Raw genomic sequence first — 72,089 nt, 5'->3', positions numbered from 1 at the left:
TTAAAATCAAATTGTTTCTCATGAGTCAAATCAAATTTTCAATTTGAAAATCTTATCTTTTTCAAAATCTTTTTCAAAAATCAAATCTTTTTCAAAAAGTCTTAGTTATTTTCGAAAATTCCAAAAATATTTTTCAAAAATCTTTTTCTTATTTTTACATCAAATTTTCGAAAATAACATCACTAATTAATGTTTTGATTCAAAAATTTCAAGTTTGTTACTTGCTTGTTAAGAAAGATTCAAACTTTAAGTTCTAGAATCATATCTTGTGATTTCTTGTGAATCAAGTCATTAATTGTGATTTTAAAAATCAAATCTTTTTCAAAACTACTTTCTAAAATATCTTCTTATCTTATCTTTTTCAAAAATATCTTTTCAAAATATCTTCTCTAACTTCCTAACTTCTTATCTTTTCAAAATTTGTTTCAACTAACTAACTAACTTTTTGTTTGTTTCTTAACTTTTTCAAAACTACCTAACTAACTCTCTCTCCCTCTCTCTCGTTTTTCGAAAATATCTTCCCCCTTTTTCAAAATTTCTTTTTTTTAACTAACTATTATTTTAAATTTTAAATCCTAATTTTCGAAAAAAAAAATACTAACAATTTTCAAAAACCATTTTTCGAAAATCACTAACTCTTTTTCAAAATAATTTTCGAAAATTATCCCTCCCCCATCTTATTCTATTTATTCATTCATTAACTAACATCTCTTCCTCACATCATCACCAAATTCGAACCCCCTATTCTATCTGTGTTCGAATTTCTTCTTCTTTTCTTCTACTAACAATAAGGAACCTCTTTACTGTGACATAGAGGATTCCTCTTCTTTTCTTTTTCTCTTCTCTTTCTTATGAGTAGGGACAGAGAAAAAGGCATTCTTGTTGAAGCTGATCCAGAACCTGAAAGGACTCTGAAGAGGAAACTAAGAGAAGCTAAATTACAACAATCCAGAGACAACTTGATTGAAAATTTCGAACAAGTAAAGGAGATGGCAGCCGAACCCAACAACAATGCAAGGAGAATGCTTGGTGACTTTACTGCACCTAATTCCAATTTACATGGAAGAAGCATCTCCATTCCTGCCATTGGAGCAAACAACTTTGAGCTGAAACCTCAATTAGTTTCTCTGATGCAGTAGAACTGCAAGTTTCATGGACTTCCATCTGAAGATCCTTTTCAGTTCTTAACTGAATTCTTGCAGATATGTGATACTGTTAAGACTAATGGAGTAGATCCTGAAGTCTACAGGCTCATGCTTTTCCCTTTTGCTGTAAGAGACAGAGCTAGATTATGGTTGGATTCTCAACCCAAAGATAGCCTGAACTCTTGGGAAAAGCTGGTCACGGCTTTCTTAGCCAAGTACTTTCCTCCTCAAAAGCTGAGCAAGCTTAGAGCTGACGTTCAAACCTTCAGACAGAAAGAAGGTGAATCCCTCTATGAAGCTTGGAAAAGATACAAACAGTTGACCAAAAAGTGTCCTTCTGACATGCTTTCAGAATGGACCATCCTGGATATATTCTATGATGGTTTATCTGAGCTATCAAAGATGTCACTGGACACTTCTGCAGGTGGATCCATTCACCTAAAGAAAACGCCTGCAGAAGCTCAAGAACTCATTAACATGGTTGTTAATAACCAGTTCATGTACACTTCTGAAAGGAATCCTGTGAGCAATGGGACGCCTATGAAGAAGGGAGTTCTTGAAGTTGATACTCTGAATGCCATATTGGCTCAGAATAAAAAATTGACTCAGCAAGTCAATATGATCTCTCAGAGTCTGCATGGAATGCAAGCTGCATCCAACAGTACTCAAGAGGCTTCTTCTGAAGAAGAAGCCTATGATCCTGAGAACCCTGCAATAGCAGAGGTAAATTACTTAGGTGAACCTTATGGAAACACCTATAACTCAACATAGAGAAATCATCCAAATTTCTCATGGAAGGATCAAAAGCCCCAACAAGGCTTTAATAATGGTGGAAGAAACATGTTTAGCAATAGCAAGCCTTTTCCATCATCAACTCAGCAACAGACAGAGAACTCTGAACAAAATGCTTCTAATTTAGCAAATCTAGTCTCTGATCTATCTAAAGCCACTGTAAGTTTCATGAATGAAACAAGATCTTCCATTAGAAATCTGGAAGCACAAGTGGGCCAGCTGAGTAAAAGGATCACTGAAATCCCTCCTAGTACTCTCCCAAGCAATACAGAAGAGAATCCAAAAGGAGAGTGCAAGGCCATTGACATAAGCGCCATGGCCGAACCTGTGAGGAGAGGAGAGGACGTGAATCCCAAGGAGGAAGACCTCCTGGGACGTCCAGTGACCAATAAGAAGCTTCCCTCTGAGGAACCAAAGGACCCTGAGGCTCATCTAGAGACCATAGAGATTCCATTGAACCTTCTTATGCCCTTCATGAGCTCTGATGAGTATTCCTCTTCTGAAGAGAATGAGGGTGTTACTGAAGAGCAAACTGCCAAGTTTCTTGATGCAATCATGAAGCTGAATGCCAAATTATTTGGCATTGATACTTGGGAAGTTGAACCTTCCTTGTTCATCAATGAACTAAGTGATCTGGATCAACTGACATTGCCTCAGAAGAGACAGGATCCTGGAAAGTTCATAATACCCTGTACCATAGGCACCATGATCTTTAAGGCTCTGTGTGACCTTGGTTCAGGAATAAACCTCATGCCCCTCTCTGTAATAGAGAAACTGGGAATCTATGGGGTGCAAGCTGCTAAAATCTCATTAGAGATGGCAGACAGTTCAAGAAAACAGGCTTATGGACAAGTAGAGGACGTGTTAGTAAAGGTTGAAGACCTTTACATCCCTGCTGATTTCATAGTCCTGGATACTGGAAAGGAAGAGGATGAATCCATCATCCTAGGAAGACCTTTCCTGGCCACAGCAAGAGCTGTGATTGATGTGGACAGAGGAGAATTAATCCTTCAACTAAATGAGGATAACCTTGTGTTTAAAACTCAAGGATCTCTCTCTGCACCCATGGAGAGGAAGCATGAAAAGCTTCTCTCACTACAGAGTCAACTAGAGCCCCCACAGTTAAACTCTAAGTTTGGTGTTGGGAGGCCACAACCAAACTCTAAGTTTGGTGTTGAACTCCCATATCCAAACTCTAAGTTTGGTGTTGGAGAGTTTCAACAATGCTCTGAACATCTGTAAGGCTCCATGAGAGCCCACTGTCAAGCTATTGACATTAAAGAAGCGCTTGTTGGGAGGCAACCCAATTTTTATTTATCTAACTATATTTTTCTTAGTTATATGTCTTTATAGGTTCATGATCATGTGGAGTCACAAAATAAAGAGAAAAATTGAAAACGGAATCAAAAACAGTAGAAGAAAAATCACACCCTGGAGGAGCATATGCCTGGCATTCAAACGCCAGAACAGAGCATGGTTCTGGCGCTGAACGCCCAAATGGGCAGCATCCTGGCACTGAACGCCCAGAACAAGTATGGTTCTGGCGTTCAACGCCAGAAATGGCAGCAAATGGGCGTTGAACGCCCAAAATGGGCACCAACCTGGCGCTGAACGCCCAGAGTTGTGTGCAAGGGCATTTTACATGCCTAATGGGTGCAGGGATGTAAATCCTTGACACCTCCGGATCTTTGGACACTACAGGATCACCTCAGGATCTGTGGACCCCACAGGATCCCCACCACCTCCACTCACTCTCTTCTCTCTTCTCAATCATCCTTTCACACAATCCCATAAACACTCTTCCCCAAAACACTTCACCACTCACATCCATCCATTACTCCTCTAAAACCATCATATAACCCACCTACACCCACCCACTCATTCTCACACAACACAACCATCTCCTCCATATCTTTTTCTTCTTTTCTTTCTTCTTTTGCTCGAGGGCGAGCAACATTCTAAGTTTAGTGTGGTAAAAGCATAGCTTTTTTTTTTGTTTTTTTTCATAACCATTGATGGCACCTAAGGCCAGAGAAACCTCTAGAAAGAGGAAAGGGAAGACAAAAGCTTCCATCAAAAGGTCTATAGCTCAGTGGTAGAACATTTGACTGCAAATTAAGAGATCCCTGAGATACCTCAGGGGATACATTTTCTTCCACACAATTATTGGAAGCAACTAAGGGTGGAACATCAAGAGCACTCCATCATGCTTCATAAAATAAGAGAAGATCAAAAAGCAATGAGGGAGGAGCAACAAAGACAAGGAAGAGACATGGAAGAGCTCAAGGACATCATTGGTTCCTCAAGAAGGAAACGCCACCATCACTAAGGTGGATTCATTCCTTGTTCTTATTTCTTCTGTTTTTCGTTTTTTCTATGCTATGTGCTTATCCATGTTTGTGTCTTCATTACATGATCATTAGTAGTTAGTAACTATGTCTTAAAGTTATAAATGTCCTATGAATCCATCACCTCTCTTAAATGAAAAATGTTTTAATTCAAAAAAACAAGAAGTACATGAGTTTCGAATTTATCCTTGAACTTAGCTTAATTATATTGATGTGGTGACAATGCTTCTTATTTTCTGAATGTATGCTTAAACAGTGCATATGTCTTTTGAAGTTGTTGTTTAAGAATGTTAAATATGTTGGCTCTTGAAAGAATGATGACTAGGAGACATGTTATTTGATAATCTGAAAAATCATAAAAATGATTCTTGAAGCAAGAAAAAGCAGCAAAGAACAAAGCTTGCAGAAAAAAAAAAGAGAAAAAAAATACAGGCGAAAAAAAAAATTAGAAAGAAAAAGAAAAAGCAAGCAGAAAAAGCCAAAGCTCTTAAAACCAAGAGGCAAGAGCAAAAAGCCAATAACCCTTAAAACCAAAAGGCAAGGGCAAATAAAAAGGATCCCAAGGCTTTGAGCATCAGTGGATAGGAGGGCCTAAAGGAATAAAATCCTGGTCTAAGTGGCTAAACCAAGCTGTCCCTAACCATGTGCTTGTGGCGTGTAGGTGTCAAGTGAAAACTTGAGACTGAGCGGTTAAAGTCAAGGTCCAAAGCAAAAAAAGAGTGTGCTTAAGAACCCTGGACACCTCTAATTGGGGACTTTAGCAAAGCTGAGTCACAATCTGAAAAGGTTCACCCAATTATGTGTCTGTGGCATTTATGTATCCGGTGGTAATACTGGAAAACAAAGTGCTTAGGGCCACGGCCAAGACTCATAAAGAAGCTGTGTTCAAGAATCATCATACTGAACTAGGAGAGTCAATAACACTATCTGAACTTTGAGTTCCTATAGATGCCAATCATTCTGAACCTCAATGGATAAAGTGAGATGCCAAAACTATTCAAGAGGCAAAAAGCTATAAGTCCCGCTCATATGATTGCAGCTATGTTTCATTGATAGTTTGGAATTTATAGTATATTCCCTTCTTTTTATCCTATTTGATTTTCAGTTGCTTGGGGACAAGCAACAATTTAAGTTTGGTGTTGTGATGAGCGGATAATTTATACGCTTTTTGGCATTGTTTTTAGTATGTTTTTAGTAGGATCTAGTTACTTTTAGGGATGTTTTCATTAGTTTTTATGTTAAATTCACATTTCTGGACTTTACTATGAGTTTGTGTGTTTTTCTGTGATTTCAGGTATTTTCTGGCTGAAATTGAGGGACTTGAGCAAAAATCAGATTCAGAGGTTGAAGAAGGACTACTGATGCTGTTGGATTCTGACCTCCTTGCACTCAAAGTGGATTTTCTGGAGCTACAGAACTCGAAATGGCGCGCTTCAAATTGCGTTGGAAAGTAGACATCCAGGGCTTTCCAGCAGTATATAATACTTCATACTTTGGCCAAGAATAGACGACGTAAACTGGCGTTCAACGCCAGCTCTCTGCCCAATTCTGGCGTCCAGCGCCAGAAAAGGATCCAAAACCAGAGTTGAACGCCCAAACTGGCACAAAAAGTGGCGTTCAACTCCACAAATGGCCTCTGCACGTGGAACACTTAAGCCCAGCCCAAACACACACCAAGTGGGCCCCGGAAGTGGATTTATGCATCAATTACTTACTCATGTAAACCCTAGTAGCTAGTTTATTATAAATAGGACCTTTTACTATTGTATTAGACGTCTTTTTGACCATCCTAGATCCTGGATTGTATTTTGATCCTGTGATCTCGTTTAGGGGGCTGGCCATCTCGGCCATGCCTGGACCTTCACTTATGTATTTTCAACGGTAGAGTTTCTACACTCCATATATTAAGGTGTGGAGCTCTGCTGTTCCTCAAAGATTAATGCAAAGTACTATTGTTTTCTATTGAATTCTTCTTATTTCGCTTCTAAGATATCCATTCGCACCCAAGAACGTGATGAACGTGATGATTATGTGTGACGCTCATCATCCTTCTCCCTTATGAACGCGTGCCTGACAAACACTTCCGTTCTACATGAAATAAGCTAGAATGAGTATCTCTTAGATCTCCTAACCAGAATCTTTGTGGCGTAAGCTAGAATGATGGTGGCATTCAAGAGAATCCGGAAAGTCTAAACCTTGTCTGTGGTATTCCGAGTAGGATTCAATGATTGAATGACTGTGACGAGCTCCAAACTCGCGATTGCAGGGCGTTAGTGACAGACGCAAAAGGATAGTAAATCCTATTCCAGCATGATCGAGAACCGACAGATGAATAGCCGTGCCGTGACAGGGTGCGTGAGCATATTATTCACTGAGAGGATAAGATGAAGCCATTGACAAGGGTGATGCCTCCAGACGATTAGCCGTGCCGTGACAGGGCATTGGATCATTTTCCCGAGAGATGACCGAAAGTAGCCATTGACAGTGGTGATGTATCACATAAAGCCAGCCATGGAAAGGAGTAAGACTGATTGGATGAAGATAGCAGGAAAGCAGAGGTTCAGAGGAACGAAAAGCATCTCCATTCGCTTATCTGAAATTCCTACCAATGAATTACATAAGTATCTCTATCCCTATTTTATTATATAATATTCGAAAACACCATTATCACTTTATATCTGCCTGACTGAGATTTACAAGGTGACCATAGCTTGCTTCATACCAACAATCTCCGTGGGATTCGACCCTTACTCACGTAAGGTATTACTTGGACGACCCAGTGCACTTGCTGGTTAGTTGTATCGAAGTTGTGACAATTATGAATTAAGATCAGAGCACCAAGCTTTGGAGCCATTACCAGGATTTGTTCGAGCCTGGAGATCACAATTTCGTGCACCAGTCTTCAACCTTTACCAAGACATCCTCTACAAGTCCATAAGCTTGTTTCTTTGAATTGTCTGCCATCTCCAGTGAGATTCTTGCAGCTTGTACCTCAATGATCCCTAGCTTCTCCATTACAGAGAGAGGCATGAGGTTTATGCTTAATCCTAAGTCACACAGAGCCTTCTCAAAGGTCATGGTGCCTATGGTACAAGGTATTGAGAACTTTCCAGGATCTTGTCTCTTCAGAGGTAATTTCTGCCTAGTCAAGTTATCCAGTTCTTTGATGAGCAATGGAGGTTCATCCTCCCAAGTCTCATTACCAAACAACCTGGTATTTAGCTTCATGATTACTCCAAGGTACTTAGTAACTTGCTCTTCAGTAACATCTTTATCCTTTTCAGAGGAAGAATACTCATCAGAGCTCATGAATGGCAGAAGTAAATTCAATGGAATCTCTATGGTCTCTGTGTGAGCCTCAGATTCCCATGGTTCCTCATTAGGGAACTCCATGGAGGTCAGTGGACGTCCATTGAGGTCTTCCTCAGTGGAGATCACTGCCTCTTCCTCCTCTCCAGGTTCGGCCATGTGAGACGTGTTTATGGCCTTGCACTCTCTCTTTGGATTCTCTTCTGTATTGCTTGGGAGAGTACTAGGAGGGAGTTCAGTAATTTTCTTACTCAGCTGACCCACTTGTGCCTCCAAATTTCTAATGGAGGATCTTGTTTCAGTCATGAAACTTTGAGTGGTTTTGATTAGATCAGAGACAATGGTTGCTAAGTCAGAGTGGCTTTGCTTAGAATTCTCTGTCTGTTGCTGAGGAGATGATGGAAAAGGTTTGCTATTGCTAAACCTGTTTCTTCCACCATTATTGTTGTTGAAACCTTGTTGAGGTCTCTGTTGATCCTTCCATGAGAGACTTGGATAATTTCTCCATGAAGGATTATAGGTGTTTTCATAGGGTTTTCCCATGTAATTCACCTCTTCCATTGCTGGGTTTTCAGGATCATAAGCTTCTTCTTCAGAGGAAGCTTCCTTAGTACTGCCTGTTGCTGCTTGCATTCCAGACAGACTCTGAGAAATCATATTGACTTGCTGAGTCAATATTTTATTCTGAGCCAATATGGCATTCAGAGTATCAATCTCAAGAACTCCTTTCTTCTGATTTGTCCCATTATTCACAGGATTCCTTTCAGAAGTGTACATGAATTGGTTATTTGCAACCATTTCAATGAGTTCCTGAGCTTCTGTAGGCGTCTTCTTCAGATGAAGAGATCCTCCAGCAGAGCTATCCAATGACATTTTGGATAGTTCAGACTGACCATCATAGAAAATTTCTATGATGCTCCATTCAGAAAGCATGTCAGAAGGACATCTTCTGATTAATTGCTTGTATCTTTCCCAAGCTTCATAGAGGGATTCACCTTCCTTCTGTCTGAAGGTTTGGACTTCCACTCTAAGCTTGCTCAATTTTTGAGGTGGAAAGAACTTTGCCAAGAAGGCATTGACTAGCTTTTCCCAAGAGTTCAGGCTTTCTTTAGGTTGTGAGTCCAACCATGTCCTAGCTCTGTCCCTTACAGCAAAAGGAAAAAGCATAAGTCTGTAGACTTCAGGGTCAACCCCATTGGTCTTGACAGTGTCACAGATTTGCAAGAATTCAGCTAAGAACTGATGAGGATCTTCTAATGGAAGTCCATGAAACTTGCAATTCTGTTGCATCAAAGAAACTAATTGAGGCTTAAGCTTAAAGTTGTTTGCTCCAATGGCAGGGATTGAGATGCTTCTCCCATAGAAATCGGGAGTAGGTGCAGTAAAGTCACCAAGCACCTTTCTTGCATTGTTGGCATTGTTGTTTTCGGCTGCCATGGTTTCTTCTTCCTTGAAGAGCTCTGTTAGGCCCTCTAAAGAGAATTGTGCTTTAGCTTCTCTTAGCTTTCTCTTCAAGGTCCTTTCAGGTTTAAGATCAGCTTGAACAAGTATGCCTTTATCTTTGTTCCTGCTCATATGAAAGAGAAGAGAACAAGAAAGTAGGGAATCCTCTATGTCACAGTATAGAGATTCCTTGAGGTGTTAGAGGAAAAGAAGAATAGAAGGAGGAGGTAGATTGAAGAGAATTCGAACATATAAAGAAGGAGGGAGTTCGAATTGTACCTTGAGGAGGAGTATTAGTCCTTTAAATAGAAGGTTGTGAGAAGAGGAGAAGAATTTTCGAAAATAAAGTAAAAGATTTTGAAGTAATTAAAAGAAATTTTGAAAAATTGATTGATGATTTTTGAAAACTAAAATTGGGAAAGAAATTAAGTGATTTTTGAAAAAGATTTTGAAATTAGAAATCAAAAAGATATGATTGAGAGTTAATTTTGAAAAAGATGTGATTGAGAAGATATGATTGAGAAGATATGATTGAAAATTAAAAAGAGAAAGTTTTAAAATTAAAGTTGATTACTTGACTAACAAGAAATTAGAAGATATGATTCTAGAATTAATACTTTTGATTCCTTCTTAATAGGCAAGTAACAATTAGAAAATCTTGAATTAAATTATTAATTGTAGCAAGGATTTTTGAAAATAGTAATAAATAAAAAAATTGAAAAGAAATTGATTTTGAAAAGATATGATTTGAAAAAGATTTGATTTTGAAAAATTATGAAGATTTGAAAAAATCTGAATTAAAAACAAAATCTTCCCTCTAGTGTCATCCTGGCGTTAAACGCCCAGAATGACATCCATTCTGGCATTTAACGCCCAAAATCCTACCTTTTTGGGCGTTAAACTTCCAGCCAGGTACCCTGGCTGGTGTTTAAACGCCAGTTTTCCTTCTTCACTGGGCGTTTTGAACGCCCAGATTTTTTTGTTTGATTCCTCTGCTGAATGTTCTGAATCTTCAATTCTCTATATTATTGACTTGAAAAGACACAATTTTGAAAATATTTTTGAATTTTTAATGATGAGAAACAATAAAAATTGCAACTAAGATCAAATAAACAATGCATGCAGGACACCAAACTTAAAAATTTTCATATAGGAGACACTAACAAATTGAGAATGCATATGAGAAACAACAAAAGACACAAAACAGGAGAATTTAAAGATCAGAGCACTGAAATCATCAAGAACAACTTGAAGATCAATGAAGAACGTAATGCATATATTCGAAAAATGCAAGAAGAATAAAGACATGCAATTGACACCAAACTTAAAAATTGATACTAGACTCAAACAAGAAACATAAAATATTTTTGATTTTTATGGTTTTATAAATTTTTTTTTGTGATTTTCGAAACTTATATGGAAAAGAAAATAAAGGGATTCAAAATTTTTAATAAGAATTCCAGGAATCATGCAATGTTAGTCTAAAGCTTCAGTCTAAAAAGATTAGACATGTTTGGCCAAGCTTCAGCAGGACATTACATTCAGCAGCGAAATTGATGAGAATCAATCAGCTTTTGTGATGATAAGAACATCACCTTAAAACTCTAGAATTCATTTTTAAAAATTCTGAAAAGTACCTAATCTAAGCAACAAGATGAACCGTCAGTTGTCCAAACTCGAACAATCCCCGGCAACGGCGCCAAAAACTTGGTGCACAAAATTGTGATCATCAAAAATGGCGCCAAAGGACTTGGAGCTCTTAAACATGAATCACACTTTGTCACAATTTCGCACAACTAACCAGCAAGTGCACTGGGTCGTCCAAGTAATAAACCTTACGTGAGTAAGGGTCGATCCCACGGAGACTGTCGGCTTGAAGCAAGCTATGGTCATCTTGTAAATCTCAGTCAGGCTAATTCAGATGGTGATGGAGAATTGATAATTAAAAGATAAATAAAATATAAAATAAAGATAGAGATACTTATGTAATTCTTTGGTTGGAATTTCAGATAAGCGTATGAAGATGCTTTGTTCCTCCTAAACCTCTGCTTTCCTATTGCCTTCTTCCAATCATTCATACTCCTTTCCATGGCAAGCTTTATGTTGGGCATCACCGTTGTCAATGGCTACTTCCCGTCCTCTCAGTGAAAACGTTCCAAATGCGCTGTCACCGCACGACTAATCATCTATCGGTTCTCGATCATGTCGGAATAGGATCCATTGATCCTTTTGCATCTGTCACACGCCCCACAATCGCGAGTTTGAAGCTTGTCACAGTCATCCCTTCCCAGATCCTACTCAGAATACCACAGACAAGGTTTAGACGTTCCGAATCTCAGGAATGGCCGCCAATAATTCTAGCCTATACCACGAAGGTTCCAATCTTAGATTAGAAACCCAAGAAATACACATTCAAGCCATTGCTATTAGAACAGAGGTGGTTGTCAGGCACATGTTCATAGGTGAGAATGATGATGAGTGTCACGGATCATCACATCCATCAAGTTGAAGAACGAATGAATATCTTGGAGAAGAAATAGACTTGAGTTGAATAGAAAAACAATAGTACTTTGTATTAATTCATGAAGAACAGCAGAGCTCCACACCTTAATCTATGGTGTGTAGAAACTCCACCATTGAGAATACATAAGAACAAGGTCTAGGCATGGCCGTGAGGCCAGCCCCAAAACGTGATCAAAGGATCAAAAGATAATCCAAAGATAAAAATACAATAGTAAAAGGTCCTATTTATAGAGAACTAGTAGCCTAGGGTTTACAGAAATCAGTAATTAATGCAGAAATCTTCTTCTGGGCCCACTTGGTGTGTGCTTGGGCTGAGCATTGAAGCTTCCATATGTAGAGACTTTTCTTGGAGTTAAATGCCAGCTTTTGTGCCAGTTTGGGCGTTTAATTCCAGCTTTTGTGCCAGTTTTGGAGTTAAACGCCAGAATTCTTGAGCTGACTTAGAACGCCAATTTGGGCCTTCAAATCTCAGGAAAAGTATAGACTATTATATATTGCTGGAAAGCCCAGGATGTCTACTTTCCAACGAAATTGAGAGCGCGCCAATTGGGTTTTTGTAACTCCAGAAAATCCACTTTGAGTGCAGGGAGGTCAGAATCCAAGAGCATCTGCAGTCCTTTTTCAGCCTCTGAATCAGATTTTTGCTCAGGTCCCTCAATTTCAGCCAGAAAATACCTGAAATCATAGAAAAACACACAAACTCATAGTAAAGTCCAGAAGAGTGATTTTTATTTAAAAACTAATAAAAATATAATATAAACTAATTAAAATATACTAAAAACAATGCCAAAAAGTGTATAAATTATCCGCTCATCAATGCCACAGCAGGGGATTCTTGAGATTGAGTTATTTGATGTGTGAGGTATTGACTTCATGAGACCTTTTCCACCCTCATACTCCAACACTTATATCCTAGTGGCAGTTGATTATGTGTCCAAGTGGATGGAAGCTGTGGCTTTACCCACCAATGATGCCAAGGTAGTGATGAGCTTTCTCCAGCAATATTTTTTCAGCCGGTTTGGTGTCCTAAGGACACTTATTAGTGATGGAGGAAGTCACTTCTGCAACAAACAGCTGGACTCACTTCTGCAGAGATATGAAGTCCATCATAAGGTGGCAACCCCCTGTCACTCTCAGACGAGTGGACAGATCGAGGTCTCTAATAGAGAACTCAAGAGGATTCTAGAGAAGACCGTCAGTACTTCAAGAAAAGATTGGTCTAGGAAGCTTGATGATACTCTCTGGGCATACCAGACGACATTCAAGACTCCTATTGGCATGTCTCCTTATCAGTTGGTCTATAGTAAAGCCTGTCACTTGCCAGTTGAGCTGGATCATAGAGCGTACTGGGGAACAAAGTTCCTGAACTTTGATGCTAAGGCCGTAGGGACAAAGCGGATGCTCAAACTGAATGAGCTTGATGAGTTCAGATATTCTGCCTATGAGAGTGCCAAGCTCTATAAAGAAAGGACCAAGATATAGCATGAAAAAAAGATTGCCATAAGAGTTTTTGAGCCATGTTAGAAGGTGCTATTGTTCAATTCAAGGTTCAAACTCTTTCCTGGGAAGCTAAAGTCCGGTGGTTAGGACCGTTTGTGGTAACCAGAGCATCACCGTATAGTCATGTGGAAATTCAGGAAGAGAATACTAATAGAAGATTCACAATAGATGGCCAGAGGCTGAAGCATTATCTTGGAGGCGAGATTGATCGCCAAAGGTCCACTCATCTGTTGAACTAGCAAATTAACCATCAAGCTAGTGACGGTAAAGAAGCGCTTGTTGGGAGGCAACCTAACTATTATATCCTTTGATTTTGTGCTCAGTTGTTTTTCCTTATTATTTTCTTTTCCTTTTAATGATAATTCCATAGTTTTCCTTTGTTTTACATGTCTTTTGTTCATGCAGAGTGATTAGAACAGGAACAGGTGCAATCAGACGGAATTTCGGACACCCTGGAGGAGCTGGACTCGGATAACTTGGCCAGCCCAAGTTAGGCGCCACATCTAACACAAAATTGGTGACAACATTCTGGAGGGGTGGCGCCTAACTTGGTTCCACAAAGTTAGGCACCACATTGTGCGTACAATTGAGATTTGTTGCTGGGTGGGTGGCGTTTAACTTGGCTCCATGAAGTTAGGCGCCACCAATGAAGCTTTTCTTGCAAATTGATGCTTCCAGGGTGGCGCCTAACTTGACATTTTTGAAGTTAGGCGCCACTCCTGGAAAAAAAATATGGGTTGCACCAAGTTAGGCGCAAGAAGGAGATTGCCATGCGGGAGACCTGGCGCCTAACTCCACTCTCACCAAGTTAGGTGCCAGCTTCATTACCTTGCCTCATTCAACGCAAAATCAATCAACTCCTGAACCAAATCCATTAGATTCGGTCCCCACCCGTGCACATATTCCCTTCCCCAAATTTTGATCCCCCAATCCCATCCAATCCGTTTTTCCTTTCCCTATATATTCCCTTCCAAACCCTTTTGACTACAAACCACCCCTTCTACCCGTGATCCAACCCCTTTTTCCTTTCCCTATATACAGCCCTCCCTTCTCAATTACACCCGGGACCCCTCCCCACTCCCTATATAACACCGTGCCCTCCCATTCCATTCCCACAATAACAATACACACACTCTCAACCCAACGTCCCCCACCCCTTCTCATATCTATATATATATACCCCTCCTTCAACATTGCCACATACAACAACTCACATTCACAAGACCCCTTCCCTCACCTACGTCCTTTTTTCCTTCTTTGGATGTTCTCTGAATTTTCTTTTCTTTTATTTATTTATTTATTTCACTTATATTAATTTCATTATATTTCCTTTGGCATTCTTCTATCCAGTAACTCTTCCTCCCTATCCATACTCCATCCTCTTTCATTCTTCTGTGCTATATTCTATTTTGCTCGGAGACGAGCAAAGGTTCAAGTTTGGTGTTGTCGCTTCGCTTGTAATTTTTCTGTTTATCTTCATGGCACCAAAAACTATTGAATCCTCAAGAAAGAGAAAATGCAAGGAGCCGGCCACCAGTTCCTATAATTCACAGAGATTCCGCTCTAAACTACATGAGGAGTATTTTTATGATGTCACTTACAAGAGGGTTGTGATTCCGGAAGTGAAATTTGCACTTCAACTGGATGAATATCCAGAAATTCAGATTCAGATTCAGAAGTGAGGATGATAATTTATGTGCAACCCGCACACTGAGGTCGGACAATTGATGGTTTAGGAATTTTATGGTAACATGTGGGTCACCTACAAGGATGTCGATGGAGTTAATGAAAAGAACCAACAAAGCTTTGTGACAGGAAAGATTATTGACTTCAGTCCAAGAAGCATCCGACAGGCCCTCCATTTGCCACCTCCTGATCTTATGGCAGATGAGTGCTACAGTGAGAGGGTGAACCGAGATCAGTAGCTGGATCAAGTGATTGCTGATATATGCATTCCGGGGGCTCAGTGGAGATTAGGTTCAGAAAGAAGACTGTACCAACTTAAGAGTACTAATCTTCTCCCTTTGGCCAGAGGATGGCTAGATTTCGTCTGGAGATCTATCATGCCTACTAGCAACCAGTCCGAATGCACTGTGGACCGGGCTATTATGATTCACTGCATTATGCAGGGAGAGGAGGTGGAGGTAGAGGATATCATTGCACAATAAATATATACCATTGCCTCTAATCCTTCTAAGAATTCTAGGCTGGGCTTCCCACATCTTATTTATCGCCTCTGTGAAGCAGCTAAGGTGAAGGTGGATAATGATTTCCCTATTCCAGTTGAGAGGTCGATCACGAAGAAGACTATGTAGCATCTTAGGGAACACCATAGGGTCCCCAGAGAAGATCAAGCTGAAGCAGAGGCTTCATAGGACCATCTTTCCTTGCCTCAGAGACACTACTTTCTGCCTCAGGAGTACTGGCAGTAGCTCATATACTCTATTGAGCAGATGAGGATAACACATGATAGCCACTGGGAGCAGCTCACATCCTCCATTGAACAGATGAGGATGACATAGGAAAGCTACTGGGAGCAGCTTTCTTCTACCCTCGATCAGATAAGGACAGTACAGGATACTCAACGCCATGAGCTTTCTCAGCTGAGACATGACTATAGGCATCTGAGAGGACCGTATGGACCACAGCATGAGGAGAGAGACCCTCACCGTAGCAACTGAGGTGGCTTAGTCCCTTTTTCACCTCTTATTTCCTTCTGTTCTTATTATGTTATATTCCTGTTTTCTACTGTTTTACTTGAGTGTCTGCATGATCTTTAGTAATTTCAATTCCTAGGTTCTAGTTTAATTATGTCATTTTTAATTTTGTCATTTAAAAAAGAGGTGTCTTATGTGTTGCTCACCGATGCTTGAGTCTAAAAAGAAAAAGAAAAAGAAGTGATGTATTGCATGAGAAATTGAGTTATATTTAAGAGTAGCCTTATTTACTTAAATGTGGTGGTATTATCTATGATTCTGAATGCATGATATGAATAGTACACATTTGAATTTGAAACAAAGGATGTTGGTGCATAAGGAACAGGAACTTAGAGAACTATTATGAATTCTTTGAATTAAACAAAATCTTAATCCTTGAAGCAAAAGAAACAGCAAAAAGAAGATAAAAAAAGCAAGGTTCAAGGCTCTGAGCATCAATGGCTTGGAAGGTCAAATATGATTAAAAGCTTAAAGAGTTGTTTTCCTAGCCATATGCTTGTGGTGTGAATGTATCAAGTAACCCTCGAGACAGAGCACTAAGAGTCGAGATCAAGTGCAACTAATGGAGTATGCCAAAGGCTTTAAGCACAACTGTCTGGGAGTAATTAAAAGAAAAATCAGAACTCAAAGAGAGTTCCCCAGTTAAGTGGTTGTGGTGTTCTTGTGTCAAGTAAAGTTTGGGACAAAACATTTAAGGTCACAGCTAGGCTCAATGTGCAAAGTACCAAAGAAAAGAGAATGAAAGGGAAGGCTCTGTGTTTAAAGATTAATCCGAAGTAAGAAGGCTAGAGAATTCATAATACTATCCCGATTCTAATTCCGAATGATAGTGACATTCCTCAGATTCAAAGGATAGTGAGATGCCAAAATTATTCAGAGTTTCAGTGTTATAAACCCCACTTTGAGACAGACAGGAGCTTAATTGAGTACTCTCTTCTCATGCAAATTCACATCCTAAGTTTGTATTAGTTTTAGTTGCTTGAGGACAAGCAACAATTCAAGTTTGGTGTTGTGATGCGTGAGCATCTTTCCTATCTTTTCCTAGTGAATTTGCATTCGAATTTGTTAAGTTTAATCAAAATTTAAATAATTTTTAGTTACTATGAATGCTACTTTGACTTGTGTACAAATTTGGGTTATTTCAGGTAGCATTCGGATGGATTTGACAAAGTTCGTGTAGAAGAAAAGGAAGAAAGTGGATGATGTTGTTAACCCTGACCTCCTTGCACTCCAACAAGTATAACTTGAGCTATAAAGGTCTAATTGATATGGGTTTAGTGGCATTGAAAAGCTAACTTTTAGAGCTTTTCAACGATATATAATAGTATACACTTTTTTTTTCCAAATTGTACGGCCTTGGTGGCGCCTAATTTGGGATTTTCCAAGTTAGGCGCCGGATGAAGAAATTGCACTCCAAATCATTCAGGCACATTAGTGCCTAACTTGGCTCAGCCCAAGTTATGCTCGCTTTCTTGTACGGTTTAGAATTTCACAAATGAAATCTCGTTGCAAGTATAGTTCTAAACCGACAAAGAATCTTCACATGCAAAAAAATTGGTTGTCACAAGTACAAACCCTAATAAGAATTAACCGAAGTATTTAAATCTCGGGTTGTCTCACAAGGAATTGTAATGAAGTGGTCAATTATTGGCTATGAAGGTGCAAGGGGGGGGGGTTGGTTGATAAAAGGGGCAAGAAATTAAATGACAAGAAAAGTAAATCAAGCAAGTAAAGAAAGCAAGTAATAAAGAGAGACATTCATGACAAGGGTTAAGAATATAGGCTTTCTATCCTAGTCAGTAATAACAATAATTAACAAGAATTTATCTTATTACGTCATCCCCGACGATGGAAGAAGGTAACATATTATCTTCACACTCAGAGAAAGTCTAACAAGACTAGCTAATCTCAATCCAAACGTCCTAATCAACTCACTAATTGAATTAGCAAGAGATTAGAGTCAATGGAAACAATACTAGCTAACAACTCTAGATCACCAACATGGGTTGGGTATCCATGACTCAAGATCACCTAATTTCTCTTTCCAAGCTAAGAATGCTCAAAATCTATTCTAACATCCAACCAAGCATTTTGTCAAACACTTGGAAGGCATAAAAGGAAAGCATAATAAATTGCAAGAAATAGTAAAATCTACCAACTACCAATTGCAAGGAAAGTGAGATCACAACTCAAATCAACAATCAAAAGAACATCAAATATTAAATTGCATTAAAGGAGATCCAAATCCAACATGAGTGCATGAACATAAAAGAGACATGAAAGTAAAATTAACAAAAGAACCAAGAAGAATTGAAGTATTAGAACAAGGAATTGTAGAGGAAACAAGATGAAATCAAGTAATCAAATCTAGATCTAAGAGAAATTAAGCTAATCCTAACCTAATTCTAGAGAGAAGAGGGAGCTTCTCTCTCTAGAAAACTAAGTAAAGGCTCATCATGACTAACTAAGTGCTCCCCCCTTTGCCCAAGCTTGAATTCTGCATGAAATACCATCAGAAACGAGTTGGATTTGGGCCTGGGCAGCTCAGAAATTGGCTCCAGTGATTTCACTTTAAGTGAGTCACGTGCCGAGTGTCACGCGTACGTGTGGGTGACGCGTGCGCGTCGCTGGCCAAAACTCCTACTCACGCGTACGCGTAGGTGACGCGTGCGCGTGGCCCTCAATTCTCCAAATACTCATTTTTTCATGAATTCTCCATTTTGCATGCTTTTCTCTTCATTTCTTCCATCCAACACTTGCCTTATGAACCTGAAATCACTCAACAAACGCCTCAAGGCATCGAATGGAATTAAGGTGAATTAAAATCACCAATTTAAGGGCCTAAAAAGCATGTTTTTACACTTAAGCACAAATTAAGGGAGAATTACAAAACCATGCTATTTCATTGAATAAATGTGAGAAAAGGTGATAAAATTCCCTAAATTAAGCATAAGATAAACCACAAAATTGGGGTTTATCAGTGCCAATCCTAAAGAATGCAATGGTCCCCACGCTAAAAAGGAGTACTCGAAAATTTTCTTTTTAATTTTGATTAAAACTTTTATTTTATTTACAAATAGGAAAAGATATTATTTAGTTTTAGAAAATATATTTTACATTAATTAGGATTAGATATAAAAGGGAAAATATTCATCTCTTTAGGCTCTCTTCTTTTTTACGCACCTCGTTCTACAGTTTACAGTTTTTAGAACCCTAATTTTCTCTGAGTCATGCGCAACTAAGCCTCCACTGTTAAGGTTAGGAGCTCTGTTTATTCTATGAATTAATACTATTATTCTTCTATTTTAATTAATGTATGTATTGATTTTAATTTCAAGAATTTGTTTTCGTTTTTCATCTTATGAATTTAGGTAGATTGAAAGAATAACCCTTATTCCATTTGAGTTCTTGTGAACCTTGGAAAAGCAATTTACTTGAACAACAGCTTGAAAACAATTTCTCCTAAATCACTAATTATCTGGACTTAATGGAATACGTGACATATAATCCTCTTATATTTGGGTAATTAGGGTTTTTGTTGCACATATACTAGAATTGAACTTAACCCTCTAATTGAACTTAAGCAACCAAGGAATTGGCAGTTAACTAGGTTAGAGGAGACTAAATTACTAAGGAATTAGGGTTTAGTCACATACAGTTTGTCATGAATTGAATCTTGCATGATTAAAATAGTTGGTAAGAAAAGTTTATCCAGAAGATAAACAACTCTGAAACCTTAACTATTTTCTCATATATTCTTCACAACCCGTTTACTGCCTGCTTTCTAATTCTTTGAATTTACTGTTTAATACTTTTCAACTCTCAAGCACTATTTTCTGCTTGTATGACTAAGTTAATCACTCAATCATTATTGCTTGATCCATCAATCCTCGTGGGATCAACCCTCACTCATCTGAGGTATTACTTGGTACGACCCGGTGCACTTGTCAGTTAGTTTGTGGACTTTAAATTTCGTACTAACTCACGGGAAGGGAAATAGAATCCCTGAGGCATCTCTGGAAACTCCTGCTAAGGTGGTGGAACTGGCTCCTGTGGTGGTGCATGCCCATGCTCTCTAGCATACTCCATACCCCTTTTAGTGATAGGTCTATCGACCTCAATAGGGGTATCTCCATCAATGCTAACTCGGGCTACCTCACACATGCAGAAGATGAGGTGAGGGAAGGCCAATCTAACCGAGGTGGAAGCCATCACCGGTATGCAGTAGAGCTCTTGAGGAATCACCTGATGCACCTCTACCTTATTTTTAAGCATGATGCAATGGATCATCACTGCTCCTTCCACTATAACGTCGGACCGGTTGCTTGTGGTGATGATGGAGCGCTGAATGAACTCCAACCATCCTCTAGCAACCGGCTTTAGGTCATGCCTACCCAGCTGGTATGACTGACCTCTGGCATCCCTCCTCCACTGTGTTCTGGGGAGGCAAATATCAGCAAGGACCTAGGCCAGTCTCTGGTTAGTATTGACCCTCTGGTGTATTGCTTCCCTCACACTCTCAGGACTGAACTCCATAATCAATCCTCGAACCATGGTGTGCCAGTTCTTCAGGTCACGGTTCACGCCTTGTGCATGCTTGTACGCCATCCAAGCAATGGCGTAGAACTCCCTGACCATAAGCACGCCCACGTCAGTCACAGGATTGGTCAGAGATTCCCAACCCCTCCTCAAAATTTGGTACTGTATCTCCGAGTACTCACCTGGCTTCAGATCGAAGCGGACCTCGGGGATCACCTTCTTTTTGCTCACTATCTCATGGAAGTGATCCTCGTGGGTCTTGGAGAAGAACCGGGTGAATTCTTACGGACTGGAGGCATGAGCCTTTTCTTTCCTCTTTCTTGAGGAGGATTCACCAGTTTTGGGTGCCATAGAGATAATAAAAATGGAGAAAAAGCGGAGCGCCCAAAACCCAAACTTAAAAGTTCTGCTCATCCCCGAGCAAAGTAAAATAAAAAATAGGAAAGAAATAGAAGAAAGTAGTGGGGTGATGGGAAAGAAAAAAGCAAAAATAGTAGAAGGAGGGAGGGGGTTGCTCACGGTTATGTGGGAAGAGGAAGAGGGGAAGGAGATAGTGTATGAAAAGATGGAGAGAGTAGAATGGAAGATGGTAGTTGGAGGTGTAGGGAGAAGAGGTGAGGAGGTGGGTATTTATAGAAGTGCGGGGTAGGATTCGGTTATGGGGGTAAGGGTAGGAGGGAAATAGAATTTGAAATTGGTTAATGGGGAAGAGAGATTGATGAGAAAGAGGAGTGGTGGTTGGGTGAAGTGGGGGTGAGTTGAAAGATGAATGGGATTTGATTGATGGATGGAGGGTGATTTTGGAAAATAGAGTGGATGAATGTAGATGGAAAAGTAGGTAAGGGAGAGAGAGAAGGGAAGAGGTTGACTGGTCAAAGTAGGTGGGGGATTGGGTTTTAACCATGGGTTAAACCCCCCTTCATCTTTGAAACTGGCATACTGAGCGCTAAACGCTAGGACTGCAATGAGACACTTTTTTTTAGAATAAGATAGGTGGCGCTAAACGCCAGCTGGCATTTAGCGCCCTTAATGGGGGTAAAAATTGGGGTCCCTTATGGGCGCTATACGCCCTCCTAGCGTTTAGCGCCAGCATCTCCTCCCTCTTCTTGGCGTTAAACACCATATCTTCACGCCCCCCTCCTGGCGCTAAACGCCCTGCCTGGCGTTTAGCGCCCCATCATCTCTAATGAATCTTGCTCCAGGGTGTTCTGTTCTTCATTCTGAGTCCTCCTGTCCCTATTCTAAGCACTGTGCATGATCATAAACAAGATTAAACCTAAGACAACTTATGAAAATTAATGAAATTGAAAATGAAAATCAAACTGAAATAAAACTAAAGGATACTTATGGTTGGGTTGCCTCCCAACAAGCGCTTCGTTACTGTCACTAGCTTGACGGTCATGTCTTCTAAGTAGGACGGTCATAGGGGCTCAGATCTTCACCTCTCACTGTGAACTTCTTTTCTTTACTGTCATGCATTAACTCAATATGTTCCATAGACAGGATTCTGTTCATTGTATGAGGTAGGACTGGACTTCTAGTGAACACCACTTTTATCCCAGGTGAAAAATCTTCAGTGAGAATTTTCTTGTTCCTCCAGCCCTTGGGCACCTTCTTCTTGGGACCTTCTCCCTCCTTGGTGGGTGGTGAATTCCCAACACCAAACTTCGGCTTGATGTCAGGAGGAACTGCATGGTTTTCCACCAAGGGGGAAGGCTTAAGCAATGAGCTTTGCATGCAAGTACCTCCTGTTCTAGAGATTGGTGAAGGTTTAAAAATCTTGAACACCAAGTAGTTCTCACGTAGCCTCAGAACTAATTCGCCTCTCTCAATATCTATCAGAGCTTTCTCCGTGGGTAGGGATGGTCTTCCTACGATGAGGGAGTCATTTGCATCCTCTCCCATATCAAGTATCACAAAATCTGCAGGGAGGAAGATCTCTCCAACATTGACCAAGATGTTTTCTACTAGCCCGTGCGTCTGCTTCATAGATTTATCAGCCATCTCCAATGCTATCCTTGTAGGCTGTGCCTCTTGAATTTGCAGCTTCCACATCACAGACAATAGCATCAGATTAATACTTGAGCCAAGATCACAAAGAGCCTTATTGAAAGTGATATTCCCAATAGTACAGGGAATCTGAAAGCTCCCTAGATCTGGCATCTTCTTAGGCAGCTTGCTCTGAATGAGTGTACTACACTCCTTGATCAGCAACACTATTTCATTTCCCTTTAAGGCCTTCTTCTTAGAGAGTAAGTCTTTAATGAATTCAGCATAGGGAGGCATCTTCTCCAGAATCTCAGCAAAAAGAATATTGATTTGTAGCTTTTTAAAGACTTCCAAGAATTAAGAGTATTGCTCGTCCTTGGTCTCCTCTTGGAGCTTCTGAAGGTGTGGTGCTTCAAGCTCTTGGATAGGTTCCCTAGGTGGGGCATGTAATAATGTAACCTCAACCTGTCTTGAAGCTTTTTTCTCCTCTGACCCTTTCGCAACTTGCATCTCCTTCTTTAGTATGAATTCATTATCCATTGTGAGGGCCTTACACTCTTCTCTTGGGTTTACCTTTGTGTCACCAGGAAGAGTGTTAGGAGATCTCTTAGGTATTCTCTTTCTCAACTGACCCACTTGTACTTCTAAGTTCCGAATGGAAGCTCTAGTCCCCTACATAAAGCTATGAGTGGTCTTAGAAAGTTTTGCAACTAGAGAGGCCAAGTCAGGAGTATTCTGAGGCTGGGTGGACACCTGCTGTGGTTGAGAAGTCTGAAATTGGCAATTGTTGAAATTATTGAACTTGTTTTAATTGAAACTGCCCTGAGAGTTGTTGAAGTTCGGATGGGGCCTCTGGGGTTACTCTTTCCACCCAAAATTAGGGTGATTCCTCCATCCCTAATTGAATGTATTCGAATAAGGATCATTATTGGGATTTCTGGAGGAATTTCCCATATAATTAACTTACTCAGGAGTGGGTTGAGCACAACCATAATTCTCCCCTTGGTTGAAGCCTCCATTCATGTCATAAGGTGCTTTTTGAGTATTAACAGTTGAGACTTGCATCCCACTCAAGTGCTGAGAAATCATGTAGATTTGTTGTGACATGATCTTGTTTTGGACTAGAATGGCATCCAGGATGTCCACCTCCATGACTCCTTTCTTCACAAGATTCACAGGATTGCTCTCAGAAGAGTATAGATATTGGTTGTTAGCAACTATCTCAATGAGCTCATTAGCCTCTTCAGGCGTCTTCTTCATGTGCAAGGAACCTCCTACAGAGTTGTCCAAAGACATTTTAGCCATCTCAGAGAGGCCATCATAGAAGATCTGTAACTTGGTCCAGTCTGAAAATATATATGGGGGACACTTCCTGATCATCTGCTTGTATCTTTCCCAAACTTCATAAAAATTAGTTAGTTTAGTCAACTTCTAAGGTGGGAAGAATTTGGTCAGAAATTCATTGACCACTTTGTCCCAGGAGACCAAGCTCTCCTTAGACTGAGTTTTCAGCTACTTCTTTGCTCTGTCCCTACAGCAAAAGGGAAGAGCATGATCTTGTAGACATCACGGTTCACTCCATTAGTCTTTACAGTGTCATAGATCTGCAGAAAATTAGAGATAAACAAATTTGGGTCTTCCTGCGAGAGTCCATGAAACTGATAGTTTTGTTGCACCAGAGTGATCAATTGTGGCTTCAGCTCAAAATTGTTAGCACCAATAGGAGGCACTGAAATACTGCGCCCATAAAAGTCAGGAGTGGGAGCAGTGTAGGAGCTCAGCGTCCTCCTAGCTTGCTAATTACCATTTGGATTCCCACCATTACTGAGATTGTTGGGATCCATGGCTTCCTTCTCAAAAGTGTCCCTGAGATTCTCACCGGCTCTGTAAGCTCTAGCTTGTTGCAAACGCCACCTCAATGTCCTCTCAAGTTCAGGATCAAAATCAAGAAGGGGTTCTTTGTCCATGTTCCTACTCATAAATAAACAGAAAACAAAAAAAGTGGGAATCTCTACTTCAGAGTGCAGAGAATTCCTAGAGAAGTATCCTATGTAAAGAAAATAAAATAAAATAAAACAAGAAATATACCTAAAAATTTCAAAAATACTTAAGAGGAATTAAACTAATAATTCAAAAATTAAGCAAGGAATAATACTATTATTTTGAAAATTAAAAAAAAAGAAAAATCACTAACACGATACCAAAATTAAAATTAAAAATTAAGGAAAAATAAATAAAACTAAATTCGAAAATTTAAAGAAAAATAAATACACAAATAAAACTACATAATACCTAATCTAAGTAATCAGACAACTAGTAGTTGTCAATCACTGTTAGTCCCCGACAACGGCGCTAAAAACTTGGTGTGAAATTTTGAATATTCACAACTGAATCGGCAAGTGCACCGGGTCATCCAAGTAATATCTCAGGTGAGTGAGGGTTGATCCCATGAGAACTGATGGATTGAGCAACAATGGTCGACTGATTGGTTTAGTTAGGTAACAGAAGAATTGGTTTGGTGGTTTTCAAAAGCATTAAACAGTAAATCAAGAGTAAAGAAAGCAAGTAATGAGTTTGGTGTAGAAATCAATGAGAGAAACGATCAAGGTATCAGAGATGTTTACTTTTCCGGATTAAGTTTTCTTACCAACTATCTTAATTATGCAAGATTCATTTCATGGAAAACCGTACTTGACTTAACCCTAATCTCTTAGTGAGTTAGTCTCCTCTAACCTTCATCAACTGCTAATTTCTTGGTCACTTGATTCTGATTAGATGGTTAAGTTCAAATATAATTTATGACCACAAAACCTTAATTACCCAAGGCTAAACGGATTATATGTCACGTATCCAGATTAGTTCAAGCAATTAGAAATTTAGGAGAAATTTACTTTTAAGTTGTGTTCAGGTGAGAGACCTCTCCCAAAGATCACAAGAACGTGTCTAGAATAAGGGTCATATTCTTGTTCCACCCAGATTTATGAAATTAAGAACAAAAGTAATCTTTGAAACTGAATCAGTACATTAATTAAAATAGAAAAGTAATAGTCTTAATCCATAGAAATAAACAGAGCTCCTAACCTTAACCAAAGAGGTTTAGTGGCTCATTACTTACAGAGAAAATAAGGGTTCTAAAAGGTATGAAAGTACGGAAGTGAGAAGATCCCAATTCTCTCTAAAGGGAGAATCTTTTCTCTTTTATATCTAATTAAATTTGATTTGAAATTAAAATAAAATAATAAATTCTAAAACTAAAAGATATTATTCGTAAATAAAAATTACAAAATTAAAAGATATGATAACTAATAAAAGCTAAATCCACTTAGAGATGCTCCAAGAGTGGGCTTTCAACTCGGGCTGCCTAGCGCTAAACGCCTGATGGGCGTTTAGCGCCCAAAAGGGGCAGAAGCATTCTTGGTTGCAAGGCTTGCTGGCATTAAACGCCAGTTGGGCATTTAGCACCCAGAGTGGCAGCCTCAAGTCTTCTTCTTTTAGCTCAAAACTCTGCCAACTTGCTCTGAATTTCATCTGAAATCATAGAAGCACTAAAATAACTCAAAGTAGCATCCAAAGAGGATTTTTGCACTAAAATATAATAAAACATAATAAATACTAACTAAAAATGACTAGAAAACAAGTGGAAAAAGGGTACAAGATGCTCACGCATCACAAATCATACCGAAGAGTCTTTTGATAAGTTAGCCACCCTTTGCAACGAACTGGTACCTGTCGGGACCACTAGCACCTGAAACCACTACAAAGCTAAGAAGCTAGTTTTGAAATTGGGTATAAATTTGTTAAAAATTGATTGTTGTTTGAATAGTTGTATGCTTTATTACAAGAGGGATGTAGGTCTAACTAAATGCAGATTCTATAAATCAACGAGGTTCTAAGTCGAGAGAGAACAGATTGGTAAACGCTGGTTAATAAGAGTTCCAATGAAACGAATGCACTATTTGCCCTTCATCTCTATGCTGAAACGATTCTATGCATCAATGAGTTTGGTCCCTCACATGACCTGGCATAGTAACAAAAAGAGAGATGATGTAATCATGACGCATCCGTCACACGAAAAAGCCTGGAAGTATTTTGATCGGGTCTATCTTACATTTGCGAGCGAGCTGAGAAGACTAGCTTTGTGCTTTGACGGCTTCGCACCGAATTCCAGTTTTGGTAACGCATACTCTTGTTGGCCTGTAGTCATGACACCTTATAACCTGAGTCCTGAAATATGCATGAAGGACCCATACATATTTCTAACTTACATCATACCTGGTCCTAGCAATCCAAAGGCCAAAATAGACATCTTCTTGTAGCCCTTGGTGGATGAGTTAAAGGACTTGTGGCAGAATGGTGTCAAAACGTATGATATTTTGACGAAGACAAATTTCCAACTGCGTGCTACGTTGATGTGGACCATTAACGACTTTTTTGCATATGGGATGTTGTTAGTTTGGTCCACTCAGGACAGAGTGGCATGTCCCATTTGTATGGAGGATACAAAGGCATTTTAGTTGACAAATGACAGTAAGAATTTGTGGTTTGATTGCCATTGAAGATTCCTCGACATGAATCATTCTTTTCGGCACAACAAGGACTTGTTCAAAATGAATACAAGTGAATACGAAGAGGTACCCGTGAGGTTAGGTGGTAGGCAAGTTTGGCATCGTATCAGTAGAATCCAAAGGAACGTCGATGACGGGGAATGTTTGAGACCTCTGAGATATGACAGGGAACATAATTAGACTAAACAGAGTGTATTTTCACTACAAAAAAATACTGAGTACTGTCAGATTTACCGTCCTCCTTGGATTGACGGTATAAATATCGCCGGAAACTGCTTACCATCGGATTTTTTTTATTTGACACTAATTAGCGGCAAATTTTTCGTTGGTCTTTTCAATGGATTTCGCGAGATTGTGTTGATGATTTCCATCAGATTAACTTTGGCGTCATTTCACGTGGTTTGGCGCCATGTTAAATCCGACGGAAATCCGACTATAATGTTAATTTTATAAACCCCAAAATTTTTTGGCACAGTTAAGCCACAATTAGGAGACTCTTGTTAACAAAATTGTTAGAAAAAATTTAACGTTGCCAGAAATCAAGAAATTATTTTATTAAAAAAATAAATGATCTGAATGAAATAAAATGTCACAAATGTAGAATACAATGAACCCCTATAGATCCCGATAATCTTCGTCATCGTCGTGGGCCCCTACTGCGGCAGTGGAGGAGGTATTGCCGTCAGTGCCCCACCAGAGTTCCAGCAGCGATGTTGCCTCCAGCGCGCATCTGATGGTTGTACTCCTCCATCTACTGTCACAACCGATTAAGTTGCTCCAGCTTCTCCGTCAGGTCGGAGCTGATGACAACGCATGCAAGAATCTCTCGACACCTCTACTCAGACTGCTCCGCCTACTAGTGAAGCTCCTGTGTTAGTGTCTGCACCTCCTCCCTCACTTCAACAACTTCCTGGAGATCAGAAGGGCTGGTGGCAGAGGCAGACACAGAGGAAGCTGCCAACACGGAGGACCGGATGTTATTGGCGAAGAATGACCCCAACTCGAAGTGACAATTCTTGTGGGGTTCAGAGGCGGTCTCGCGTTAAATCTTATCGGGATCCACCAAGGAGGTCTCAAAGCTGGCTTCATCGGCTCCACTAGGCGGCTAAGATTGTTGGGTCATATCCTCCAACCTCTGTGTGTACTCCTCTTGCATCACACACGTTGGTTGTGATTAGGATAATAGTTAATAATTGACTTTAAACCAAATAAAGTTGAAACTTAGGTTTATTTCAAACTCACATAATAAGCCACAGAATGCTCATCAGTAAATCTCTCCTTGTTTGCCTTCAAAGTAAGGGTATACTTGAAGGTCTCTGCTAGTGTCGCCTCACGATCCAACGACTTAGTCTACAAATTAATATACTAACCAACCAATAAAATAAACAAACAAATTAAACAATGACAGACAAATATAAACATGAACCAAAATCTTAATTGTAATTTCGAAAATATAATGTTAATCTTTTCGATTTCACTAAAAATTTTATGAAAATTTCGACAGAGTCTCCCCTAAAATTTGGATTAGCTACCGTTGAGGGGTTCCATCCAACATTTTCCAACAATCTCAAAGCCTAATCTAACCAATTCTAACCTATTCTAACCACCTAAATCCACTAAAATAGAAAATTAAACTAACATTTACTCTACTAACTAATTAATTAAATTGATAATTAAAAATAAAAGTAAAAAACTAATTCAAGAAACTACTAAAACATTAAACAATGCCAAAATTCTTACCAATCTGATGTTCGTCTTCATGAAGGTTACCGACCCACCCATATACCTTGACGACCTGGGCGAAGCCCTATTAATGACGTTCGTCAGACGGCGACGCTTAGACCCCTCATTATCTCTAAAATAAGCCTCCAAGTCACGCTTGATATTTGGGCAGATCCACGATATCAAGTAGTCTTTCCCCTGACGAACGTCGCTCATCATCTACTAAAACTACTTAATGGCACAGTAGTCATAGATCTTCCTGATCATGACATTGTGTTTTTCATCCCATATGAATTTTAACTACACAAAGTGATTCACCAAGATTATTTACTCAAAATGAAATATAATTCCTATAAAGTTAAGTAATTCAAACAAAATTGGGTTCCTACTGCCTACTTCTGAAACCACCGCTCCCTTACTTCAGTCGAGATCTGTGTGTAGGTCGTCTACGGGTGGTCATACATAGACTTAATGACCTCAGATATCTCCTGTGTGCACGCATTAGGGTTTGGTGCAAACCTGTTAGAGAAAAATCTCACATTAACAAACACATAAGATAAACAAACTTGACAAAAACAAACTTAAGATAAACAAACTTACTATTAAAAAACTTGAACTCACAACTGTATGCCATGGGGCTAAATCCTCAGCCAGATGACGGGCGATGGTGGAGGGACATCCTGCTTGAAGGCATTGGAGGAATCACCCACCGCGGGCTCTGTCGACGTCGTCGCTGCATCTGCAGGGGGGCGTAGCAGAAGGAGGCACTCAGTTCGGGTTTGGGATAATGATGAATTGCTGGTCTGATTGACTCGCCTATGACATCACAGGGGTCGACGGGGTAGCTGGGGTAGAGGGTGATGACTAGGCACCACTGGGGGATTTAGTGGAAGCCTACCCTATACCATGACCACGTGACCTACTCGACCTACCTCCACTACCTGTCGTCATGTTTGTACAGCGAATATATTAGTAACATATTAATAACATAACAAAATCAATAAATAATAACATAAGAATAAACTCAGGAAGTAACAAATAATTCTTAAAGTATTTTAGTTTAGTAAATTAAAAAAATAAGGGAAATTACATAGTGTTTTAGTTTCAAAATAATTAAGTTAGAATGAATAAGTGTTTTGGTTAGCTTAGTAAACTAACAAGTGCCTATAGAGCACTAAAACACTAATTACAAACGAGAAAAATTTCTTTCATAAGAACCAAAATGAATATATACATATATAGTTCTCTTGTAGATGCCATAAATATTTAACATAACACTAACTTAACCAAATCAAAAACATAAACTAAGATCAAAATAATTATTCAAATTAACAATTGCACAAAAATATAGCAACCTAATAATTAATTATAATAATTTCGAAAACATAATTTTAATTTTTTTCGATTTTACTGAAAATCTTATAAAAATTTCAACAGAGTCTCCCTTAACATTTGTATTTCTCCGCCCTTCAAGAGTTCCATCCAAACCAAATATTCACCAACCATTCTCAACCGATTAATTTTTTCAATCATTATTAAGGTAACATACAAATAGCTCAATCATTATTAATATAATCAAGCATTTTCCTAACAATTTTAGCAGCAAGAATCAGCAAATAGCTCAATAATCCAATATTTGTCAGCAATCTCAGAGAGTAATCTAACCTATTCTAACATATCCTAACCACCTAAATCTACTAAAACAAAAAATTAAACTAACTAATCTCTTTTAACTAATTAATTAACTTGATATAACAAAATTTGAAACAACTGGAGTTCAAATAAAAAACCTTAAAGAGGGGTGGAGGTGCAGTGGCGACAGAAGCAGAAGCGGCAGGGGCATTGCAATAGCGGTGACAGGGACGTTCAGCAGCGTCCGCAGTGTCTGCAGCAGTAGCGGCAGTGTCTGAGGCAGCGTGACAACGTCAGAGGAAGATGTGGTGGCAGAGGAGGTTCACGGGGAGGAGATATGAGAAGGTTAGAGAGAGACTAGGAGGGTAAAAGGAGAGAGAGAGAAGGACAAAGGGGAGAAATTAAAGAGAGAAACCGAATTCAAAATGAGAGGGGAGGGGTTTGCAGTTCTAATTTAGGGCACTGTTACTGTCGGATATTCTCGATGGTAACGCGGTACAAATCACCAAAATGCAGCATTCTATTAAACGTCTCTACCATCGGATCTATCAGACTGTAACTCCGACGATAAAGTTTGACACCAATTTATCGTAGTTTCCCGCCATAAGTTATCGACAGATTTACCATTGGAAGAGATTATCTGCTGGTGATTATTTGACATGATAAATCCCACATCAAACCCATCGCTAAATCTGATGCTAAGTACGACGGTAATCGTCATCGCTAAATCCGATGGTAACCAACGTTTTTCTTGTAGTGTTTAGGAGTTGCCTTATTGAAGAGACAACTTGGTTCGACATTGTCATGATGTGATGCACATTGAAAAAAAATGTTTGATAATATCATGCACATAGTAATAGATGATGAGCGAACAAAGGATAACGATAAGGCATGGTTAGACTTGATGGACATTTGCAGGCGGCCAGATCTGAACTTAAAGAGACTTGATAATGGGCGGTGGGCTAAACCAAAGGCAGTGTTCGCTCTATCAAAGGAGGCAAAATGTTTGTAGGTGAATTAGGGGATTGAGGTTTCCTGATGGTTACTCCTCTAACATGAGCGGGTGTGCAAACGTGTCACAGGATATACTTGTTGGGTTAAATAGTCATGATTTTCATGTATTCATGGAGTCTTTGCTTCCAGTCGTGTTCAGAGAACTTCCAACCAACCTCAGGAAATCCCTCATAGAAATAAGTGAGTTCTCTAGGGAGTTCGTGCTATGAAACTTAGTATTAACGATCTCATAGTCATGGACAAGAATATTCCGATCATACTTTGTAAGCTAGAGAGGATATTCCCTCCATCCTTTTTTGACGTACAAAGCACGACTATGTGGGCCGGTCCAATTTCGGTGGATGTATCCGTTTGAGAGAATGATTGGTTCATTCAAATGCACCATGAAAAATAGAGCTCGAATTGAAGGCAGCATATGCGAAGCATTCGTAGCTAAGAAAACATCTGCATTTTGCTCATTCTATTTTCAGCCTCATGTTGAGTCACGTAGAATAAGGGTTACAAAAAACAATGAGAGGGGAGAATCCTCGTCGAGTAGAACAACATACCCAATCTTTGCTCCGAAAGGAGCTGCAATAGGTGCGGGCAATGACTACTGGTTAGAGTAGAAGAAAATCGATGCCACACATCTGTATGTGTTATTTAACTGTAACCAAATTTCACCCTACCTCATGTGAGTTTTTTAAGTCCTCGTACATATTGCAATCAGTAACATTCTAACTTCTTAATCTAATAAAACTTTTTTATCCTATCCTATCATATAGGTTGTTCTAAGAGGCAAATTATGATAGCTCATTGAACAATATTTCACGTTAATTCAGAGAATATGTCAACGTGCATCTATCTGACACAATAGATTCGGAACTAATTGCACTTAGTTGGGGCCCAGTGAATACAATATTAATGAATATCAGTTCCATACCTTACAGCGGTCGATTGGGAAGAAAACAGATAACACTGGAGTTTGGATTCGAGAATTCAGGCAGGGGTCATTTTGATTGGTTTGGTGTGTTGCACAACCTAATTGAATTAGAGTATTTCTATCACACTACGTACAAGGTGTCTGTGTTTAAATGAGAATGGTATGATCCAAGTTCACGACAAGGAACACGAAAGCACAAGGACTATGATATCATTGAAATTAATGTAACCAAGAAATATATGCACTATGATCCTTTTATACTACCTCAAAATGCACGACAGGTGTACTTTTTGCCTTATCCGGGTTCATGCAAGTCTATTTGGGTGGTTGTAGTTAAGACTAAGCCGAGAGGCTGCATCAAGTCTAATGATACGAGAAAGGGTCAGCAACCTTACCAAATTGATGACCTAACTGCTTCAAAAATGATGGTTGATACTGGTGAGTCGATCACCCTTAGGTCGGCTATTACGGATGATGATATCATTGACCTTGGAATACATGACGACGCACTGCCATCAGAGGACGACGATCTTCAAGAAGAAGATGGGGTCAATGGCGACGAAGAAGAGGAAGACGAGTTCGATGATTAGAAGAAGATGATATGTAAATATACTTCTATGATATGTATTTCTTTACCAATCTTTGAGAAAAATGTAATATAATTAACATTGTTTCAGATATTTCAATTATCATCATTCCGTATTTTTACTTTGTATGTTTGATATTTCATATCAGATTTAAAGCATTGTTTCAATTATGCTATTATCAGGGTACGTTATAAATGGACGAAAAATGATTGTTAAAAAAATAAAAAATACTACTGACAAAATTACCGTTGGAAGGTAATAGCCCAACCAATTGTTTTTTAAAAAATTCACAAAAAAATTCCATCAACATTAATCCGACGGTGAAACGGCGTAGAAACATACAATATGGTGCCAACATTACAATCTGACGGTAACGTTCAATAGATTCCGTTATCGTACTTTAGCATCGGACGCAAAAAATCCTCCGGTAAGTAGTTACCGGCGAGGGTTATATCATAAAATTTATTCCTCTGCTAAATTCGATGGTAAATGATTTATCGTGGGATTTTTTTAGTTAATCCAATGATATTCGGCGACTTTCTTGTATTGAAGACGACAACGACCACTACTCGAGGGACTAGATGCTAGTTTCGTCTCTACTGCCGGTAAAGTGAGCACAGGAAGGCGGCGACTGAGCTTAAGACGGTGACGACACAAAGTGTGTCGAGCTTGAGTCTGAAATGGTGACTATCAGACCGAGAGAGAAGTGAGGCACCAGAGACGAGAGTAGTGTGAGAGAGCTTGAGGGAGAGAGTGGCCAGAAAAAGACCACAGAGAAGAGAGACTTCAGAATTAGGGCATTGGGGGGAGGGGGTTAGTTTGGAAACGGCGTTGTTTTTATTTTTTATAAAAAAAAGAAATAAATTAAACATGACCCGGTTCAGGTCATATAAACCAGCCGGGTCACCGAGTTTTGCTTAAACCTATTTGGATCGAACTGGTTTTAACCGGGTCTAATGCATGAACTATCCAATGAGTGGCTCGGCCTGGCCAGGTGACCGGGTGATCGAATTATCGGTCGGATCGTGCCATGTTTAATAACTGTGGTTCAGCTGAGTGAGAAATGGGGACGGGTGAGTTAGTAAAATTAGAGTTAGGGTTAGCTAAAAGGAATAAGGGTAATACAGAAATTTGCATAAAATTAGAGAGTAGAGTAGTAATTGAAAATAAAATATAATCTATTAAAACTACTTTAAGAACACTATTTATTTATCAACTTATTAATTAGTTTCAAATAATTACTTTAATTTAAAATTATAGATAATCTAATTAGTTTTTTTAGTTCATAAAATTAAACTATAAATTTTAATTTTTCAAATTAAATTATCAAATTCTCATGTTTCTTAATTACTAAAATTTTAAATTTTAAATAAGAAAATACCTAATTATTATGAAATTTATATAAACCCAAAATAATTTTAAACTCAAAGTATTATCAATTTGACTTAAATATTTTTAGTGAAATAATTTTTTGAATATAAAATCCTAAACAAATATAATAAATCATAAATAACTCATTATTTTAATTTTCAAAAATTTGGGATCTGACATTTAATATCTTGAAACAAAATTTTTTATTAGTTAAAAAATCTTTGAATTTTGTGACAAATAAATAACTTGTTAAAAAAATATTGTAGTTTGTGACAAATTAAATTTTTGTTATAAAATATTTAGAGCTTTTGAAATAAATAGATATTTTGTTATAAAATATTTTGGATTTTTGCAACAATAAATCTTCTGTTACAAAACATTATATTTTGCAATAAAACAACAATTTGATACGAAAGCCAACATAATTTGTGATAAATTTTTGTTACAAAATATTCTTATTCTATAGTAATAACTAATTATTGTTACAAAAAAAATCATAATTTGTAATAATTTTAAATTTGATACAAATTTTTTGTTATAAATGTTTCATTTTCTTGTAGTGATAATAGAAAAAAAACCAGTCAACTATTTTTTCTATACTTCCTTTCTTATTGACATCTCTATTCAACTCTCAAAATGTTGTTATATAATGCTTAGTGTATACAATATCTTCTCATGTCAGCTATCTAAACATATTACACTTGTCAAGAAAATTCATAAATAACAAACAAATGTTGTATTGTTTTAAGATCTTTCTCATATAGTACATATACAACATTAGTTTGTTCAATAATTTTTAATTTACCTAACCAATTTTTAGTATTAACCGTTCAATTAAAAAAAAATCAAATAAACAATTCAACACGAAAAGGACTAATCCTTTCTAGATTTCTTTAGTAAGTTACACTTAATTAGTGGATATTCATGTAAAAAAAATAGTTGGAGTAGCTTTTATATGAAAATAATAAAATTTTAATTTTGATATATAGACAATATAAAAAATTGAGTATATACCTAAATAGGTTCCTAAAAAATTTTGTATTGGACGTTTTGGTCTCCAAAGAAATTTTTATTACAATCAAGGTCCACGAACTTTACATAAGTGAGATATTTAAGTCCCCCCGTTAGTTAAAGTCGTTGACCATTAGTGGCAGAAGTCTATGTGACCGTTAAGTTACTGACGTGGCCGTAACGTTGCCATGTGTTGCCAATCGGACTAATAGGTCTCCCAAATTGAAGCACAGTCGTTTTTGAAACACAACATCAACAAAAGAAACTCTCCATCACCGTAAATGCAGCCATTGTGTAACAAAGGGTAAATTTCAGTTTTCAAAGTTTGAACCCTTTATCAATGGTTACAAGGGGAAGCACTTCGTCTATGAATCGTCAACGAGCAGGAAGTCAATCTACTAAAGAAAGAAGTGTTGGAAGTGCCGCTAGTGTGGGTAAAAATTGTAGTAAAAAAGCATACCACCCGAAGTGCAAGTGTGGCTCGTATGCCATACTCTCTAGATCTTGTACAATGGAAAATTCGAATAGGTTGTTCTTACTATAAGGTATTTATCACCTTGAGTTAGTTATAGTTGAGTTTTATTGGATATTAAATTAAAAGAATGATGTCCTCTATTTGTTTATTATTGTTGTAGGATAAACTACCCTATTGTGATTTTTTTTGCTTTGTTTAATACTATTTTTGACCATTTGGTAGATGATGCGGTTGAAGATGGTGGCTTAGAAGATAAAGTGAATCAATTAGAGGAATTGGTAATGGAGAGGGAAATGAAGCGAAATTCTATTGCCAACAAGAGGCATATGAGCAAATGCTTGGGATTTTTTAGTGGTCTAATATTTAATGTATTTTTAGTTGTTGTTGCCTTTTTTTTGTGGCCACTGCACACATTTAGAAATATGATATCTCAAAGTACAAATGGCTATGTACTCTATTTATATTGTAATGCTTAAGCTTATATATATTTATGCAACCAATTAGTTATATGATGAGTAGATTATACATAATCACAACCTTATCATATTTTTTAGAAATAAAAAAAGCAACCGAATGGAGATTTGCCTCCTCCAAATCAATCCAACATAATATATCACATTAAGCAAAGTAAAACAACATAATCACAATGGTCAAAATACCAAATTAACCAAAATATTATATATATGAAGATCTGTTTCCTTCTTCAACAAAGTGAGTAATCAAACATAGCATAAGTAGCATTGCCAAAATACTATATTGATAAACACAAAAATAAGAAGGTCTCTTTCTTTCGCAAATAAAAAGGATATCATAAAAAAAGATAATCTCATAGGTAGTTGAAATTCATATAATACTTAAGACTATGTAGTTTTAAATTGTTGTTTATTTCTTCTTCAATAGATTCAGGCCTGATGTTGGTATCATGTGGAAGAACCTTGCGGCAGTTGCAATACTCGCAGTTGCGAAAGTCTCAGCAGTGACCCCATGGTGAGCTTTGGTTGTGTGTTGGGGCAGCAATAGAAGAACCTTGAGGCCTTAAAATAGGTTGTTTTAGTCTCAGAGGCCTAAAACTAGCCTATTCTAAGAAAATCAATGCAATTAGGAGAATTATCAAAACATAATTACTAGAATTGTCAAAACAAGCATGTATGGATTACCATTGTACAATTATGTGACGTGTTTGACCTTGAGATTTGCACAATTGCATTTATTACACCAACATTAGGTATGTCATTCTGCCATTAATAATTTTCAGACAAGTTAGTCCCTATAAGTAACTATTACAAGACAAACATGTCATTAAAGATTACAATTATTAGTCAAAAAGGTCCTTACATATTCATATCATTAGACAATGTGGTCTTAAATAATAATTTATCTAATATCTTTTGTAGCTATTCCAGAATCAGGTTCATGAAAAAACTTGTGAGTTAAGAGTTGATTGAGATGTTTGGACCATATCTTGCTGTTGGTTAGGTGTGTCACTATTTGCTGATTATTTCTTTCCTTTATACTTACCCTTGTTGGGAGGTTTGGTGTTAGGGGCTCCTTTGCATGTTTTGACATTATGACCAGGTTCACCACACGTTTCACATATTATCTTAAATGTTTTTTTTCCTTCGTTCTATCTTGTCCATCTTCAACAGGATTACATCTCCTTTTCGTTGGGCATCCAATAGGCCTTTTGATTTTGGGTGGAATTGGAGTTAAGTAATCAGTCTTCTTCCAATATTCTTCACTATTCACTGGGTTGAGGCAATGGTTATAGGTGGCTCTAAAAGCATCCATCTTACGCCACTGGTGCACATAACTCTCTGGTCTATCACTCCTTTTTAAAATGGCCGTAATTGCATGCAGACAAGGAAGACTTGTAAGAAAAAAGCAGACAATAATGTATGAATTGGATTAACAAAGTAATGTAACATAAAATATAGTAAAGTATAAAGTGTATTTTTATACCTGTCAATTGCCACATTCAATTGCCACATATTGCAAGTACATGTGCTCTTGCCTAAATGCACCCCAAGTTTTTTATTGTGCATTTGGACCTCAAATACATGACAATCACTGTCTCTAGTCCATTTAGCAGTCTAATATTTTGTTTCCTTTATGATGTCATCTAGTCTTTTTTGTTGAACTGGAGGTAAAGTGCATGTGTATGTACTTAAGGCCTTCTTATGTCTAGCCATTCTTCTCATGATATGACAACACAGCTCCTCCAACATTGTAAGAATGGGCTTCCCTCTATGATTTTGGCATTCTATATTTCAGTCATATTATTAGTGGTGTTGTCAAGCTTTGGCTAATGGCTAAAGTGTGCTTTGACCAACAAGAGGGTTGAAATTTGGCAAAGATAAGCCCAAGCAGCCTCATTGGTCCTCTTAAGCCTTTCCATATTTTGTTGGAACTTAGTATCTGTACTACTTTTTGCTCAAGCCCACACAATATTCTTTATTTGTTTGTAAAATTTTTTCAAATATGTCTCACACAGTTTCGGTGGTAAGCATTGGGCATGACCTCTTGAAGTGCTAGAAGTAATCCCTAAGAAAAACAAGCATGCATACATACTAATTAGAGTTTACTCACTATTATAAAACACAATACAAATTAACAAAGAAAGCAAACTAATTAAATATGGGTGCATACCTTCTGCTAGTTTGAAATATAGTTCCAACCTTCTACTGTGCAACGCCCTAAATCTTCTTGCAGCCTTGTTAAGAACCATTTCCAACTATCCTTTGCTCACTCTCTGCTATAGCATAAGCAATCACATTAAAGTGATTTTTTGCATCCTGTGCGACTACTGACAAAAGCTGTCCCCCATAATAACCTTTGAGGAAGCAGCCATCTAAACTAATCAAGGGTCTGTATCCATCCTTAAAGCCTCTTTTGTAGGCATTCAAACAGATGTATAGTCTTTAAACAAGGGTAGTGATTGAGGGATTGGCTCTACCTCCAAAAGGGCAGAACTCCCAAGGTTGCTCCTTAAAATCTCATGTAGATAGTCCTTGAGTTTTTCGTATTGTGCCTTTTCATTACTCACATACCTTTCCTTAGCAGTTCTCAAAGCTCTATAAAGCATCTTATCACTAATCACCACATTGTAGTAAATCTTTATATGGTCAAATGCTTCTGCATGTGTCAGATGTGGCTGACTTAGAAGTCTCTTTTCTAATTTCCTGCAACCCAATTTTGATTAGCCATATTACTTCCGAATTCTCTTCCACATGTATGAATTGAATTGCATGTCTTGATTTGGTAGTCCCCTATTTTAGAATTTTTTGCACAATAAATCAACCAAGGGCAGCCATTCTTCTCATGCTCATTATTGTTACCTCTATTGTTTGAAATAACAACATTCATATTCAGATGTTTTTCTGTAACACCAATAGCATTGCCATTTACATCAGAGCTCTTTGCACCACTTGTGACATTCAGATTCACATCACACTTGTGTTGAATAGGAATATCATCTAAATTCGTAGTATATTTCTCCACGTCCTGTCTTTTTCTTTGCCTTAAGCCTTGCTTTAGCCTTTTCTTTCTCAACTTTTTTTCCCATCATATGTTCTCCATACACACAAGCTACCCTTACCCTCCTCTCGTCATTTTTTATATAAAAGTTCCTCCTCCCTTCTGCAATGGTAAAGTCTTTCAAAGCCAATTTAAATTAATCTAGTGATTCAAACTCCCTATTAAGCTCAAAATTAACATCACCATATGCTGCACATGGATTAAATTGTGCCCAGCAAAATCCATCACCACCCTCATCACTTGAGGATTAGGGAGTTAGAAAAGCTTATGATTCATACTCAAAGATAATATTTGACTCACTATCATGCTCTTCATCAGAATGTTGTTGTTCTCCAATAGTAGTAGCAATTCCATTAGTAGTAGGCCCATTAGCAGTAGGAGTAGCCTTGGAACCGTTGGATTTGGATTTTATTCTTCCAAGCCCAACAGAATTTTTTGTGGCACCCTTTACATGCTTTTTATTTGGACTTATCTTTTCCCTCTCTACCCTCTTCCTTTTATTATCATCCTTTATTAAATCAGATTTTTTCTTCTCCTTTTTACTAACCTTGTTTATAATCATACACTCTTCATCACTTTTATCTAAAAAACAACCAGGTGGAGGTGGTTTATAGAGTTTGTCCTCCGCACTTTCATAGACATCATCCTTATCAGAACTCTCCACATCTGCCTCATGCTCCAGGTCATCTTCTTCAAAAGGCACTTCAAAATCTTTCATTATTGGGTGATCAAAGTAGATATAAAATTCATTAGTATCTTCATTTACCATTTTATTCTTCTGCATCTGCCTGATTTTCTTATCCCCATGAATAGGATGAAGACCAGATTCAAAATCAAGAGCAGCTGGGTCATACTAATACATTTCTTTATAAGCATGGAAACCCAACTCTGCAAAATAATTTTTTTAAGTCGAAGTAGCATACCCGGTCAATGTCTATGCTAAAAAATCTTTTTACTTTTCCATTGATATAAACAAGAATTCTTTTATTATCCCTCACAAAACTCCCACCATAATGAAAGATAAAGACCACATTGTCACTCATGACGTATAAACAATAGTAAAAATATGTCAACATATCCAAGTTTAGTCAATGCCCTAAGTTTAGTATATTTTATACCATATAAGCCAAATCTATCGATTGGTTATATTTTAACAAGTTAAATAACAAATAGCCAACTAATACAAACAATCTTTTCTTCTACATGTAAACACATAACTATTATGGAATTAACATTAACAACAAAATGAAAAACACTTGATATGCACAATGCTAATACTATAATGGATGAATAATTATCCTGAACCCAAAAAATTTACCAAATTTGAGACTAATACACCAAGTATTTTCGAACAATAATGCAACAATGACAATGAAGTACTAACCTTGACTTCCATCAATCACAATAGAGATAGAGCATTGGTTTATGAATGTGTCGCCACTGATGACTATGAGACGAAGAGAGAACCTCGTCACAGCAGCAATGAGAGATGGACAGAGCAGCGAATCAAGAGATCATAAGGGTAAGGTGATTGGGTTGGAGGAGACCAAAGATTTTTCGTAATACAAATTATAATGAATGGGGTTTGGGTTGGAGTACTGATCCTCCCACAAATAAAGGTGATAACATATCTTACAAGTTTTTCTTGAGTTTCTTCATTGCAAGCTTGTCCATTAGCACGGGTATGCGTAAGCTCCCAAAGACGAAGACGGTCAATTTCTTGTCCTGTTTGCTCAAACTGTAGTCATAAATAACATATCTTATAAATATAGCAACTAATAAATATCTTCAAATTAAGTCTATAAATTAGTAAAATTTAGATACCGCTTCTTCAGCTCTTTGTTGGACTCCCTTAGCACCAGTGGTATGGATAATGCTATTTGCAGCTCGACTCATCTTGTTTTGTTGACTTATTTTCTAATAATTAACAAAATATGTCATAACATGTGATAAAAGAGGCTAGTTAAGTTTTAGTCAATTAACGATTATTGTGTCATGTGAAGCACAAACCTGCCAGCCTTCATCAATCCAAATATTCACAAGATATGCTCAATCCTCTCTTTCCATTTCCAATGGTATATTAGCTCGAGCAATTTCAGGGTTATCATAAGGTTCAAAATATCTCTTCTTTACTAAAAGTCGATAACTCCGATAAGAAGAATTTATTTGAGCCCATACTAAATGTTTTCAACCTTCAACTTTAAAGTATGTCTTAAACGAACATAACATATACAATTAGTTTGAGCACAACTCCTTGAAAAAATTACAAAGTCCTATTATTACACTATGCACATCATGTGATGAGAAAAGACCCCGTAAAACAAGCGAAAGGAAGCACTCTAGCAGAACATGACAATCATGAGTCTTTAAGCCATAAATATTTTTTCTTTTAGGTTAATACATCTCCTAATATTTGAAGAATATCCATTTGGTACTTTGACATTTTGCAAAAATTCACACAAACTCCTCCTTTCTTTATTATTCAATTTATAAATAGCATCAGGTAATGACACCACCTTTTCTCCCTCTCTAATACGATGCAAATCTTTTTTTATGCCTAACTCTTCCATATCCAAACGAGAATTTAAATTGTCTTTTGTTTTTCCTAGAATATCCATTAATATCCCAAGAACATTGTCACATATATTCTTCTCTATGTATATCACATCTAAATTTTGACGCAACAATAAAGTCCTCCAATATGAAAATTCAAAGAAGATGCTTTTTTTCAACCATGGATTGGAACTTCCCATTTCTTTTCCTACTGCATTTCTCTTCCTTTTTTCTAATATCTTTATGATTACTAACTACTAAACCTTCTAAGTTAAAAATTTGTTGAAGAATATCATCACCAGAGAGTTGCTTGGAAAGACGCCTAAGTTCTTTTGTGCCATCAAACAATTCTTTTTCACATCGGCATCTATGTCTAATTGGCAAGAAGGGTCGATGACTTAGGAAGCAAAATTTCTTTCCATTAGTAAGAAACTTAGATTGAGTCTCAATATTACAAGTGGGACAACGAAGTGCCCCTCTCGTATTCCATCCAGATAGATCTCCATATGCTGGAAAGTCATTTACTGTCCATAATAGCACGCATTCTAACTTTTTTTTTCAAATGCATAAAAAATATCAACTCCTACATTCCATAATTCTTTTAATTCTTCAATTAAAGGCCTTAGATATGTATCTATTGCCTTTCCTGGAGATTTTGAACCCAGCAAAAGCAATGATAACATTAGATAAGGATTCTTTATGCATTTACAAGGTGGCAAGTTATATGGTATAAGTACCACAGGCCAAACACTGTATTTAGTACTTATATTCCAAAAGGGGTTAAACCCATCACTTGATAATCCAAGCTTTACATTTCTAGGTTCATCAGAAAAAGACTCGTGTAACTCATTAAATAATTTCCATGCTTCTGAGTCAGCTGGATGACGTAAATACCCATCATCAATTCGCTTTGCATCATGCCATCTCATATCAAATATTGTCTTCGTTGACATATATAACCTTTTAAGTCTTGGAGTTATTCGAAAGTAACGAAGAACTTTTATAGGAATTTTTTTTCTCTTTCCATCTTTCTCCTCAAACTTCCACCTTGAGGCACCACAATGATCACAAGTTTCTTTCTTATCATGATCTTTCTAGAATAGCATACAACCATTAATACAAACATCTATTTTCTCATAATCTAAGTTAAGTTCTCGAATAATCTTCCTAGCTTCATAGTAAGACGTTGGTAGTTGTAGCCCTTTTGGAAAGGAATCATTCAATAACTCAAGTAACATAGAAAATGATTTATTACTCCATCCACTAAGACATTTAATATGGAATAATCTCATAAAAAATGAGAGCTTTGAAAATTATGTACATCCTAGATATAATTCTTTCTCATAATCATCCAAAAGTTTGTAAAACTTTACTGCATCTTCATTAGGTTCTTCTACATGCTCTTCATAAGGTTCTCCTATATCCTCTTCTATATGCTCTTCATTAGGTTGTTCAATATCCTCTTCTATATCCCAAACTCCAAAATGATCCCTTAACATGTTTTTCATATCATCTTTATCCATATAATCATCTTCACTATCAAATGAACTTGAATAGGGTGACTCATCTTGTAGTGATTCTCCGTGGTGGTACCAAATTGTATAATTTTTCACTATGCCATGACTTAGAAGATCAAATTCTACTTGCTCACGAGATTTTCTAAGGCAATTATTGCATTTAAAACACGGACAATATATCTTATCATCCTTTGTATGACTAAAGGCAAAATCTAAAAACTCCTTGACACCTCTCTTATGTTGTAAAAGGGCTCTATTCTTAATTTGCATCCAATCCTTGTCCATTGAATATATGACAAGCTTAACATACCTAAAAAAATATTAAAAATAAGCACCAAAAACCACAAGCCTCAATAGAAAAAAAAAAGTTAAAACACAAGTGTAGCTATAATAAAGTCCAAAGAATGCATACCACATAGTCTATACCAAAAGCTAAAAATAATCAATAGAAATTAGTTAAGAAAATAATGCAACCACTGCTCAACATATATAAACTTTGTTTTTCCTCTTTTAATAATGCAACCATTGCTCACCATATACAAAACAGAAAATTAAAGAGCACATAAAATGAACAAAAACATAAAGGAAAAAATAAGAGTGCCTTCTAGATTCTACTTCACAACCATTATCAACAGCCATGAAACTAACTCATTAAGATGAACTCTTGTTTAATAATACAGGAGTATGTATCATTATATATGTTTAATAATGCATACTCGTGTAATTTAATTTCATACTCTAATGCTTTCTTTTATGGGTTTATGGCATCATAAATTCCATCATCCTCTTTATAACTATCCATCCATACATAACGTAAACCTTTTTTCGGTTTAATAAATGTATGTCAACCCAAATTTCTGTTGCAACACTCTCTTACTTTCATCACCTTTCATCAAAAAATACAAGCCAATATTTTTTATAGAAAAAAAAAGTAAAAGGTTAGTTAACAGGGAAAGAAAAATATATTAGTCATCTATTTTTTCTTTAAAAAAATGCTAATAGAATATTACTAGTTAACAGAAAAAGAAAGAGAGATTGATTTGACAGTGAGGGAAATTAACAGATCAAGATCTTTTTTATAAATTAAATGAAGGATTAAATAATATTGAAATGAAAGTTATTCTATTATACAAGTGAATGACTTAATGGTGAAAAAATTTGACAAATACACATAAAATAATCCTTTTAACTCTTTAATTAGTACATATGTACTAGTAATACAATGGTACATAAATATGTACTAGTAATGTACAATTGTACATAAATGATAGTATGCACTAGTAATGTACATAAATGACATTGACTTATGAACAGGTGCCTTTTTTTATGCTCTGGTCCAGAGATATTAAAGTGAATACCAGTACTATAAGTCCATAATCAGGAATAATATGGAGTAAAATAAGACATCACATCTTCTCTAATAATTAAGTGAAATTAAATTACACGTGTATGTATCGTTATATATGTTTAATAATGCAATCTGCATGTAGCATGAATCTGCCACAACACAACACAGGTCCCTCTATCTTATGTAAATACATAATTTTGTCTAGAATCTTTTTCTCTTCTTCTGTATGAAAGGACAATATACATGTCTGTTTTCATGTTCAGAGAGTGAGAGAATTTGTTTATGCTTAATGGAATTACTTGTTTAAAGAATCTCTAGATTTGGTTGTGTAAGAAATAAATACAACATTTGTGAGCACACCAAAACCAAAATAACACTCAACTATACTTAAGTTTCAGTACATTAGAAACAAAAAAAAAGAGAAAAATAATTTATTCTATAATCTATGCACACCAAAAACAAACAAATAAGAATTTAGGTCCCAATAATGTTGAAGATTTATGTCGGTCTAGAATTTCTCAATAGAAGATCATGTCATAGTATAGTCTTAAACTAACAAATAATCCTTTTAATCAAATTTTGATATGGTTGTCACTAGTTTAATACCAATAAAAAATAACCGAGAGTATTAGTCTTGGATCGTCCTCAAGAGAATGGGCAAACATGTGCATCAATATTGGTTAGAATTCCGGAGTTGAGAGTCATAAACAAGAATTTAAACAACAAATGCTTAACATGCAAGGAACTAAATCAAAGCAATTCAAGCAAGGTATAAGTAAATGCAATCTAACAAGGTAACATGTAAATCTATTTCTATTCTAGGACTAAGTAAATAACTAAACTAACTATAATAAGTAAGTAATTTGGAGTTTTTTGGGTTTCAAATATGAATTATAAAAAGGACTCTTGGCTAAGGCATAGGAATTGGGATCACCATCCTTGTCTAATAACCATATATTGACAATTATGAGGAACCAAGCTCATTAAGTCTACTTCTATGAGTAAAGTATGTCAAATAGCTTGATCAATTTCAACTCATAAGTCCCAATTCAACTACTAATTGGCTTAGTAATAGATTGGTGTCAATGGGTATCAATTTGACCACCAAGGGTTCTCAAACCACCAAATCAATTAGACTCAATGACTCAAGTTCACCCAATTCTCTTAGCCTAGGCCAAGAGTTTAGAAAACTACTCCATAATCAAAGAAAACATTTCATCAAATACATGGTAAGCACTGACTAAAGACATATTCAAATTGCAAATTAACTGGGAACTAAGACTACCCACTAACAATTATCAATAGAAAACAACTCAATTAACACTATCAATCATAGAAAACATCAATGCACTAATAGAAATTCAAAATCAACTAAGTTCATAAAGTGAGATGAAAAAGGGAAAATAAAGAGAAAATGATTCTAACACAAGATCCAAGCAAATTATAACAAGAGTAACCAGTATTAAAGAAATCAAACTTGAATTAACAAGACCCAATTCAAAAATTCAGCTCAAGAGCATAAAAACAAACTAGATCTAGAGAGAAGCAAGAGTTATCTCTCTAGAAAACAAGAACAAAAAACTATCTAAAATTATGTGTAATGTATGTATGAATGAATGCCCCCATTTTCCCCTTGGTATCTTGGGTCTTTTTCCATGCAGAATTGAGCTCAGATTGGGCCTGAAGCCTTGTAGAAATCGCCAGTCCCAATTTCATTAATGAGTTACGTGCTGGATGCCACGCGTGCGCGTCATTATGAACTCCTCCGGCCACGCGTACACATCAGTGAGGTTTCGCGATCACCACATGAATGCGTCAGTTTATGCGCGCCAGTCTTAGCTGCACATGTCCACGCGTGCGCGTCAGACACGCGTGTGCGTCGCCACCACTTTTCCAAAGCTTTATTCTTCATGTCCCTTCCACTTGTGCATGCTTTCTTTCCATCTTCTAGGCCATTCTTGCCCTATAGGTCCTGAATCTACTTAACAAATACGTCACGGCATCGAATGACATCAAAAGAGGATTAAAATATAGCATTTTTAGGGTTAAAGAAGCATGTTTTATATTATAGGGCATAATTAGGAAGGAAACACAAACACATACAATTTATATGAATAAGTGTGAAAAATATTGATAAAACCCGCAAAATTTTATACAAGATAAACCACAAAATTGGTGTTTATCATCCAACTAATTAATGAAAATCCTCTATTACACACTTCTTTTCTCCCTTTTTTTGCAACTTTTCTCTTTATGTTTTTGTTCATTATATATAGTAGGAAAGGCGATATGCCAATGTATACCAAACAAACTTGTATTAATATTAATTATAGCAGAACAAGGACACTTTCCTTAATTAGGTACGGTGGTATTTTAAATAATAGTACTATTATAGTATTATGTGGTGTGCTTGTTATGCTAGCTAGTAGCTACTAGAATAATGCTCTCCATTCTCCAAGGTGTCAAAATTAAAAAATAGTAATTACTATAACAAGCACTCCATGAAGGAAGATGCATAAATTCAAGTATCTGCACTATTTTGGTGTAGAGGATTAATTCATTGATAATAGAGCTAAATAGTCTTAGTCAAATGTGAGTCTTGTTATATCAATATTTGAAAAGAAAGTTTATACCGAAAGGCTTAAATTAGGGTGCTGGTACTAGTACAGTTCTAATCCACAGTTCTTTTATGGTTTAGGAAATCGTATGATATTTGGATTATATATAATAACCAGACCAGAGTGCAGAAGTGAATTAGAAGTTGCCAAGTTCTCATTGCATGAAGCATCAATAATTAAATTTCTCTAAATTTGTTGAGCTTTGTTTTATGTATAGTTACAAAAAATTATTGAGATGAAGAAAAAGGAATCCCAAAAGCTAGGAAGACCTAAGGTTCTCTTTATATGAGCAATTTATTTCTATTAATTTAGTGAAATTTTTTAACACCAAGATCCACAAAATGACCCCATTCACATTGGTGTTGTGTCAATGATATACCTTGCTTGCGCTTATTAAATTTTGCTATAATTAAATATTTTTAAATATGTCTTAGCTTTTGGACTTTGTTGATTAATTAGTGTATCTGCATTAATGCAGAGTCATACATAGCAAACATAATACAGAGTTCTCAGCATTACCGATCAATAATAAACAAGAAAAATGCATTCTAGAAGACTATAAATGACCTTAATGATTACAATTCACATAAATTACAGCTGAAGGAACAATGTAATCATGAATATGCTAAAAATTCTTTAAATTTAACAAAGAGTAAGTTTCAATAATAAAAAATACTTACCTCAACTGGTTGACTTTGTTTCTTTAACAGCAATTTGGAAGCCATTGATAAAATTGTTTGACCTACATTAAGCAACTAAGCATATAAGCAATATCACTAATGCAAACTAATATATTATAGAAATTCAAACTCTCAAAGTAGAATATATATATGTATGTATGTATGTATTAACTTAAACCGTATTTTTCAAAAGACCGTTTACAACAAAACGTAAATCCATACTTACAACCATATACATAGTATTAACTTACAAGCTTTACATAAAACAAATCCTATCCCCCTTACAAATTGTAATAATTGAGAAAGAGCTAGACAAAGCTGAAAGTGAAATAAATAAGTATGACTTAGGCTTGAATTGGGAATAGGGTGTTAAATTGATGTTGAAAATGGCAAAATGAATGGTAAGAGGTCGGTGAATCTAAGGGAGCTTATATGAAGATTGGAGAGCGAACTTTCAAGGGCAAAAATTTTTATTAAAGGGGTAGGATGTAAACCCTGAGTAATTAGTAAATAATTTACCAATAAATTATTTATTATTTAAAAATTAGAAAATTAAATTTTATACTTTAATGAGGTAGAAATAATTAAAATATGAATTTTAACTCTAATTTTAAAAATTTTAGCCCAAAAACAGGCCAACAGACTGAACCGATTGGACTAGACCCAAACCGGACCTAAGATCCAACCTATAAAACTCCCAAAATTGGCTTTCTTCATCATTTTTCACTTTGAATACGATGCAAGAGAATCCTAATGTCTCCAAAAAATTCAATCGTCCATAACTTTCAATCCAAAGCTCCGATTGACGAGCCGTCAGCGGCCACGCGTTCATCCCAAAATTCTATACAAAATCCACTGAACAATTTGGTAAGAGTCTAGTGATTTCTCACTCAGTCATCTTCCCAAAATTTTAAATTTAAGGTTTTGATTTTAAGAGATTATGTGGTTTTGATATTCTAGGATCGAATTAGCTCGTGGATAGTGTTGGGCTTTGTCTATTTGAATCGTAGGTAATGGTAAAGAAATCCTAACACTTGTGAATTAGTGATTTAGTGAGCTCAATATTGATTATTGTGATATTATCTGAATTAGATCATGTATCTTGTTGAATTAGAGTTAAATTGGTGGATATTGGAAGCTTGGAATTGAATTCTGGGAGCTGAAAATTCAATTGATGAGGAGTTGGAGCGTTGGAGCTTGAGGAACGGTGGATAATTGAGGTTGATGGTAATCAGTGGTTAAGAGAAGGGGGGTTGAATCTTAGCCCACTTTTTGCTGAATATTATTATGCCTCTTTAAATGAACTTCAGGAGATATTTTTACTTTTGTCTCATAATGAGTCAAGAGACATTTTCTTTTTGTCTCGTAACGAGTTAGGACATTTTTGTCTCCAGCATAACAAAATCAGAATAGGAGTAGAAGAGAAAGAGAGAATCACATCCAGATGTATCCTGGTTCAGCTACTAAGTGCAATGCAGCCTACATCCAGTTTCCATCACAATAGTGATGGAATTTCACTATAATCATCAGATTACAGACACCAATTCTTCCCTAGGATCTACCCAATCCTATCTGGGACAAATCTAAATTCTAACCCAATTTGAACTTAACTTAGACTCACACCAAGCTTTCAACTGCAAAGTGCTAACCCAACTTGCAAGGGGATTCCCACAGAATCATGACACACAACATATAGATGTACAAAGAAACTCTGAGACATATATGGCTTTTTCTCTAATATTGATCACTGCCTTTTTCCTCTCACTGGCTTTTTCTTAAAAACCTCATCATGTTTTTCTTTTACCATAAGACTCAGACAAATAATACTAAGAAAAAGAAAATAAAATGAAACTCATTGAAGGAGAAGAACTTTAGATAGCTTGGGAAGCTATGAGAACTCTGTGCTTTCACTTTCTCTCCTTGTCTCAATCCTTGGCCGTTCACCCTTAATATAGAAGGGGAAGCTTCCAAGGTTGAAATCGGTTCAACCAAGCAACTTCTTCTCCAACCCAGAGACAGCAGCAGTTCGGACAGAGAGAAAAGAGAGGGAAACCAAAATCAAACCAACATGCATGTACCTCTCTCATCCCTTTTCATCAAGTTCCTTCACTCTGAGCCCTTGATCTTAACTTTGGCTCCAAGAAAGAATTCGGATCCTTGATGATCTTCTGACCCAGGAGTGCTTCAGAGTATCCATTTTTGCTTCTTCCTTCTTGTAGCTCCAGAAACTATCTTCTTTCTTTGATGAACAAAAATAGAAATGAACCTTTGCAACTGAGATCTTCCTCTCTGACCGAGGCAGATCCTTTCTTTTCTCGGTATGGAAGATCTTGAAGCTCTTCTTTAAATCTTGCCTTCAATGGCAAAGCTCTTGCTTTTGTTTTTCTTCAGATCTTCACCTCATAGCTTTTCGTCCTCCTAGCCTTTTCTTTCATTAGGCTTCTTTTGTGACTTCACTTTTCTGATAGATTCTTCACTCTTCTTTCCTGATTGACATGATATGACCGAAAATAAAGAGAGAGATGAGAGAGAAGATACAAAGCTTTCAATACAAAATTAAACTCAATTTAATTTTGAGTTTTGGTTACCTATGCATGCAATAAAGCAAATTTAATTTTGAATTCCATTCCACAATGAGGAGTAGGTAACCGAACCAACCCCTTGATCCATTCTTTCCTTCTTCAATTTCAGATCTATGATGATGTTGGGCCAAGGGATGAGGTTTGCTTGGGCTTAGCAAATTCTTGGTCTAGCTCTTGGATTTTAATATTTCATTCAGCCACTTAAGATTAGTTACTATTGGGCTGAAACATGTTTAGTAACCAAACTGAGCTTTTATCACTTGAGCCATGAAACAATTTTATTTTTCACCTGCACACTAAACCAAATTCATCATACAACCAATTGGAAGCAATTAACAAATTAATGATTTTCTAATTACTATTTTAATAATGTTTGATCATCATTTAAATTAGATTCAAGTTTTCCAAACTCAACAATCTCCTCCTTGATGACAAATATTATTAAAATAAATTGAAATGATTAGGATTAGAAAACTCCATTTAATGATTTGGCCGAATCCTCCCCCTTTTCAATTTTTCAAACTGCTCCCCCTTAATGTGTGCATAATTATCCATCAATTTTCATGGGAGTAATACCTGTGTGCATGTTCTAAAGATTCCAAAATGATGCAAATTTTCAAAATATGGAACCTTTTAAAAAACAGAGCCATATTTATCAAATAAAAGCTTGAACTTGAGCAAATATTTTTATCAAAATTAATCAAGGCTCAAGTTCTATCAAACTTCTCAAAAAATCATATTCAAAGCAAAGCATCAGGCTTATAAAACAGTGTTTCCAGCCAACAAAGCAATTCACAGCCACCAATAAAATAGAGTATTCAGTCACCAATTTTTGTTTCAATTCAGCCCTATTTAGTCTTATCCTCTCCCTTTTGTCATCAAGGAGGGACCTTGCAAAATAAATAGAGAGAAGCATTGCAGTCTATAATATTTAAACATAAACAATATCAAAGTGTTTTAGTTACAGTCATCCCAATTTAAAATAGTTCAAATGAAACTAAGTCCAAAAAGTAACAAAATAAATTGTGTCCATGAGCATAAGCAGCAGAGATAAAATTTTTAGGCATAAGAAAGATTGATATCAGAATCAAGGAGTTCTTTTTCTTCTTCAGAATGAATCGTGTCCTTGTCAACAGTCTCCAGGTGCTTCATAAGTAGATTCACTCTTTCATAGCACTTTGTCCAGGCCTTTTCATTTTCAAAGGCTTGTTTTCTAACCTCTTTCTATGATTTAACCATCATACTGGACATATTGGAGAACTCAATGAGGACATCTCTCACTGCTTCTGAGAACCGAGACTTGCCAGAGGTTTCATCAGGGGGAAAACTTTCATCTTCACTGTCAGTGAACACAGATGCCTTTGTACTTTTTTCCCTTTTTCCCTTTAGCCGATTCGGGAACTCCCCCACCTTTGATTGTGGAGACCTGATGAGTGGATAATTTATACGCTTTTTGGCATTATTTTTACATAGTTTTTAGTATGATTTAGTTAGTTTTTAGTATATTTTTATTAGTTTTTAAATAAAAATCAAATTTCTGGACTTTACTATGAGTTTGTGTGTTTTTCTGTGATTTCAGGTAATTTCTGGCTGAAATTGAGGGACTTGAGCAAAAATCAGATTCAGAGGTTGAAGAAGGACTGCAGATGCTGTTGGATTCTGACCTCCCTGCACTCAAAGTGGATTTTCTGGAGCTACAGAACTTCAAATGGCACGCTCTTAATTGCGTTGGAAAGTAGACATCCAGGGCTTTCCAGAAATATATAATAGTCCATACTTTGCCCGTGTTTATATGACGCAAACTGGCGTTCAACTCCAGTTCCATGTTGCATTCTGGAGTTAAACGCCAGAAACAGATTGCAAAGTGGAGTTAAACGCCAGAAACAGGTTATAAATTGGCGTTCAACTCCAAGAAAGACCTCTACACGTATAAAGCTCAATGCTCAGCCCAAGCACACACCAAGTGGGCCCCGAAAGTGGATTTCTGCATCATTTACTTATCTCTGTAAACCCTAGTAACTAGTTTAGTATAAGTAGGACTTTTTACTATTGTATTTACATCTTCGGATCATCTTTGATCAGTTTTATGCTATCTTAGACCTTTATGGGGGCTGGCCATTCGGCCATGCCTGGACCTTGTTCTTATGTATTTTCAACAGTAGAGTTTCTACACACCATAGATTAAGGTGTGGAGCTCTCCTATTCCTCATGAATTAATACAAAGTGCTATTATTTTTCTATTCAATTGAAGCTTATTCTGATTCTAAGATATTCATTCACACCTCAATATGAATGTGATGATCGTGACAGTCATCATCATTCCCAACCTATGAACGCGTGCCTGACAACCACTTCCGTTCTACCTTAGATTGAATGAGTATCTCTGGGATTCCTTAATATGAGTCTTCGTGGTATAAGTTAGAATCCATGGATGGCCATTCTTGAGATCCGGAAAGTCTAAACCTTGTCTGTGGTATTTCGAGTAGGATCTGGGAAGGGATGGCTACGACGAGCTTCAAACTCGCGAGTGCTGGGCGTAGTGACAGACGCAAAAGGATCAATAGATCCTATTCCAGTATGATCGAGAACCGATAGATGATTAGCCATGCAGTGACAGTGCATTGGACCATTTTCACTAAGAGGACAGGATGTAGCCATTGACAACGGTGATGCCTAACATACAGCTTGCCATAGAAAGGAGTATGAATGATTGGATGAAGATAATAGGAAAGCAGAGGTTCAGGAGGAACAAGCATCTTCATACGCTTATCTGAAATTCTCACCAATGAATTACATAAGTATCTCTATCTTTAATTTACGTTTTATTTATCTTTTAATTATTAAATCTCCATAATCAATTGAATCCGCCTGACCGAGATTTACAAGGTGACCATAGCTTGCTTCAATCCGATAATCTCCATGGGATCGACCCTTACTCACGTAAGGTTTATTACATGGACGACCCAGTGCACTTGCTGGTTAGTTGTGCGAAGTTGTGACGAAGAACTAAGATTATGAACGTGCGTATTAAGTTTTTAGCGCCGTTACCAAGGAATGAACCGTCACGATTTCTGCGCACCAAGTTTTTGGCGCCGTTGCCGGGGATTGTTCGAGTTTGGACAACTGACGGTTCGTCTTGTTGCTCAGATTAGGTAATTTTATTTTAATTTTAAGCTTTTTATTTCTTATTTTCGAAAAAAAAAATTCTTCTTTTTCGTTTTTCCCAAAATAATTTTTGAAAAATCCAAAAAAATTAATAAAATCATAAAATCAAAAATAATTTGATGTTTCTTGTTTGAGTCTTGAGTCAAATTTTAAGTTTGGTGTCAATTGCATTTTTTTAAAATTTGTACATTTTTCGAAAACTCTTGCATATGTTCTTCATGATCTTCAAGTTGTTCTTGATGAATCCTCTTGTTTGATCTTCATATTTTCTTGTTTTGTATCTTTTCTTGTTTTTCATATGCATTCTTGAATTATTAGTGTCTAGAGAATAAAAATTTTTAAGTTTGGTGTCTTGCATGTTTTTCTTTTCTTAAAAATTTTCAAAAATAAGTTCTTGGTGTTCATCTTGACATTCAAAGTGTTCTTGGTGTTCATCTTGACATTCATAGTGTTCTTGCATGCATCATGTGTTTTGATTCAAAATTTTCATACATTGAGTCTTTTTGATGTTTTTCTCTCTCATCATTAAAAATTTAAAGATAAAAAAATATCTTTCCCTTTTTCTTATCAAATTCGAAAATTTGAGTTGACTTTTTCAAAAAATTTTAAAATCTAGTTGTTTCTTATGAGTCAAATCAAATTTTCAATTTAAAAATTCTATCTTTTTCAAAAATCAAATCTTTTTCAATTTTTTCCTTCATATTTTCGAAAACTTTATGATTGATTTTCAAAATTTTTTTCTTATTTTGTTCTATAATTTCAAAATCTTTACTAACAATTAATGTGATTGATTCAAAAAATTTTTAAGTTTGTTACTTGCCTAGTAAGAAAGGTTCAATCTTTAAATTTTAAAATCATATCTTTTTGTTTCTTGTTAGTCAAGTAATCAACTTTAATTTTCAAAATCAAATCTTTTTAAATTTCTTTTTCAAATCTTTTTCAAAATAAGTTTCAATCACATCTTTTTCAAAATCAATTTCAAAATCTTTTCTAACTTCTTTTCTAACTTCCTATCTTTTCAAAATTTGATTTTCAAATCTTTTTCAATTAATCACTTAACTTTTTGTTTGATTTTAAGAGTTTACTATTTCAATCATATCTTTTTCAAAACTACCTAACTAATTCTCTCTCTAATTTTCGAAAATCACCTTCCTCTTTGTCAAAATTCATTTTTGATTAACTAATTGTTTTAATTTTTAATTTTATTTTATTTTCCTTTTTTTTAAATTTTCGAATTCTAACCTTAATTTTAAATTAAAAACAAAAATATTTTAATTTTAATTTATTTAATTTTCAAAAATTCTTCTCTCTCACCTCCTTCTAATTATTTGTTTATCTACTAACACTTCTCTTTCTTAAAAATTCGAACCCCCTCCCTCTTTCTGTGTTCAAATTTCTTTTCTTCTTCTACTCACATAAAGGAATCTCTATACTGTGACATAGAGGATTCCATATGTTCTTTTTTGTTTTCTTCTTTTTCATATGAGCAGGAACAAGGATAAGAACATTCTTGTTGAAGCTGATCCTGAACCTGAAAGGACTCTGAAGAGGAAGCTAAGGGAAGCTAAAGCACAACTCTCTGGAGAAAATCTGATAGAAATTTTTGAAAAAAAAGGAGACATGGCCGAAAATAATAACAATGCAAGGAAGATGCTTGGTGACTTTACTGCACCTAACTCCAATTTACATGGAAGAAGCATCTCAATCCCTGCCATTGGAGCAAACAATTTTGAGCTGAAACCTCAACTAGTTTCTCTGATGCACAGAATTGCAAGTTTTATGGACTTCCATCCGAAGATCCCTTTCAGTTCTTAACTGAATTCTTGCAGATCTGTGATACTGTTAAGACCAATGGGGTTGATCTCGAGGTCTACAGGCTTATGCTTTTCCCATTTGCTGTAAGAGACAGAGCTAGAATATGGTTGGACTCTCAACCTAAAGACAGCCTGAACTCTTGGGATAAGCTGGTCACGGCTTTCTTAGCCAAGTTCTTTCCTCCTCAAAAGCTTAGCAAGCTTAGAGTGGATGTTCAAACCTTCAGACAGAAGGAAGGTGAATCCCTCTATGAAGCTTGGGAGAGATATAAGGAACTGACCAAAAAGTGTCCTTCTGACATGCTTTCAGAATGGACCATTCTAGATATATTCTATGATGGTCTGTCTGAATTATCTAAAATGTCATTGGACCATTCTGCAGGTGGATCCATTCACCTAAAGAAAATGCCTGCAGAAGCTCAAGAACTCATTGACATGGTTGCAAATAACCAGTTCATGTACACTTCTGAAAGGAATCCTGTGAGTAATGGGACGCCTCAGAAGAAGGGAGTTCTTGAAATTGATACTCTGAATGCCATATTGGCTCAGAATAAAATATTGACTCAGCAAGTCAATATGATCTCTCAGAGTCTGAATGGATTGAAGGAATCATCCAACAGTACTAAAGAGGCATCTTCTGAAGAAGAAGCTTATGATCCTGAGAACCCTGCAATAGCAGAGGTGAATTATATGGGTGAACCCTATGGAAACACCTATAATCCCTCATGGAGAAATCATCCAAATTTCTCATGGAAGGATCAAAAAAAGCCTCAACAAGGCTTTAATAATGGTGGAAGAAACAGGTTTAGCAATAGCAAGCCTTTTCCATCATCCACTCAGCAACAGATAGAGAATTCTGAGCAGAATCTATCTAGCTTAGCAAATATAGTCTCTGATCTATCTAAGGCCACTGTAAGTTTCATGAATGAAACAAGGTCCTCCATTAGAAATTTGGAGGCACAAGTGGGCCAGCTGAGTAAAAGAGTCACTGAAACTCCACCTAGTACCCTCCCAAGCAATACAGAAGAAAATCCAAAGAGAGAGTGCAAGGCCATTGATTTAACCATCATGGCCGAACCTACAAGGGAGGAGGAGGACACAAATCCTAGTGAGGAAGACCTCTTGGTACGTTCAGTGACCAATAAGGAGTTTCCCTTTGAGGAACCAAAGGAATCTGAGGCTCATCTAGAGACCATAGAAATTCCATTGAACCTCCTTCTGCCCTTCATGAGCTATGATGAGTATTCGTCCTCTGAAGAGGATGAAGAAATTACTGAAGAGCAAGTTGCTAAGTACCTTGGTGCAATCATGAAGCTGAATGCCAAATTATTTGGTAATGAGACTTAGGAAGATGAACCTCCCTTGCTCACCAATGAACTGAATGCATTGGATAGGCAGAAATTATCTCAAAAGAAATAGGATCCTGGCAAATTCTTAATACCCTGTACCATAGGCACCATGACCTTTGAGAAGGCTCTGTGTGACCTGGGGTCAGAAATAAACTTAATGCCACTCTCTGTAATGAAAAAACTTGGGATCTTTGAGGTGCAAGCTGCCAAAATCTCATTAGAGATGGCAGACAACTCAAGAAAATAGGCTTATGGACAAGTAGAGGACGTGTTAGTAAAGGTTGAAGGCCTTTACATTCCTACTGATTTCATAATCCTAGACACTGGGAAGGATGAGGATGAATCCATCATTCTTGGAAGATCCTTCCTAGCCACAGCAAGAGCTGTGATTGATGTGGACAGAGGAGAGTTGGTCCTTCAACTGAATGAGGATAACCTTGTGTTTAAGACTCAAGGATCTCCTTCTGTAACCATGGAGAGGAAGCATGAAAAGCTTCTCTCACTGCAGAGTCAACCAAAGCCCCCACAATCAAACTCTAAGTTTGGTGTTGGGAGGCCACAACCAAACTCTAAGTTTGGTGTTGAACCCCCACATTCAAACTCTAAGTTTGGTGTTGGGATGTTCCAACAATGCTCTGAACATCTGTGAGGCTCCAGGAGAGCTCACTATCAAGCTATTGACATTAAAGAAGCGCTTGTTGGGAGGCAACCCAATGTTATTTAATTATATCTATTTTATTGTTATTTCGTGCTTTATTAGGTTGATGATCATGTGGAGTCACAAAAAAAATACTGAAAAATCAAAAACAGAATGAAAAACAGCATTGAAAATAGCACACCCTGGAGGAGAGCAGTCTGGCGTTTAAACGCCAGAAACAGGCACCAAGTTGGCGTTTAACACCAGAAACAAGCATCTGACTGGCGTTAAACGCCAGAAACAGGCTACATTTGGGCGTTTAACGCTAGAAACAAGCAGCAGTCTGGCGTTAAACGCCAGGATTGCACAGCAAGGGCATTTTACACGCCTAATTGGAGCAGGGATGTTAAGTCCTTGACCCCACTGGATCTGTGGATCCCACAGGATCCCCACTTTTTCTTCTCTCCTCTTCACACCTTTTCCATAACATTCTTCCCCAAAATACCCTCCACCAATCACCTCCATTACTCCTCCAAAACCATCATACAACCCACCTACACCCACCCACTCAAATTCAAACCATCACTCCTTCCTTTTCATACATCATAACCACCTAAAACCCCCTTGGCCGAACCATTCACACACCTCCATCTCCTCCATTTTCTTCTTCCTCTACTCACTTCTTTCTTCTTTTGCTCGGGGACGAGCAAACCTTTTAAGTTTGGTGTGGTAAAAGCATTGCTTTTTGTTTTTCCATAACCATTAATGGCACCTAAGGCCAGAGAAACCTCTAGAAAGAGGAAAGGGAAGGCAATTGCTTCCACCTCTGAGCCATGGAAGATGGAGAGATTCATCTCAAAAGTCCATCACTAAGAAAAGGATGGAGCAAACAAGAGATCATGGACCTCAACAGGAGCATGAGGAAATTCCTCACCATGAAATCCCTGAGATCCCTCAAGGGATGCACTTCCCTCCACAAAATTATTGGGAGCAAATCAACACTTCCCTAGGAGAATTAAGTTCCAACATAGGACAACTAAGGATGGAGCACCAAGAGCACTCCACCATCCTCCATGAAATTAGAGAAGATCAAAGAGCTATGAGGGAGGAGCAACAAAGACAAGGAAGAGACATAGAGGAGCTCAAGCACTCCATAGGACCACCAAGAGGAAGACGCCACCCACACTAAGGTGGACTCATTCCTTAATCTCTTTGTCTATTTATTTTCTATTTTTGGTTTCCATGCTTCATGTTTAATTATGTTTGTGTCTTTACTATATGATCATTAGTGTTTAAGTGTCTATGTCTTAAAGCTATGAATGTCCTATGAATCCATCACCTCTCTTAAATGAAAAATATTTTAATTACAAAAGAACAAGAAGTACATGGTTTCGAATTCATCCTTGAAACTAGTTTAATTATTTTGATGTGGTGACAATACTTTCTGTTTTTTGAATGAATGCTTGAACAGTGCATATGTCTTTTGATATTGTGGTTTATGAATGTTAAATATATTGGCTCTTGAAAGAAAGATGAAAAAAGAGAAATGTTATTTGATAATCTGAAAAATCATAAAATTGATTCTTGAAGCAAGAAAAAGCAGTGAATACAAAAGCTTGCAGAAAAAAAAAAAAAAGAGAAAAGAAAAATGGCGAAAAAAAAGAGAAAGAAAAAGAAAAAGCAAGCAGAAAAAGCCAAAAGCTCTTTAAACCAAAAGGCAAGAGTAAAAAGCCAATAGCCCTTAAAACCAAAAGGAAAGGGTAATAAAAAGGATCCAAGGCTTTAAGCATCAGTGGATAGGAGGGCCTAAAGGAATAAAATCCTGGCCTAAGCAGCTAAACCAAGCTGTCCCTAACCATGTGCTTGTGGCGTGAAGGTATCAAGTGAAAACTCGAGACTGAGCAGTTAAAGTCGAGGTCCAAAGCAAAAGAAGAGTGTGCTTAAGAACCCTGGACACCTCTAATTGGGGACTTTAGCAAAGCTGAGTCACAATCTGAAAAGGTTCACCCAGTTATGTGTCTATGGCATTTATGTATCCGGTGGTAATATTGGAAAACAAAGTGCTTAGGGCCACGGCCAAGACTCATAAAGTAGCTGTGTTCAAGAATCAACATACTGAACTAGGAGAATCAATAACACTCTGAATTCTAAGTTCCTATAGATGCCAATCATTCTGAACTTCAATGGATAAAGTGAGATGCCAAAACTATTTAAGAGGCAAAAAGCTACTAGTCCCGCTCATCAGATTGGAGCTAAGTTTCATTGATATTTTGGAATTTATAGTATATTCTCTTCTTTTTATCCTATTTGATTTTCAGTTTCTTGGGGACAAGCAACAATTTAAGTTTGGTGTTGTGATGAGCGGATAATTTTTACGCTTTTTGGCATTGTTTTTACATAGTTTTTAGTATGATTTAGTTAGTTTTTAGTATATTTTTATTAGTTTTTAAATAAAAATCATATTTCTGGACTTTACTATGAGTTTGTGTATTTTTCTGTGATTTCAGGTAATTTCTGGCTGAAATTGAGGGACTTGAGCAAAAATCAGATTCAGAGGTTGAAGAAGGACTACAGATGCTGTTGGATTCTGACCTCCCTGCACTCAAAGTGGATTTTCTGGAGCTACAGAACTTCAAATGGCGCGCTCTCAATTGCGTTGGAAAGTATACATCTAGGGCTTTCCAGAAATATATAATAGTCCATACTTTGCCCGAGTCTAGACGACGCAAACTGGCGTTCAACGCCAGTTCTATGCTGCATTCTGGAGTTAAACGCCAGAAACAGGTTGCAAAGTGGAGTTAAATGCCAGAAACAGGTTATAAACTGGCGTTCAACTCCAAGAAAGACCTCTACACGTGTAAAGATCAATGCTCAGCCCAAGCACACACCAAGTGGGCCCCGGAAGTGGATTTCTGCATCATTCACTTATCTCTGTAAACCCTAGTAACTAGTTTAGTATAAGTAGGACTTTTTACTATTTTATTTACATCTTCGGATCATCTTTGATAAGTTTTATGCTATCTTAGACCTTTATGGGGGCTGGCCATTCAGCCATGCCTGGACCTTGTTCTTATGTATTTTCAACAGTAGAGTTTCTACACACCATAGATTAAGGTGTGGAGCTCTGCTGTTCCTCATGAATTAATACAAAGTACTATTGTTTTTCTATTCAATTCAAGCTTATTCCGATTCTAAGATATTCATTCGCACCTCAATATGAATGTGATGATCGTGACAGTCATCATCATTCCCAACCTATGAACGCGTGCCTGACAACCACTTTCGTTCTACCTTAGATTGAATGAGTATCTCTGGGATTCCTTAATCAGAGTCTTCGTGGTATAAGTTAGAATCCATGGACGGCCATTCTTGAGATCCGGAAAGTCTAAACCTTGTCTGTGGTATTCCGAGTAGGATCTAGGAAGGGATAGCTGCGACGAGCTTCAAACTCGCGAGTGCTGGGCATAGTGACAGACGCAAAAGGATCAATGGATCCTATTCCAGTATGATCGAAAACCGACAGATGATTAGCCATGCAGTGACAGCGCATTGGACCATTTTCACTGAGAGGACAGGATGTAGCCATTGACAACGGTGATGCCTAACATACAGCTTGCCATAGAAAGGAGTATGAATGATTGGATGAAGACAATAGGAAAGCAGAGGTTCAGGAGGAACAAGCATCTTCATACGCTTATCTGAAATTTTCACCAATGAATTACATAAGTATCTCTATCTTTAATTTACGTTTTATTTATCTTTTAATTATTAAATCTCTATAATCAATTGAATCCGCCTGACCGAGATTTACAAGGTGACCATAGCTTGCTTCAAGCCGACAATCTCCGTGGGATCGACCCTTACTCACGTAAGGTTTATTACTTGGACGACCCAGTGCACTTGCTGGTTAGTTGTGCGAAGTTGTGACAAAGAACTAAGATTATGAACGTGTGTATTAAGTTTTTAGCGCCGTTACCAAGGAATGAACCGTCACGATTTTTGCGCACTAAGACCCTATTCTCAACTGGTTTATTGCTAAGATCAACATTAAAATGCTCAAAAATGCATGTCAAGAACATACCATAAGGCAGATTGGATTTTTTGTCACTACGGACACAATTCCACATGTGTCTAATCATGAGATAAGCAAAATAGATAGAAGCAGAATTTAGAATAGCAAATAGCATAAGAGTATCACAAACAGTAACCCTCTGGTAAGATCCACTCTGAAGCATTAAAACACGAGTGATGATACGATGCAAAAAGGCTCTAACAGGACCAAGAGCCTTGTGGGTTAAATTTGTACCATCAAGAGAGGAAAATTTTTCACAAACCCGAGCCTAAGCATCTTGCAGGGAAATAACAATATGGTTATCCCACTTACCAGTCATATATGCCCTGACCCCTTCATCTTTATATCCCAGAGCAGTGCTTAAGGTTTCACGATTCAAATTTAGATGAACCTTTTTAACATAGGAGTGTAGTTCACCATCATGAAAAATCAAATTGGCATAAAATTCACGTACCAAATTTGGGTAAACTGGTTTTTGGATTTTGAAAATAGGAGTCCATTTCAAATCATGAAAATTTGTTGAAAAATCAATTCCTTTTTCAGCAAGGTTTTCAATATTAACCACATAAGAGGCACATAGGTGACGGTTTACCAACACTTGGGAGTGAAACTCAAAAGCCGCACAAGATATAAAGCGGTAAGGGTCAAAATGAGAGTGGCTTTTACCATATTTGTTCTTGAAGTCCAATGAATCAAGGTTTGATGGTTTTCTGGTGTCATGAAGGGTAGCGTTCTTTGGTTGTTGAGTGGGAGCAGAGCGACCCAAAGGATGAGGGGTTGAACGCCGTGGTGGTGGAAACGGACGTGGAGATAGAGGAGGTGAGTCTTCTTCTTCTTCGCATATAGGCTCCCTTCCCTTTGAACTTTTCTTTGATGTTCTTGCTTCCTTCATTGTTGAAGCCCTCGGATGGATGACCTTTCTAGCCATGGAGTCAGTGGAGCGAGAAGAGGGTGAAGAGGATGAATGAGAATGAATGTGTATGTGAGTATGAGATTGTGGACCTTTGGATGATGAAGGATTTTTGGGTATGGGGGTTCGAGTGCTTCGGTGAGTGGGGAGTTTCTTTCTCATGTTGAAGGTGTTAAAATGGAGATAGAGAAGATGAAGAGAGAGTGCTGAAAGCAATCAGCATTAATGAAAAACGGTTTTTAATGAGGAATATAAAAATCAAAATGAATATCTGAAAAGAATTTTCCTTAAAAAGTGGGAGAAGTTATAAGAAAAGGATTTGATTTGATACTAACTTTCCTTTTGAAAGATATGATGTAATGGATTTAAAAACAAATTATTTTAAGAAATAAAACAATAAAATTTATGATCCCCATGAGTAATGAACCAGTTTCATAGAGTGGGCCCAAATGTGATTAAACGGGATTGAGTCCAAGGTACTATATTTCAGTCTCCCCCTAATTAATGACTTGTTCATCACCTACCTAGATTTGTCTCCCTGCTGCCTACGAGACAAAAACAAACAGAAGCATGAAAATCACATTTTTTCAACAGAGTTTAAATCCAACATCCCTAAACTGTTTCTCAAAGAACAAAATCTGTCTTCACACAGAGGTTTAGTGAAAATATCAGCAAGTTGCTCTTCGGATTTAACAAATTGAATGTCAATAGTACCTTTTTACACATGTTCCCTAATAAAGTGATATCGATCCTCAATGTGCTTGGTTCTAGAGTGCAATACAGAATTTTTTGAAATGTTTATTGCACTCATATTGTCACAAAATAAAGGTATACTATTGATTTTCAATTTATAATCCTCTAATTGAGTTTTAAGCCATAAAAGTTGAGAGTAACAAGCAGCCGCGGAGATATATTTGGCTTCAGCCGTGGATAGTGCAACAGTGGCTTGTTTCTTGCTTGACCACATATTGAGGGAACTTCCAAGGAAGCAACCCATTCCGGAAATGCTTCTTCTATCCACTCGTCTCTGGCATAATCTGCATCACAAAATCCTACTGCACAAAATTCATTAGACTTTGGATACCACAAGCCAAGATCATATGTGCCTTTTATGTATCTAATGATTCTTTTAACGGCCGAAAGATGGGATTCTTTTGGGTGAGATTGAAATCTAGAACATACACCCACACTTTGAACAATATTCGGCCTAGAGGATGTAAGATACATAAGTGATCCTATCATTCCTCTATACCTTGTTTCATCCACATCTTTGCCACTTTCATCTTTGTCAAGTTTAGTGTTTGGATGCATAGGAGTTTCCATTGGTTTGGAATTTTCAAGACCAAATTTCTTGATTAATTCTTTGGCATATTTTTCTTCGTGAATAAAAATATCACTAGGAGTTTGTTTGATTTGAAGACCAAGAAATAAAGTTAATTCTCCCATCAAACTCATTTCAAACTCACTAGTCATAAGTTTTTCAAACTCCTCACACAAGGATTCATTGGCCGAACCAAACACAATGTCATCTAAATAAACTTGAACAAGCAAGATATCATCATTAGATTCTTTTATAAACAAGGTAGTATCGGTGGTACCCCTTTGAAAATTATTTTCCAACAAGAAGGCACTAAGCCTCTCATACCAAGCTCTAGGAGCTTGCCTAAGGCCATAAAGGGCCTTTAAAAGTTTGAAAACATAATTAGGAAAATCTTTGCTTTCAAACCCGCGGGGGGGGGGGGGGGTTGAGCCACATATACTTCCCTATCTATAAAACCATTAAGAAAGGCACATTTGACATCCATTTGAAACAATTTAAAGCCCTTATGGGCAGCAAAGGCAAGAAGCAACCTAATTGCTTCCATCCTAGCTATCAGAGCAAATGACTCATCAAAGTCAATGCCTTCCTCTTGGTCATAACCTTGGGCTACTAGTCTAGCCTTGTTACGAACCACAAAACCATCCTCACCCAATTTGTTTTTGAAAATCCACTTAGTACCGGTTACCTTCTTACCATTTACATGTGGTACAAGTGTCCAAACCTTGTTTTTCTCAAATTAGGATAGCTCCTCTTCCATGGCTTTAACCCATGATGGGTCTTCTAGAGCTTGCTTTACATTGAGTGGTTCCATTTGGGATAAGAAAGCAACGTTGCTAGCATCCGCTTGCTTTTTTCTTGAGGATCTTGTGGTTACGCCTTGTGAAGGATCACCAATGATGAATTCATGAGGGTAATCCTTCAAGAATTTCCATTTACGTGACTTTTGAGGAATGGTCTTGCTTTGATTGGATTCAGTTTGTAGTTCTGTTCTGGATTCTCTAGTTAGTTCAGGAGACAAAATAGAAATGTCTCCTTCATTCTGATGAGATATTTCTGGACAGACAGATTCAACAACTGTGACAGTTTTGAGATTTTCATGATTTGCTTGATGGTTCATATCAGCTTCACTTCCTGCATCATCTTCTAAAGAAGCACTGGGAATTGAGTTAGTATCATAAAAATACACATGTATGGATTCCTCAATAGTTCTATGTTCCTTGAGGTAAACTCTAAATGCTTTGCTAGTGGTGGAGTATCCAACAAATATTCCTTCATAAGATTTTGGATCAAATTTTCTAAGATTTTCTTTATTGTTAAGAACAAAACATTTACATCCAAAAATATGAAAATACTTAAGATTGGGTGGGGTTCCCTTCCAAAGCTCATAAGGAGTTTTCTTTAAACATTTTCTATAGCAAGTTGTGTTTATAGCTTCAGCCCATAAAAACTTTGGACCATCATTTTCACAAAGTATTGCCCTAGTCATTTCTTGAAGGCTTCTATTCCTTCTTTCAACTACTCCATTTTTTTGAGGAGTTCTAGGACAAGAAAAGTTATGGGCAATTGATGAGCGAATAATTTATACCCTTTTGGCATTATTTTTACATAGTTTTTAGTATGATTTAATTACTTTTTATTATATTTTTATTAGTTTTTATTCAAAAATCACATTTCTGGACTTTACTATGAGTTTGTGTATTTTTCTGTGATTTCAGATATTTTCTGGCTGAAATTGAGGGACATGAGCAAAAATCTGATTCAGAGGCTGAAAAAGGACTGCAAATGCTGTTGGATTCTGACCCTCCTGCACTCGAAGTGGATTTTCTAGGGCTACAGAATCCCAATTGGCGGGTTCTCAATTGCGTTGGAAATTAGATATCCTGCGCTTTCCAGTAATATATAATAGTCCATACTTTGTCTGAGATTTCATGGCCCAAACTGGCGTCCAAAGCCAACCTAAAACTTCCTGGCGTAAAACGCCCAAACTGGCACCAGAATTGGAGTTAAACGCCCAAACTGGCACCCAAGCTGGCGTTTAACTCCAAGAACAGCTATGCACGAAAAAGCTTCAATGCTCAGCCCAAGCACACACCAAGTGGGCCCCGAAATTGGATTTCTACACTATCTGCACTTAGTTACCCATTTTCTGTAACCCTAGGTTACTAGTTTAGTATAAAAAATACTTTGAGATTTATTTTACATCTTTTGAAAATCTTTTGATCACTTTTGATCTTTTGACCATTGTTCACGTTTTGAGAGGCTAGCCATTCGGCCATGCCTAGACCTTTTTCACTTATGTATTTTCTACTGTGGAGTTTCTACACCCCATAGATTAAGGTGTGGAGCTCTGCTGTTCTTCATGAATTAATGCAATTACTACTGTTTTCTATTCAATTCACGCCTACTTCTTCTCCAAGATATACTCTCGTACTTAATTCAGTTAAGTCAGAATGAAGGGGTGACCCGTGACAATCACCCACTATCTTCATTACTCGCTTAGCCAAGATCCGCGTGCCTGACAACCACAAGCGGTCTACATGATGTTCAACATAGTCATCAGACGACAGCCGGAGTATATTCTCTTGGGTATCTAATACAAAGACCGAGTCTGTGAGATTAGTATCTTCATGGTATAGGCTAGAACAATTGGCAGCATTCCTGGGATCCGAAAAGTCTAAACCTTGTCTGTGGTATTCCGAGTAGGATCTGGGAAGGGATGATTGTGAGAAGATTCAAACCTGCAAATGTTGGGCGTAGTGACAGTGTGCAAAAGGATCAATGGATCCTATTCTGACGCTAGCGGGAACCGACAGATGATTAGCCATGCGGTAGCTGTACCTGGTATTTTTCATCTGAGACGAGAAATCCGACAGTTGATTAGCCGTGCAGAAACTGTAGAGGACCATTTTCACTGAGAGGATCTTACAGCTTGCCATGGAAGGAAGTAACGCACAATTGGAAGAAGACAATAGGAAAGCAGAGGTTTAGAAGCGACAAAGCATCTTTTAACGCACAATTGGAAGAAGACAATAGGAAAGCAGAGGTTCAGAAGCGACAAAGCATCTCCAAACGCTTATCTGAAATTCCCACCAATGAATTACATAAGTAATTTTATTTTATTTTATGTTTTATTTATCTTTTAATTATTAAAACCTCATAACCATTTGAATCTGCCTGACTGAGATTTACAAGGATGACCATAGCTTGCTTCAAGCCGACAATCTCCGTGGGTTCGACCCTTACTCACGTAAGGTTTATTACTTGGATGACCCAATGCACTTGCTGGTTAGTTGTGCGGAGATGTGAAAAGTGTGAATCACGATTTCCCACACCAAGTTTTTGGCGCCGTTGCCGGGGATTGTTCGAGTTTGGACAACTGACAGTTCATCTTGTTGCTTAGATTGGGTATTTTTATTTTATGTTTAAGGCTTTTTATTTTAATTTTCAAAAAATTCAAAAAAAATGTTTTCTTCATAATTTTTAAGAATGAATTCTAGGGTTTCATAAGATATGTTGAAGCCTGGCTGGCTGTTAAGCCATGTCTAATCTTTTGGACCGAGGTTTCTACTTATCTTTGCAGGAGCCTTTTTGTTCCCATCAATTTGGCTATTGTATGTAATGCTCTGCTAAAGCTTGGCTGGCCATTTGGCCATGTCTAATTCTTTTGGACCGAAGCTTTAGACTAACATTGCATGATTCTTGGAATTCTTATTAAAAATTTTGTATCTCTTTATTTCTTTTTCCAAAAAAAATTTCGAAAGATATACAAAAAAAAATTAATAAAATCATAAAATCCAAAAATATTTTGTGTTTCTTGTTTGAGTCTTGTGTCAAATTTTAAGTTTGGTGTCAATTGAATGTTTTAATTTTTCTTTAATTTTCGAAAATATATGCATTATGTTCTTCATGATCTTCAAGTTGCTCTTGATGATTTTCTTTGTTTGATCTTTACATTTTCTTGTTCTGTGTCTTTTCTTGTTTTTCATATGCATTTTTGAATTATTAGTGTCTAAAGTTTAAAAATTTTTTAAGTTTAGTGTCTTGCATGTGTTGGTTATCTTAAAAATCTTCAAAAATATGTTCTTGATGTTCATCATGATCTTCAAAGTGTTCTTGGTGTTCATCTTGACATTCAAAGTGTTCTTGCATGCATTGTTTGTTTGATCTTAAATTTTTATGTCTTGTGTCATTTTGTAGTTTTTCTCTTCCTTCATTAATTCAAAAAAAAAATCAAAAATAATATCTTTCTCTTATTTTACTCATAAATTTCGAAATTTTGGGTTGATTTAGGACAAAATTTTAAAATTTAGTTGTTTCTTGTTAGTCAAGTCAAAATTTCAAATTAAAAATTCTAACTTTTCAAATCTCTTTCAAAAATCAAATCTTTTCATTTTTCTTTCATGTTTTCGAAAAATCCCAAAATTCATTTTCAAAATCTTTTTCTTATTTTTTCATGATTTTCGAAATTATTGCTAACATTTAATATTTTGATTCAAAAATTTCAAGTTGTTACTTGCCTATTAAGAAATGATCAATCTTTAAATTCTAGAATCATATCTTTTAGTTTCTTGTTAGTCAAGTAATCAACTTTAATTTCAAAAATCAAATCTTTTTAATTTCCTTTTCAAATCTTTTTCAAAATAAATTTCAATAATATCTTTTTCAAAATTTAATTTCAAAATCTTTTTCTAACTTCTTATCTTTTCAAAATTCATTTTCAAATCTTTTTAAATTAACTACTTGACTTTTTGTTTGATTTTAAAAAGTTTTCTATTTCAATCATATCATTTTTCAAAACCACCTAACTACCTTTCTCTCTCTCTAATTTTTGAAAACTGCTAACACTTTTTTCAAAATTCTTTTTAATTAACTAATTCTTTTAAATTTCTAATTTTATTTTATTTATCTTCTTAATTTTCGAATTCTAACTAATAATTAAATTAAAAACAATTTTTTTTAATATTCAAATGCTCCTTCTCTCTCTCATCTCTTTCTATTTATTTTATTTATTCACTAACACTTCTCCTCTTAAAATTCGAACCCTCTCCTTCTCTCTGTGTTCGAATTCTTCTTCTTCTCCCTTCTTCATTCTATTCTTCTATTTTTCTACTCACATAAAGGAATCTCTATACTGTGATATAGAGGATTCCTCTTCTTTTCTATTCTCTTCTTTTTTATATGAGCAAGAACAAGGATAAGAACATTCTTGTTGAAGCAGATCCAGAACCTAAAAAGACTCTGAAAAGGAAGCTAAGATAAACTAAAGCACAAAACTCTGGAGAGGACCTTACAGAAATTTTTGAAAAAGAAGAAGTTATGGCAGCCGAAAATAACAACAATGGTGGAGATGCAAGGAAGGTGCTTGGTGACTTTACTGCACCAACTTCTGACTTCTATAGAAGAAGCATCTCAATTCCTGCAATTGGAACAAACAACTTTGAGCTTAATCCTCAATTAGTTTCTCTAATGCAGTAGAATTGCAAGTTTCATGGACTTCCATTGGAAGATCCTCATCAGTTCTTAGCTGAATTCTTGCAAATCTATGACACTGTTAAAACCAATGGGGTTAATTCTGAAGTCTACAGACTTATGCTTTTCCCCTTTGATGTAAGAGACAGAGCTAGGACATGGTTGGACTCACAACCTAAAGAAAGCCTGAACTCTTGGGAAAAGTTGGTCAATGCTTTCTTGGCCAAATTCTTTCCACCTCAAAAGTTGAGCAAGCTTAGAGTGGAAGTCCAAACCTTCAAACAGAAGGAAGGTGAATCCCTCTATGAAGCTTGGAAAAGATACAAGCAATTGATCAGAAGGTATCCTTCTCACATGCTTTCAGAATGGAGCATCTTATGTATATTCTATGATGGTTTGTCTGAATTGTCCAAGATGTCATTGGATCTGAAGGATCTCTTCATCTAAAGAAGACGCCTGCAGAATCCCAGAAACTCATTGAAATGGTTGCAAATAACTAGTTTATGTACACTTCTGAAAGAAATCCTATGAATAATGGGATGACTCAGAAGAAATGAGTTCTTGAGATTGATACTCTAAATGCAATATTGGCTCAGAATAAAAGATTGACTTAGCAAGTCAATATGATTTCTCAGACTCTGACTGGAATGCAAGCTGCATCCAGCAGTGCTAAAGAAGCCTCCTCTGAAGGAGAAGCTTATGACCCTGAGAATCCTGCAATGGAAGAGGTAAATTACATAGGAGAATCCTATGAAAACACCTATAATCCTTCATGGAGGAATCATCCTAATTTCTCATGGAAGGATCAGCAGAAGCCTAATCAAGACTTCAATAATAATGGTGGGAGAAATAGGTTTGGCAATAGCAAGCCTTTTCCATCATCTTCTGAGCAATAGACAGAGAATTCTAAGCAGAGCCTCTCTGACTTAGCAACCATAGTCTCTGATCTATCTAAGACCACTCTCAGTTTCATGACTGAAACAAGGTCCTCCATTAGAAATTTGGAGGCACAAGTGGGTCAACTGAGTAAGAGAGTTACTGAAACTCCTCCTAGTACTCTCCCAAGCAATACAAAAGAAAATCCAAAGAGAGAGTGCAAGGCCATCAATATAACCAACATGGCCAAACCTAGGGAGGAAGAAAAGGCAGTGATCTCCAATGAGGAAGACCTCAATGGACATCCACTGGCTACTAAAGAGTTCCCCAATGAGGAACCAAAGGAATCTGAGACTCATATAGAGACCATAGAGATTCCACTGAACTTACTGTTGCTATTCATGAGCTCTGATGAGTATTCTTCCTCTGAAGAAGATGAAGATATTATTGAAGAGCAAGTTGCTCAATATTTAAGAGCAATCATGAAGCTGAATGCCAAGTTATTTGGTAATGAGACTTAGGAGGATGAACCTCCATTGCTCATCAATGAACTGAATACCTTGGTTCAACAGAAATTACCTCAGAAGAAATTAGATCCTGGAAAGTTCTTAATAACTTGCATCATAGGCACCTTGACCTTTAATAAGGCTCTGTGTGACCTTGGTTCAAGTATAAACCTCATGCCACTCTCTGTAATGGAGAAACTAGGGATCTTTGAGGTACAAGCTGCTAAATTCTCACTAGAATTGGCAGAAAAATCTAGGAAACAGGCTTATAGACTTGTAGAGGATGTCTTAGTGAAGGTTGAAGGCTTTTACATCCCTGCTGATTTTATAATCCTAGACACTGAGAAGGATGAGGATGAATCCATTATCCTTGGAAGACCCTTCCTAGCCACAGCAAGAGATGTGATTGATGTGGACAGAGGAGAGTTGGTCCTTCAATTGAATGAGGACTACCTTGTGTTTAAAGCTCAAGGATCTTCTTCTGTAACTGGTGCACAAAATTACAATCACACTTCTGCAATTCCGTACAACTAACCAGCAAGTGCACTGGGTCGTCCAAGTAATACCTTACGTGAGTAAGGGTCGATCCCACGGAGATTGTCGGCTTGAAGCAAGCTATGGTCATCCTTGTAAATTTCAGTCAGGTGGATTCAAATGGTTTTGAGGTATTGATAATTAAAATATAATTAAAACAGAAAATAAGATAGAAATACTTATGTAATTCATTGGTGGGATTTCAGATAAGCATATGGAGATGCTTTGTTGCTTCTGAACCTCTGCTTTCCTACTGCCTTCTTCCAACCATGCGTTACCTCCTTCCATGGCAAGCTGTATGATCCTCTCAGATGAAAACAAATCCATCTGCGCTGTCACCGTAGGGCTAATCATCTATCGGTTCCCACTAGCATCGGAATAGGACCATTGTCCTTTTGCGCACTATCACATGCGCCCCACATTCGCCGGTTTGAAGCTCGTCACAGTCATCCCTTCCCAGATCCTACTCGGAATATCACATACAAGGTTTAGACTTTCCGGATCCCAGGAATGCTGCCAATGGTTCTAGCTTATACCACGAAGATTATGATCTCACGGAATGGAAGGCTCTGTTGTCAGGAGAGGCAACCATGCGTCATGAACTAGGAGGCTAAGAGATACACACTCAAGCTATTGCAAATAGAACGAAAGTGGTTGTCAGGCACGCATTCATAAGTGAGAATAATGATGAGTGTCACAGATCGTCACATTTATCAGGTTGAAGTGCGAGTAAATATCTTAGAATAAGAATAAGCTTGAATTGAATAAAGGAACAATAGTACTTGCATTAATTCATGAAGAACAGCAGAGCTCCACACCTTAATCTATGGGGTGTAAAAACTCCACCGTAGAAAATACATAAGTGAAAGAAGGTCTAGGCATGGCCGAATGGCCAGCCTCCCAAAGAGGGTTCAATCATCAAAACATGATTAAAAGATTAAAAATATAATAGTAAAAGGTCCTATTTATAATGAACTAGTAACCTAGGGTTTACAAAAAT

General features: G+C 37.0%; 3 non-coding genes and 1 pseudogene across 3 annotated transcripts; 1 reads left to right on the top strand and 3 right to left on the bottom strand.

Annotated features, from left to right (window-relative positions):
- Positions 1-8,521: 8,521 nt before the first annotated feature.
- Positions 8,522-8,629, top strand: LOC148546604 (small nucleolar RNA R71). The gene has a single exon (XR_015900530.1). It is a non-coding gene; the product is annotated as a small nucleolar RNA R71 (small nucleolar RNA).
- A 32,744-nt stretch (positions 8,630-41,373) lies between these two features.
- On the bottom strand, positions 41,374-43,493 carry LOC148546603 (uncharacterized; annotated as a pseudogene).
- Positions 43,494-55,613: 12,120 nt separating this feature from the next.
- On the bottom strand, positions 55,614-55,721 carry LOC148546602 (small nucleolar RNA R71). The gene has a single exon (XR_015901981.1). It is a non-coding gene; the product is annotated as a small nucleolar RNA R71 (small nucleolar RNA).
- A 13,704-nt stretch (positions 55,722-69,425) lies between these two features.
- LOC148546601 (small nucleolar RNA R71) lies at positions 69,426-69,533 on the bottom strand. The gene has a single exon (XR_015901002.1). It is a non-coding gene; the product is annotated as a small nucleolar RNA R71 (small nucleolar RNA).
- Between the last annotated feature and the right edge of the window lie 2,556 nt (positions 69,534-72,089).

This window comes from Arachis ipaensis, chromosome B9, assembly GCF_059453495.1.
Source record: "Arachis ipaensis isolate K30076 ecotype BB chromosome B9, ASM5945349v1, whole genome shotgun sequence".
Classification (NCBI taxonomy): Eukaryota; Viridiplantae; Streptophyta; class Magnoliopsida; order Fabales; family Fabaceae; genus Arachis; species Arachis ipaensis.
This window is presented reverse-complemented; position numbering and strand designations above follow the sequence as displayed.